This window comes from Carica papaya, chromosome 6 (assembly GCF_054855325.1).
Source record: "Carica papaya isolate Zhongbai chromosome 6, ASM5485532v1, whole genome shotgun sequence".
Lineage (NCBI taxonomy): Eukaryota > Viridiplantae > Streptophyta > Magnoliopsida > Brassicales > Caricaceae > Carica > Carica papaya.
The window spans coordinates 6508726-6580814 of NC_142314.1; the positions used below are offsets into that span (position 1 = coordinate 6508726).

The 72089-nt window shown below is 34.8% G+C and overlaps 3 protein-coding genes across 5 annotated transcripts; all 3 read right to left on the bottom strand.

Moving 5' to 3' along the window:
• Nucleotides 1-15802: 15802 nt before the first annotated feature.
• On the bottom strand, nucleotides 15803-19625 carry LOC110808560 (serine carboxypeptidase-like 17). Of its 3 annotated transcripts, none has more exons than XM_088222622.1 (14): nucleotides 19301-19625; nucleotides 19027-19163; nucleotides 18224-18297; nucleotides 17944-18063; nucleotides 17688-17790; nucleotides 17451-17488; nucleotides 17320-17373; nucleotides 17107-17193; nucleotides 16811-17002; nucleotides 16647-16718; nucleotides 16443-16570; nucleotides 16232-16345; nucleotides 16093-16147; nucleotides 15803-16003 (listed from the first exon to the last, which is right to left on the bottom strand). In XM_088222622.1, the coding sequence occupies exons 1-14, from the start codon at nucleotides 19429-19431 to the stop codon at nucleotides 15920-15922; spliced, it is 1389 nt and encodes a 462-aa protein (XP_088078748.1). In that variant the 5' UTR covers nucleotides 19432-19625; the 3' UTR covers nucleotides 15803-15919. The 3 variants fall into 3 exon arrangements, with proteins under 3 accessions (XP_088078748.1, XP_088078747.1, XP_088078749.1); XM_088222621.1 differs by having other exon boundaries at nucleotides 17272-17373; nucleotides 19301-19624; XM_088222623.1 differs by lacking the exons at nucleotides 16811-17002; nucleotides 17107-17193; nucleotides 17320-17373.
• Nucleotides 19626-36201: 16576 nt separating this feature from the next.
• Nucleotides 36202-37615, bottom strand: LOC148253257 (uncharacterized). Its single transcript, XM_088222367.1, has 3 exons — nucleotides 37389-37615; nucleotides 36559-37133; nucleotides 36202-36260 (listed from the first exon to the last, which is right to left on the bottom strand). Exons 1-3 carry the CDS (start codon nucleotides 37613-37615, stop codon nucleotides 36202-36204), a joined length of 861 nt encoding a protein of 286 aa, XP_088078493.1.
• A 16014-nt stretch (nucleotides 37616-53629) lies between these two features.
• LOC110816163 (serine carboxypeptidase-like 13) lies at nucleotides 53630-57392 on the bottom strand. Its single transcript, XM_022044222.2, has 14 exons — nucleotides 57213-57392; nucleotides 56981-57117; nucleotides 56698-56771; nucleotides 56041-56163; nucleotides 55829-55931; nucleotides 55667-55704; nucleotides 55470-55571; nucleotides 55242-55331; nucleotides 54992-55153; nucleotides 54792-54863; nucleotides 54569-54696; nucleotides 54351-54464; nucleotides 54036-54090; nucleotides 53630-53908 (listed from the first exon to the last, which is right to left on the bottom strand). Exons 1-14 carry the CDS (start codon nucleotides 57338-57340, stop codon nucleotides 53825-53827), a joined length of 1410 nt encoding a protein of 469 aa, XP_021899914.1. The 5' UTR covers nucleotides 57341-57392; the 3' UTR covers nucleotides 53630-53824.
• Nucleotides 57393-72089: the final 14697 nt, after the last annotated feature.

A 72089-nucleotide genomic window follows, 5' to 3' on the forward strand; every position in this document is an offset into this window, starting at 1 on the left:
GTGCGCGCGGGAACGGATCTGGGCCGTTCGATCGCAGGCACGCAGATCGCCTGCGTGGCTCTTCGCGTGGCACCGCGTCAGCGCCCGTTGCCACGTGGCGCGTCCTGGTTCGTCGGAGCTGCTGACCGGGCATCATACGTAGTAATTTTTTTCTAAATTACGTTTTGATCCTTAGTTTCTAATTTTTCTTTCAAAAATACCCACAGAACCCAAATTTTTACCCCTTTTCTCCAAAATTGCTTTCAATTTAATCCTCCACCAATTTTATTTTATTTTTTACTCTAAATAAAAATAAAAATAAAAATAAAAATAATTGAAAAATTATTTTATTGTATTTATAATAAAATCCTAAATTACAAGAAAAAAAAAACAAATTTCGGGTGTTACACTGGTCGCCTAGTTTCTCTACTGCAAATTTGGATATCACTAATGTGGTGGCATGAGTGCGATTTCTTGGTCTCCCCATCCACTATTACCACAAGAGCGTGCTCAAAGTTATCTCTAGGGTGATGAGGAAGGTGTTTCGCATTGATTAGAACATTGAATCCACTGAAGGGGGCAAGTTTGCCAATTGGCGGTTGGAATTGATTTGAGCAAACCACTAATCTCTAAGTTCATGCTAGATGAGCGCCTACAGAGAGTGGAAAATAAGGGCTTGCCTACCATATGCTTCTACTATGGAGTATATAGACACCTTAAACACCAATGCAGAAAAATGTTAAGACGGAGGTTGAGTCAGTCAAGAGCAGAAGCATAGGTTCCGCTGAATAGGATAATGTGGCAGTGTTAGATGAAAGTTATGGCTCCTGGATGCAAGTCCAATGCAAGGGGAGGAAAATTGAAAGAAAAGGTCCTGTCTTACTAGGCAAAGGCACAGATATTCCAAGAGAAAATAATAAGAATGCATCAAGATTTAATATGAGTGCGGACATAGAGGGAGCTTTAAAAGGATGAAATTAGCTGGTGGTGAAAACCTCTAAATAGGTGGAGGTCTCAAATGAGAGACAATCCCCAAGAAACAAAGGAAAAGTGTCGATGGTGGAAGGTAGTGATCAGAAAATGATGGATGTCCTCCCTGAAATCATGGGTTCTACCATGCTGGCCAATACTAAGCCCACCATTGGACGTGTGATGCCCATGACTAGTATGGCCGAAGAAACTAGTAGGATAAAGAGACACATCAGCCCCTGTGGCGCAGGAAGGATCTATAATGAGAAGATTGTAATAAGCTAGGGTACTACTACAGTGGAACCTTCAAAGAATACAATTATAATAATTAAAGATAGGGCGGACGAAGACCAAGAACTAAATTGGGCCTTTTCCCCTAGCCCTATGTCACTAACGATTTCCTTAAGAGATCGCTTCAGGACAGTAGTCAAATCACCGGATAGACTTGGTGTCAAGAAAGACATAAAAATTAATAAAATTTTTAAAAAATAAGTCAAGGCCAAAAGGGGATGAAAAACCTACATCAACTGATTTCGCTACGATTGACCCCTTTATGTCCAAAATCTAAGAGCTTGTCAACAAAAATGTAAATCTCGTTTCGAGCGCTATTGATGCCCTTTAGAAGAAGCATAGTCTTTTTTTTTTAGCAGTAGCTCCTCTTTTTTCTTATCTTTACTCTATGAATTGCTCATTTTTTGTGTGGTATTGTCAGGGTGCTTCAAAAGTTGGTCTTCGATGCATTCTTAAGTCCATTATTAATATCCACAACCCTACCTTGGTTGCGTTATTGGAGCCTAGGATAGCAGGTGAGAAAGTGAATAAAGTGATCAAGAACTTGGGATTCGAATACTTTTACAAAGTTGGGGCAGTTGGATTTTTGGGTGGCATTTGGATGATGTAGAAAGAGTCTATCCAGGTTAATGTGGAATACAATTACTGTCAGTTTATCCATTCCAAAATTAGCAGGAATGATGGTCGGGAGGACTTCTCCCTCACCATAGTCTATTGAAGCTCGAATCCTCAGAAATATAAAGACCTTTGGGAGGAGCTCACCATTATCAGGGATCACATGGATCGTCATTGGCTCCTTATTGGGGATTTTAATGCCATCTTGGATGCGGACGACTAAAGAGGGGGACGACTAAATAGTCTAAAGGGTGCACTCTCCTTAACCATTTCATTAATGTCAATTCCTTGTAGCAACTTTATTATATAGGACTAAACTTTACATGGCGACATGGGACCCTATTTCAATAGCTTGATAAAGTCATCTGTAACAAGAGATGGTTCAACCAATTCCTACAGATCATCGTTCACCATCTTCCAAAAGTGCAATCAAATCATAGGCCTCTCTTGATTATCCCTTACGCCCATCACACTCACAATAAGGACCCCAAGCCTTTTCGATTTTTAGTTGCGTGGTTATCCCATCTCGATTTCCCTAACTTGGTTAGGAGAAATTGACAAAATCATCTCTACATCTAGAAAAATATTAGTAATTTCAATGAGACTGTGCATAACTAAAATAGAAATGTGTTTGACTATATCACTAAGAGAAAATGCATCCTCTTAGCAAAATTGAATGGGATCCATCGGGAACTGGAAAGACACCACTCTGTTAGGCTCTAAAAGCTGGAGAAATCCTTGAAAGAGGAATTAGAGGAGGTGTTACTGCAAGAAGAAATACTCTAGAAGTAAAAATTCCAATGCAATTGAATTTCTCTAGGGGACAGGAACACCAAACACTTTCATGTTCAAACCATCTCTAGAAGAAAAAAGAACAAAATTAGTATGCTTAAGGATAAGTATGGTAATTGGAGTACTGATGAAGGCCAACTTCAGATAATGGTCTCCACATTTTTTTAGCACCTTTATACGGCTGAAGAGGGACCCATACCACATTACCCTATAAGAGGCTTATTCCCGAAGTTAACAGCTATTATGGTTGCTCAGTTAGAGTATGAGATAACAAACCATGAAATTTATGATGTTTTATTTAGCATGGACTCGTTGAAGGCCCCCGATGTTCACCCGATGTTCTTCTAGAACTAATGGGAAACTATAGGCAAGTCGGTTTATATAATGGTTAACGATATATTTCATGGCGAATAATTACATACTGGGATTAACAAGACCTTTATTACCTTCATCCTTAAAGTTACAAGACCAGAAACTATTAAAGAATTTTGTTCGATCAGTTTATTAACGATTTTATATAAAATCGTTGCTAAACTCATTACTAATAAACTCAAGAATCTAATGCATTTTTTGGTTGGCCCTACCCAAGCTAGCTTTATAGCCTGAAGGAATATCACGGATAACATTATTATTGCCCAAGAAGTGGTCTACCCTATGCGACATTTGCGGGAGAAAGACAAGTGGATGACCATTAAGGTGGACTTAGAAAAAATTTATGATCACATTAGATGGGAATATATGGAGGACACTCTGCTTGATGTTGATCTACCTCTTAATCTTATCAGAGTCATCATGCATTATATCTCCTCTTGCTCTATGTAATTGTTGTGGAATAGTTATCTCACCTAAAAGTTTCGGCCTACTAGATGCATTTGACAAGGGGACCCACTTTCACCCTATATATTTATGTTATGCATAAAATGACTATCCCATTGCATCAACACCTTTATAAGAAACGGTATGTGGAAGCCGATCCACCATGGTAAGAAGGACCCTGCCCTCTCACATCTCTTTTTTGTGGATGACTTGATAATCCTTGGGAAAGCCAATGATGACTAGAATCATATTATAAAAAAGGTCTTAGAAGAATTCTGTACGAGTTCGAGTCAAAAAATAAGTGCGACTAAAACACTTACTTTCTTTTCTCGCAATGTTAACACAGGTGAGGTTAGTCATATTAGCAAGATATTTGGCTTTCAAGTCTCTAATAATTTTAGTAAGTATTTGGGCGCTCTGTTGTTACATGATAGAGTCAAAAAAGATATTTATCATTACATCCTTGAGAAAATTAACCAGAAGTTATCTAGCTGGAATACTAACCTCATTTCCTTTGCGGGGCGTTTAACTTTGGTCAAGTATGTCCTCATGACTATCATTGCTTATACTATGCAGATCACAGCTTTGCCTAAATCCATATGTGATCATATTGAAGCTATGGTTATGAAGTTTCTCTGGGGACAGAGGAATGACAACCGAAAATCAGCATTATCAGTTAGAATGACATGTATATGCCTTATGATGCTGGGAGAAGCAGCTTTCGGTCTATCCATAAGAAAAACCAAGCTTTCTTGATGAAATTGGGCTTCATTATGGTTGCGAAACCTGACCTCCTATGAGTCCAGGTCTTTACTCACAAGTACAGATGGTCTGACTTATCATGAAATTACAAGCTGACGAGACTGATCTCCCGTCTTTGGTGCAACCTTAACCATCTCTGGACGGACCTTCAAATTGACATTAAATAGTCCATTGGTTCGGAAAAAAATGTTAGGTTTTGAAAAAACTGTTGGTTAGGAGACTTGGGGCCACTTAAGCTTTTGGCTTTTGCACCTATTGAGGAGTAAGATCTCTATAGATGTGTCAGGAACTACATGGTGCTGTATGGCTAATGGGATTAGAAGGCCCTGCACCAGGTGTTGCCGATGGGTACGCTGCTTCAGTTAGCAGCGGTACTGAGTCCTAAAGATGATAATATTATGGACTTTTGTTTTTGGGGTATGACGAGCTTTGGGTACTTCTTGGTTAGCTCGACTTACACCGTCCTGGAGAGCAATCATTGACACCCAGAGGATAAGAACTGGAGAGATATTTAGTGCTGGCCAGTTGCTCAATGGGTGCATATATTTCTCTAGTTGGTTGCTAAGGGGAAGCTTTTGAGGAATCGGGAGAGATATCGACGTCACATGTCCTCTACTACGGAATGCAGTTGGTGTGGTGGTCCTATTGAAGATGTGGATCATGCCCTCCATAATTGTAGCATGGCCAAGCTACTGTGGTTGAAGATCATACTTGCCGAATCCCAATTAACTTTCTTCAGTGGTGTTGTGGATGAGTGGTTAGTGTGGACGTAAAAAATAATTAGCCCTGGTACAAGACATTTCAAGATTGGAGAGTGACCTTTGGCCTTATTTACTAGAGCTTATGAAACCATATAAATAAATTTGTTTTCCAAGAGAATGAGAGTAGTATCGAGGAGCTTACTAAGGATGTGTCCCTCATGACTGAATATTTTTTTATGGCTAATAATATGAATATTTGTTTTCTTTCAGGTATGACGCACAGATCGAAAGAACTAATTTCTTGGGAGAAACCACCCAGGGGTTGGTTGAAGATGAAAACTGATGATGCTTATCGTGCTACAACTAATCTCGCCTACTGTGGTGGACTTATTAGAAATGAAGATGGTACTTGCCTAAGAAGCTTCAGTAAGAAAATTGGTAAATGCTCTATTCTTCAAGTCGAGCTTTGGAGTTCCTTCGATGGTCTTCAACTCACTTAGAATGCTAAGTTTCGTAGTATCATTCTGAAAATAGATAGCACTTTGGCAGTGTAGTTACTCACTAAGGAGGATTACGGTACTAATGCGCATACCGCTCTTGTTCGTGCAATCAAACACTTGCTACTGCAATTAATAGAAGATGGTTGATTGAAGGTATTGAACAACAAATTTTGAGGCTCTGTGTTATTTGATCCCTTTCTACTTTACACAAAATTTTAGAGAAGGCTTATGCATATAAGATGAAGAGATACAGGGAAAAATGATCTCTTTGGCGAATATACCTCACTAGATAAACTACATTCATTGGCTTTCTATTTACCAAAATGGAGTAAGATACAACAGTGATGGTTCATAATTGGTGGGACAAAATTACAGTGAAACCTCCATCTTCAAGAGCAAATTTTTTAGAAAATGCCATTCCACCACATTGTAAATTTTATGCCCATCAAGTTTTAAAGCAAAATAGCCATTTCAAGATGAATTATGATTTTTTAGAATGTGGAGTAGATTCATTACAATAAGTACCATTTTTTATAATCAAATATCCTAAGTTAAGAGCATATTAAAAGGAGTGAATAATATCATTAAGAAACACTTCCAATCTATTAACAATGCAATTCGTAATCAATTTCATTATAACATTGCTCAAATTAATAGGGCAATCTTCATATGGATACTTTGGTTATCTCATTTTTGGAATAAGAGTAACATTATGTATGACTATTTGATGAGGAGGCATTATATTATTAAACACATTCAACACATGTCAAAATATGTCACACATGTTAGTTGTTGTAAATGGTGATGGACTGAATGATTTTCTTTTCTTTTTTTTTTTTGCAAATGCATGGATCAATTTAATTTAAAATCAAGATAGAAACCAAATTGAACAAAAAGAATACAGTTAATTAGAATTATCTTCAAGCCAATTTTTTAATTTATATTTTTTGTTATAAATATTTTTTTATTTATATTTAATGAAAAATAAAAATAACTAATTTTAATTTTTATTCTTATTTTATACTTTAAAAAATAAAAAATAAAGAAGTGTAATAACTAATGTGACTCTCATATGTCTACCACTTTGATAATAATTCAAAATAGAACACTAATGTGAGCACATTATTTATCACGTAAACATTTGTCTAACAGTGATAAACACAATTTGTAATACTCAAATTAATTTTAATGTAATTTAAATTAATTTATAAATATAATTTTTAATTTTTTAATTTTTTAATTTTAATTTAAAGTAAAAATGAAGAAAAATTTGATGGATGATGAAATTGAAAATAATTTTTTAAAAAAATGAGTTAAAATTTAGGTTATTGGAGTATTTTTGAAAGAAAATTTAAAAACTGGGGGTCAAAACACAATTTAAAAAAATTGTGTTACGTACGACACCCAGTCAGCAGCCCCGACGAACCGAATCCCGCTGCGTGGCGAGGGACATTGACGCAGTGCCGCGCAGGAAGCCACACAGGCGATCCGTGTGCCCACGATCAGACGGTCCAGATCCGTTACCATGCGCACGGACGACCAGATGCGTTCCCTCTCCAAACGCGATCGGACGGTCAGATTTAAATACGATCAACGGTTCAGATCCATTTTTTTTTTAAATACGATCGGACGGTTCATATCAGATCACGATGAACGGTCCAAATTCACTCCCTATTTAATTGCGATTGAACGGTCCAAATCAAACGTGATGGATGGTCCAGATTAAAGGGGGACGAATATAAATAATCCTCTTCACACCAAACCTTAACCCTAGCCGCCAGACCCCCCCCCCCCCCCACCGGAGAAGAAGACCTAGCCGCCGGGAAGGAAGCTGCCGCCACCCACTGCCGCGCCGGAGCCACTTCTAACCGCCAAAAGGGGTAAAAAAATTTCTATTTTCTTAGAATTCAATTTTAAACACCTCCATGGCCAAATCGGAGCAAAAGAACTGGCGGATTAGCTAGAAATTGGGCGGTAAAGGTCGGCGGCGCTACTGCAGGAAATCGTAAAAACCATCTCTGATAAGACCTTTCCCGATTCTTGTTCTGTGTAATTCTTCCACCATCGTAATTACCATTTTTTCTCTACAGGTTGATTGAAGCAAAACACCTAACCACAAAGGTGAGCCGGTGGAGCTGCCGCACCAGAGAACCCCGTTGCCGGTAGTTGCAATTTTTTATTTTTTTTTCAGCCAACCGAGGCCTCTTAACGTGTTTTCTCACAGGGATTGATGTAAAATCGGCCAAATTCAGCCGAAAACAACTGACTCGAGGCAAACCGCAGCCGTCCGCAGCGGCGCCGTCGCCGGAGCACGCAGAGCCACTGTGCCTGAATTTTGGAATTGGCCAAAAAAGGGGTCTTGACACTGATTTTGGATTTTTTTGGAATATTTGTAGGTATTTGTAGCGTGTTTTAATCTTCAAAGAAAAATTCAGGGAACTGAGGATCACCAGTAAGCCCAGTCAACATGTTTAGCATTTTGGACATCAATTTGAGTAAGAATCCCTCACTTTATTCTTTGTTATGGAATTGAAGTCAAATTAATAATAATACAGTATTTTTTCAATTTAAAAAATATTCATAATTAATTACGGGTTACTAATGGAGACAGAACCATAAATTATTCACTGTTGATTGATTTTTACAGTTTGAATGCATGATAGTATCTAATTGATCGATTTTATAGTTTTAAATGCATCTGTTGTTTGTTTTATGTGTTTACAGTTAAATTAGGAAACTGAAAATTTAAGGTAAACAAGAAATTATGTGATTAAGTGAATGGATGAAACGACAGCCTTACTGGGTATTCTGGGAGATGGTGGACGGACCGGGTATATAGGGAACCCTACCGTGAACATTGCTTCATACCGGACGGAGTATCGATGCTTGAAAATTTGGCGCTCATACCAAACGGAGTATAAGGATGACCCGTTTCACCCTCATATCGGATGAGGTATTGAGGTTTAATAATTTGGCACTCATACCGGACGGGATATGGGGATGACCAGTTAATTGAAAATTTTAAAGGAAAAGGTTCGCACATTGTAAAGACATCCCTATGAACCCCAATGAATACCAGTAGGCTGATAAAAGAGAAAATTATTGTTCTAACCAATTGTATATGAAATCATGAGATGTGTTATGTTATTGTCTCTATAGGTTATTTTGTAAATCTCGTTACGGTAAGTAGACGGTAAGTGATTGTATTTATAAGAAACGATTTTGGCTAAATTAAGAGCTCCATTAGTTGTTTTAATTTTTCTACCAATCTTCATTTTTATGTCGGTGAGTAGCGTGATATTCTTACTGAGCTAGTGTAGCTCATTCATTTATTAATCATTTCAGATCAAGATGACTATGATCTAGAGCCCGATCTACAAGAGGGTTGCGAGTAGGATGCCAGTTTTATTTATTTTCTATTTATTTCCTTAATTTTTTGTATTTATTTTAAAAGAATCATTATTGTAGTCCTATTTGGTACTTTAAGTTATTGTGTAAAGAATGTAAATTGTAACAATTTATTTTACTTCCTCACTTTATTTATAATTTATTTCTTTTGGTATTTCCGAGGTCATTACAGTTGGTATCAGAGTTGCATCCCTCGAACCCATTCCTTACACAAAATCCTTAGGAAACACCAAAAATAATGAATTATCACTCAACTGTTCCTTATGAAATGTAGGTACAAATAGATGAGGAGAGGAAGACCCCTACTAAACCGAGCAGCCCGAGAGGGTTCGCTTAGATAGGTTGTCGACCGATTATTTGAGATGTTGGAGAGACTCATCGCTGCCCAACAGGCCCGGGAGGAAATGAAGGAGTTACCTGACCCTCCTCCGCTACCACTAAAAGGTTAAACTCATCTACTTTTATAGAGGGATCCTCTTTTGAAGAGGCCAAGTACTAGTTAGCTGAGACATAGAAGGCTTTCACGATGCTTGGGGTGATTCTCAAACAGAAAGTCATCCTTGCTACCTACATGCTGGTGGGAGAAGCAGGCCGCTGGTGGCAACCCAAGCAGGCTACCATGCCCGTTCCAGTCACTTGGGAACAGTTCTTGACGACCTTTCATGCAGAGTACCTTCCAGAGCATCTCCGACATCTGAATGAGATGGAGTTTACACATTTGGTCAAGGGGGACATGACTGTATCAGAATATACTCGCAAGTTCCTAGAGTTGGGCCAATATTCCCCTAAGAGCATGATGGATGAAGGTAGGAAGGCTAGAAGGTTCGAGTGGGGTCTTCGTCCTGAGATCAGACAGCAGTTGTATGTGCTCGAGCTCAAAACTTATTCGGCTGTTTTGGCCAAGACACAGTTAGTGGAGAGACCTTTGTACCTTCCCTCCAGCAGTAGAGAACCTCAGGCCTTCGGCTCCACACTGCAGACCAGCACCTATTGCATCTGTTCAATAGAACAAGAGACTCAAGCCGATGACTCAAGCTCCTCTTCAGGTTCCAGCAGCAGGGCGCAGTAAGACCTGTTAGCACTGTGGCAAGGATCATGGGGACCAACCTTGCTATTGCTTCAACAACACCTGCCACATATGTGGTAGCACCCAACATTATGAAAGGGAGTGCCCGAGGAACCAGAACCAGACTAGACCTCCTATCTAGGGCAGAGCTTACAACCTCACTCAGCAAGATGCAGAAACCAACCTAAACGTGGTACATGGTACATACACTATCTGTAACCATCTTGCTTATGTTTTGATTGATACTAGTGCATCACATTTATTTGTTTCACATGTTTTTTTATCAAAATTAAATGTATTACCTAAAAAACTTGATTCTGTGTTGTTTATGTCTACTCATGGAAGTAGGACACTATTGAAAGATGTTATATACAGAGCCTGTGTCATAGATATAGCAGATAAAAAATTGAGTGTGGATCTAATAAAAATTGAAACGGGAAACTTTGATGTAATTTTAGAAATAAACTGGCTAGCGGCATATCACGCCACCGTAGATTATTTTCACAAGAAAGTTGTATTTAACCTTGCTAATGAAGGGTCATTTATAAATTAATAAAATTCTTTAACATTTGTTCCCCTTATGACAATTTTCTTATTATCAAGTACTTAACCCAATTATTTTCTCTAACTAGGCAAACTCAAGAAAGAAATTTGTATTCAAGAGATTCTAGTAGTCTGAGACTTTCTAGATGTGTTCCCAGATGAACTACCTGGATTGCTACTTGACAGAGAAGTCGAACCACCATAGACCTTCAGCCAGACACTTAGCCTATTTTGGTTGCTCCTTACCGCATGAGTCGTATTGAGAAGGAAGAACTGAGGAAACAAATCACTGAATTACAGGACAGTGGATTTATCTGACATAGTGTGTCCCCTTAAAGTGCCGGAGTCATATTTACAAGAAAGGAAGATGAGACATTGAAGTTATGTATTGACTACAGAGGTTTGAACAGAGTCACGATCAAGAACAAGTACCCCATCCCCAAGATTGATGACCTCTTTGATCAGTTGCAGGGTGCCTAAGTCTTCTCAAAGATAGACTTGCGTTCAGGTTACCATCATGTAAATATCAGAGTAGAAAACATTCTCAAAATAGCCTTTCGAACCAGGTACGGACACTATGAGTTCCTGGTCATATTATTTGGAATAACCAACGCTCCAACCATCTTTATGAATTTGATGAATAGGGTTTTCAGACAATTTCTGAATCCGTTCGTCATTGTGTTCATTGATGATATCTTGGTTTATTCAAAAAGTAGAGAGGAACACACTCACCATCTGACTCAGGTTTTGCAGGTTCTCAGAGAGAAGAAGTTATATGTAAAGTTGAGTAAGTGTGAGTTCTAGCTTGAGCAGACTACCTTCCTATGACACATCATATCAAAAGATTGAGTGTTAGTGAACCCCAAAAAAGTTGAAGCAGTGCTCGGCTGGGAAAAATTGACATCAGTTAAGGAGATCCGTAACTTTCTAGAAATGATAGATTATTACCGCAAGTTTGGGGAAGGGTTTTTTAACCTAATTCCTCCTTTGATTCGGCTCATAAAAAAGAACGTCAAGTTTGAGTGGAACGAGGACTATGAAAGAAGTTTTCAAAACTAAAGAAACGGTTGACTACCGCACCTGTGTTGGCCTTGCTGAGCGGATCGGGTGGATATACAGTGTATAATGATGCCTTCTTCCTAAGGTTGGGTTGTGTTTTGATGCAGCATGGGAAGGTCATAACCTATGGGTCCAGGCAGTTGAAGAATCATGAGAAAAATTATCCCACCCATGACTTAGAACTTGTCACCATTATCCACGCCTTGAAGACTTGACACTATTACTTGTATGGAAAAACCTTTTAGATCTATACCGATCATAAGAGTTTGAAATACATATTCACTCAAAAGGATCTCAACATGCGTCAGAGAAAGTGGATAGAACTCCTCAAGGACTATGATTGCGACATCTTATATCACCTAAGTAAGGGCAACATAGTAGCCGACGCACTCAATAGGAAAAGTGCAGGTACATTAGCTCACTTGATGGTTTCAGAATACAGGCGGATAGGGGTCGCACAACAGGTACAGCTTCAAGACTTGAAGAGAGTCACATGTTTGGGCCACCTGACTATTCAATCTGAGTTAATTTAGAGAATAAAGGAAGCTCAGTCCGTCAATTCCACCCTAGTAGCGCTCAAGAAAGATACAGAATAGAAAGTTAATTCAGAATTTCGAGTCTCTGCCGATGGGTTGCTCAGATTTCAGGACATGGTGTGTGTTTCAGGTGACAGTGAGTTGAAAAGAGATATTATGATAGAGGTCCATAGCTCAAGGTTTATCATGCATCCCGGAAGCACTAAGATGTATCAAAGTATGTGACCCCGATTTTGGTGGAACGGGATGAAAAAAGATGTAGTTGACTTTGTTTCTAAGTGTTTGGTATGTCAGCAGGTTAAGGCAGAGCGTCAACGCCCAGGTGGGCTACTTCAGCCATTACTAATTTTGGAGTGGAAGTGGGAACATATCACCATGGATTTCGTGACAGGATTGCCTAGGGCACACTCAGGACATTATGCCATCTAGGTAATTGTTGACTGACTTACCAAGTCTTTCCACTTCTTGGCCATCAAGATAACCGATCCTTTGCACAAGTTAGTAAAAATGTATATTCGGGAGATAGTCAGATTACATGAAGTGCCAATGACAGTAGTGTCCGACAGGGACCCCGAGTTCACTTCTCGGTTTTGGTCTAGTTTTCAACAAGTCATGTAAACGAAACTGTCCCTTAGTATTGTATTCCACTCTCAGACCGATGGACAGTCAGAAAGGACGATCCACACACTTGAGGATATGTTTCGAGCTTGTGTTCTTGACTTCGGGGGCCATTGAGATGACCATCTACCCCTGATAGAGTTTGCCTACAACAACAACTACCAAATAAGTATTGGCATGGCTCCGTACGATGCATTGTATGGTCACCCATGTAGATTGCCGATATGTTGGAAGGTAGTGGGTGATAAAAAATTGTTTGGCCTAGATCTTGTAGAGGAGACTATAGCCAAAATAGTTAAGATCAGAAAGAACATTCAGACGGCTCAGAGCATATAGAAGAGTTATGCGAACACTCGGAGGAGAGATTTGAAATTTTTAAAAAGTGATCGGGTGTTCCTTAAGATTACTCATTTTAAGGAGAAACTAAATTCCCCAGTTTATTGTGCTATTTGAAATCTTAGACATAATTAGTACCGCCGCCTACAGACTGACACTGCCTCCAGAACTTTTTAAGCTCCATAATGTGTTTCATGTGTCCATGCTACGCAAGTACAACTCAGACCCCTCTCACGTCTTGGCCCACGAGCCTCTTTCACTCTAAGAGGATTTGTCCTACGAGAAAGTATCAGTTAGTATTGTGGACCGAAAGAGCAGATTACTCCGGAACCGAAAAATTTCCTTTATTAAGGTCTTATGACAGAATCACACACCGAGAGAGGCTACATGGGAGCTAGAATCAGACTTAAGAGCCCAATATCCCCAACTGTTTGATTGAGAGTGAGAGAGACAAATTTGATGGACCAAATTTCTTTTAACAGGGGGAGAGTTGTAATACCCAAATTAATTTTAATGTAATTTAAATTAATTTATAAATATAATTTTTTAATTTTAATTTAATGTAAAAATGAAGGAAATTTGATGGAGGATGAAGTTGAAAATAATTTTGGAAAAAAGAGGTTAAAATTTAGGTTATGGGGGTATTTTTAAAAGAAAATTCAGAAACTGGGGTTTAAAAAATAATTTTTAAAAATTGTACCACGTAAGACTCCCAGTCAGCATTCCTGACGAACTGGAGCACGCCGCGTGGCGAGGGACGCTGATGCGAAGCAACACGGGCAATCTGTGTACCCGTGATTGGACGGTCCAGATCTGTTCCCGCACGCACGGATAGCCTGGATGCATTCTCTCCCCAAACTCGATCGGACGGTCAGATTTAAACGTGATCAACGATCTAGATTCACTTCCTATTTAAATACGATCGGATGATCTAGATCAGATCGTGATGAACGGTCCAGATTCACTCTCTATTTAATCGCGATCGGACGATTCAGATCAAACGTGATTGACGGTCCAGATTAAAAGAGGACGGATATAAATAACCCTCTTCACACAAACCCTAACCCTAGCTGCCAAACCCCCCCACCGGAGAAGAAAACCCAGTTGCTGGGAAGGAAGCCGTCGCCGCGTCAGAGCCACTTCTGACCGTTAAAAGAGGTAAAAAAAATTTTATTTTCTCAGAATTCAATTTTAAACACCCCCACGACCAAATTGGAGTAAAATAACCAGCGGATTGCGTACTTCTTCCACCATTGTAATCACTATTTTCTTATCTACAGGTTGACCAAAGCAAAACACCCACCCGCAAATGTGAGCCAGCGGAGCCGCCGCACCGGAGAACCCCGCTGCCAGTGAGTTTTATTTTTTTTTGGCCGATCGAGGCCTCTTAACATATTTTTTCCTATGAATTGATACAAAATCGGCTATGTTTGGCTAAAAATAGCCGATCCGAGGCAAACTATCGCCATGGGCGGCGGTGCCGTCGCTGGAGCACAGCGGAGCCGCCGTGCCGGAATTCTGGAATTGGCCAAAAAGGGATCCTGACACTGATTTTAGATTTTTTGGGATATTTGTAGGTACTTGTAGTGCATTTTAATCCCCGAAGAAAAATTCAGGGAATTCGGGGACTGCCAGTAGGCGCAGTCAACATGTTTAGCATTTCATACATCAATTTGAGTAAGAATCCCTCATCCTATTCTATGTTATGGAATTGAAGTTAAATTAATAAAAATACGGTATTTTGTACAATTTAAAAAATATCCATAATTAATTACGGATTATTAATGGAGTAAGAAACGAAAAATTATTCACTGTTGATTGATTTTTATAGTTTGAATGCATAATAGTATCTGATTGATTGATTTTATAATTTTGAATGCATGTATTATTTGTTTTATGTGTTTACGGTTGAATTGAGAAACTAAAAATTTAAGGTAAACGAAAAATTGTGTGATTAAGTGAATGGATGAAACGACAGCCTTACTGGGTATCCTGGGAGATGGTGGACAGAGCAGGTACATAGGGAACCCTACCGTAAACGTTGCCTCATAACGGACGAGGTATCGAGGCTTGAAAATTAGCCGCTCATACCAGACGGGGTATGGGGACGATCCGTTTCACCCTCATACCGAACGAGATATTGAAGTTTAGTAATTTGGCGCTCATATCAGATAGGGTATAGAGATGGCCCATTAATTGGAAACGTTAAAGGAAAGGGTTCATGCGTTGTGGGGACATCCCTATGAACCCTCATGGATACTAATAAGCTGGTAAAAGAGAAAATTGTTGTTTCAAGCAATTGCATATGAAATCATGAGATGTGTTATGTTATTGTCTGTATAAATTGTTTTGTAAATATCGTTATGGTAAGTAAATGGTAAGTGATTTTATTTATGAGAAACGATTTTGGCTAAATTAAGAGCTCCATTAGTTGTTTTGATTTTTTTACCAACCTTTATTTCTTTGTCGGTGAGTAGTGTGATATTCTTTCGAGTTAGTGTAACTCATTCCTTTATTAACTATTTCATATCAAGAGGATCAGGATCCAGAGCCCGATCCACAAGAGGGTTACGAGTAGGATGTCTGTTTTATTTATTTTTCGTTTGTTTCCTTAATTTTTTGTATTTCCTTCAAAATGATCATTCCCGTAGTCCTATTTGGTAATTTAAGTTGTCGTGTAAGGAATGTAAACCCTAACTATTTATTTTGCTTCTGCATTTTATTTGTAATTTATTTAATTTGGTATTTCCGGATTCGTTACACAATTAATGATAAGAATCTAAAAGTACAGACTTATGTTTAACTGAAATATTGAAAACAACAATTTAAACAATTTTAAATACTGCAAAATATTTTGAGTACACGTTCCATTTGAACAATATAATATTTATTTTAGTTCAGAAATTTTGAGCTTGGAGAGTTTCCAGCCTACAAAGGATAAGACTGGATCCATCTCAGAAACATTTCATAGCATTCTCTACCGTTGCCCTCAGTAGGAGAATGGCTTCCACCCTGTATATACATAAAAATATAATTAATCACAATAAAATTTGATTTAATTCCTTGATTAAAACAATAAATCAAGATTAATCTTTTCTTACTTTAACAGTTGCATAAGTTAGATGATACCCAGAATTTGCATATGTCATTGTGTACCTATACATGCAAATAAAAGAAATTTAGTTTTAAAAAAATTTATAATATTAATGATATAATTGAGAATATTCACAACTTACTTACCCTGCAATTTGATCATCAACCACCCAAGGTCGCCAATCACTATCTATTAGTAAATTGAGATTTTTTATCCACATCTCGGTAGATAAATGCGGGACAATCAATTCGTGATCACCGCTACAAAAAAAAAAAAAAAATAATAATAATATTTATTTCGAGTCTTAAAAAAAAAATTATTAAAATTACTAATAATAAAAGATAATTAAATTTTTACCCGTAAATTAAAACTCTTAATCCTGTTTTGGTAAGATTGCGATGGTAATCAACAACGCTCTTAACATTATAATCATATGTGTTGCATTGTATGGCAAAATTGATAAGATGCCATTCTTCCACTGCTCCCTGCTCACCATTATCGCAATATGTGTGAGTATCATTATATGTATATACATGATATTCTGTTATATATGTTTCATACTTTACGAATGTGAAGAGCTTCTTGTACTCTTTTATTATTTGCCCATTCGTAAGCAAGTTGGTGTAGAAGTTTCTGCAACCATGCATCCAATAAAAAGCAAGTCAAAAAGAAGATAAGAAAATAAATTTAACACCCATAAATATATATATATATGTATAAGAGACCTTTTTTGAACAAAAGTCTTGACAAGTGAAGGTTGGTAGAGATAAGTTGTGATGATGAGATCTCGATGAAAGACTAAAATTCCAGATTAATGATTTTGGAGATTGTTTTCCATCTGAGATAAAATTGCCATCACAATATACAAACCCACAATTTGGTTTCACTACATTCTCCAAATTTAAGTCGGTTATGCACTGCAAATTCACAGTATATTTTTTTAGTTTCTAGATATATATGCATATATATATATATATATATATATATGTATGTTTGTGTATTTATGCATATATGTATATACCTTTTTAACTGGTACAAGATGTTGGAAACACAATGTATTCGAAATATCCACATCGACATAAATACCATTGCAGTTGTCTTTAGCTGACTATATAATAAATTAATTAAAATAAATATTAATTAATTAAAAATAATAATTAATTAATTATTTTTAACATTAATGAACCTGAAAGAGTTCGTCAGAAATGAACCCCATGCGATGAGAAAAAGTCACCATATTATTTCTATGTAGAAAATCATCCGTGTATGGAGATCCACCCACAAATCCCTATTCCAAGAATTAATTAATTTGATTTAATTAACTTAATCAATTAATTCTATGAATTATAACAATGTTAATCTTACCATTAATTTGATATGTGGCTCCATCCTCATTTCGTTATCTGTGAGTTGAAACTTAATTACATTAAATACATACCAACCAAAAAAACTGTATGACCCATTAGGCTTATATATACATATATAAGTGTCATTGTCTGTAGATATGGTCTATGCACACACATATATATATATATGTATGTGAATAAAATTAGAAATCTATAAATATTGAAAAAAAATTTAAAAAATAAAAATAAAACTTACCATTTAAAATATAGGTGGCAACCATTGGACCAAACATACCGCCATACGAATCACCAACAATATAAAATAAATTGGAATTAAATTCAGAGTGTTCTTGAAACCACTGCATTAGTTTAAATGTAAACAAATATTAATATTATTTGTATAAAAAATTGTGAATTAAAATAAGTTTGAAAATGTAGTAATTAAAACTAAAATTTTGTAACATAAATAATTAAATTATAAATGATAAAATAATATATTAATTTTATTTTACCTTTCTTATAAATATGTGAATTTGACTTGCAGCTTTGGAATCTGAGATGGTCAGCTCCTCCGACTTTGAATAGGAGAAACCGGTACCGACAGGTGCATCTGTGAATATAATACTTGCATTCTGCAAATAATTATTATATATTAATTATATTATAATTAATTTTTTTAGAAAAATATTAATATTTTAATTGTTTTTCAATCAAATATTATAATTTAATATTTTTTAGATAAATATTAAATTTTTATAAGTAAATGTAAATAAAATTGATATTATATTATACCTTTGTCCATGAGTGAGGGTATAAAGACAAACTTGGTACACCGTCGTTGATACCGGTGTTAAAAAACACTGGACCTACATGCAACAAAATTTTATGATTTATATCAAATTACTAATATTTTTACTATTATTATTATTATTATTAATTATAAGAAATAAAATATATATTTATTGAGTAAGACACAAGTAAAAATTTAGAATTCGAACTCCATATTAAGAAAGTAAAAATATTAACCATGTAATTAAAGATTGACTTACAAAAAAAAAAAATTAATTTAGATCAATAATTACTTATTTTCGAAAGAGTTCTTCTAAATTTATCACTTATGTAAAAGTTGTTCTACGTAATTATTTATTTAATTAAATTTGAAGTTAGTGAATAATTATTTTTAATTTAGATACATTGAATCCAATCAATTTAATTTTGACCTATAATTATTTTTGTTTTTTTATAAAATAGTAATTTTATAATAGATCAGATCTGACTTGACAAAAAGTATAACTATATTCATTGTTAATATTAAAAAAAATTATGTTTTTATTTATATAGTAAAATGATTTGATTGAATCTGATGAAAAAATTTACAAATATGATACAATCGAGAAAATAAAAAAAAATAATAATTAGAACTACTTCATGTTTAGAGTGAATTTATGTTTAAATTCGTATCAACGGAATTCAGATAAATATATATAAAAAAAAAAAAAAAAAAAAAAACTCACCCTAAATCTACACCTTGTCATTCTTACTTTGAAAAGGATGGAAATTTATACAACACAAAATAAATAGAGTAGAAGACTTACCAACTTGGTAGAAAAATGCATAAAAGCCAGAACAAAGAGGGCCTCCGCTCAGAAAAAGTAAAACGGGATCGTTTTTGGGATCGCCTTGAGATTCAACAAACAAATAGAACAGCTCCGATTCTCTCACGCTTATGTATCTGCGTGTAGTTTCATTAACTTCGACACACGTATACATATTAAAACTCACTAGTCAATTATATGTACGTATAATTAACTCACAAGTTGATGGTGGTGCAGTATATAAATATAAATATACATACATATATAATATTACCCAGATTCGAGGTTGAAAGGAAGTTGATCAGGGAAACCCGGTAGCTTCTTGATAATGTTTCTTGAGCATCCATGGTTGAACAAAAACAGCAGAAGCAGCAGGAGCAGCTGACAAGAAAATACCCACTTCATCTTTTCTATCAATTCTTATACATACACATATACATACACTTGGTTCCTGGTGCCTATAACCCTGAGCTGATTTGAGCTTTATAGATAGTTTCAATTATTTTTTGTTTTTTGAAAAGAAAAAAGAGAGAGAAGTCGACAGTTCCCTCAATGGATGGAGTTTTATTGTCAATGTATTCTTTGTATAAGTAGGTAGAGAATTCATTATTTTATGTCCAACACCATCAGTTCTTTAGAACACGTCGAGATACTGTTCCATCATTTCAAAAATTGACTTTTAAATTGCGTCTGAATTAAGAGAAGGGGAGGGAAGGAAAAGGGCAAAAAAATGCTACCAATCATTTTCTCTCAGATTAAAAAAGATCATTATGAGTTTCTGCGTGAAATGAACATTTAGGAGAGGTTAAGTTTTTTTAATTGATTTGTAACACCCCAACCCTTTCTTTTTATTTTATTTTTATTATTATAATTATTATTTATGTAATTTTTTATTGAATTTAATTTAGTTTAATTTATTTTAATAGAAATAATAATAATAAAAAAGAGTAAAAATTATTTACAGATTTAATTGAAAATAATTTTGGAGAAAATAGATAAAAATTTAGGTTATGAGAGTATTTTTGAAAGAAAATCGAAAACCGAGAGTCAAAACGTAATCTAGAATTCGGTGTCAAATCTATTAAGGACCCCTCACTCTATTTCCTATCATGGAATTGAAGTTTGAATAAATGATAATACTGTATTTTAAACAAATTAAACATATATGTATAATTAATTACGGTTGCTAATGGAGCCCGAAACGGACATATTTCTTTGTCGATTCTTGTTTGATGTGGTGTAATTTTTTTAAATTACGTTTTGACATTCGGTTTCTGATTTTCTTTTCAAAAACACCCATAAAATCTAAATTTTCACTCTTTTTTTTCAAAATTATTTTTAATTAAATCTCAAAAATAATTTTACCCATTTTTATCATTATTATTATTTTTATTTTTATTTCTATTTAATTAAATTAACTAAATTAAAACCATATATTATTACTTAAATAATCATTTATTTCATTTAAAATTTATAAAAATTTAAAATAAAATAAAAAATAATATTCATAAAAATAATAATAAAATTTTGGAGTGTTACAGTATATGTATATATACTTCTTCTATTAGTAACAGATGTAGCAGCCCCGGAAATTTAAAATAGAAATTTTAATATAAATATCAAATGCGGAAGCGAAGACAAAATTCGATTAACATCCCTTACACTAAAACCAAAAATGTGCTCACAAAATATAAAAGATTAAACTACCTAAAGGAGAAACTTGAAAGTAAAAACTACGAATGTGACTATGGAGTCTTTAGGCGTCCCCTTCGTCGTCCTCCTGCGGAACCGGCTCGGGAACGATGTCCTCTTGATCTGAAATGATTAAATAAGGAATGAGCTACACTAGCCCAGTAAGGACATCACGATATCTCACCGTCACGGAGGTAAAGGTGGGTAGAAAACACAAAAAGACCAATGGAGCATAATTTACAACAAATCCTTTTATTAATAATAAAACCTTTACCATTCACTTACCTCGGTGAAATTCATAAAACAATATACGAAAGCAATAACATCATCATCATCATGAAAACATATATATGAACTGTATAACATAATACCTATCACACTTTTCGTAATTCAATCGTTACACAACATATTTTCCTAATCCACCAGCCCACTAGTATCCATGGGGATCCGTAGGGGTCCCGCTACCCGTTAATCCTTAACATTTGAAATCATATTCTAGGGCCGTCCCCATACTCCGTCTAGTATGGGCGCCAAACCATAAACCTCATTACCCCGTCTGGTATGAGGGTGAAACGGGCCGTCCCCATACCCCGTCCGGTATGGGCGCCAAAACACATAAGATCTCCATACCCCGTCCGGTATGGGAGACCACAATCCCGGTAGGGTTCCCTACAGACCCGGTCCGTCCACTATCTCCCAGGATATCTAGTCAGGCTGAACACATTATACAATTTCCATTCACATAATCTTTCATTCTCCTTTTCCCTCAGTCAGCATTATCAATCACATACAAACAAGCAAAACGATAATTTATGCCAAACAGACAACATACAGCATCAATATCCCGGTCATTCAATCCATAATCAATAAAACAGTAAAATATGCACACGAAACTATAGAATGAAAACATCGAACCTCATGCTGCATTTAAAACTGCAAAACAGGCCAAATAACAGTTAACCAACAAACATACTAGACTCGGGCTCCATTAGCGACCTTAAGCAATTTCACACATTCGTTGATTCATGAAATACCGTTTTATCATTTATTGAACTTTAAAACCGTGATAGGAAATAGGGTGAGGGGTCCTTACACGTTTCGGGGTCCGAACACGGCTTCACAGTGCGCTTTCAGGCTGTCCCTAATTTTCCCTGAATTTTTCTCGGGGAACTGAAACGCACTACTAGTACCTGCACGTGTTCCAAAAGAAATCCCAAATTAGGCCCAGGGCCCCTTTCGGCCCAAATCGCAACTCCGGCACGGCGGCTCCGCCGTGCTCCGGCGACGGCGCCGCCGCTGGCGGCGGCGATTCGCCTCGGGTTGGCTGTTTTCGGCCGTTTCCGGCCGAATTCGGCCACACTCGCATCGGTCCCTGCGAAAAAACAACCCTAGGGCCCTCGGGGGGCCAAAAAATCACGGAAAAATGGAGCTTACCGGCGGCGGCGCTCTCGGGTGCGGTGGCTCTCTGGCGAGGTTCGTGTTTTGGTGATTCGGCTCTGGTCAACCTGTAGAGAAAAGAATGGTGATCACGGTGATATAAAAATTGCATCAAACGGAGGCCGGGAAGGGCCTCATCGGAGGCAAAAACCGAGAAGGGGCGCGGCGGTGCCGCTGGGCTTCGATCGTGTATTCCGGCCGTTTGGCCGGGATTTTGGCTCCGATTTGGCTACAGGAGGAATCAGCGTGGAAAAACGAGTCGGGAGTACGAAATTTACCTCGATCGGCGGACGGAAATTCCTCCGGTGCGGCGACGGGTGGCGGCGGCCGGCTTCTGGTTCGTCTTCTCCGGTGAGCGGCAGGCGGCTAGGGTTTGTGGTCTGGTGTGAGGGTTCTATTTATAACCCTTTGCCTTTTGATCTCAGCTGTCCATTTTGTTTAAATCTGGGCCGTCCGATCGCGCCCACGCGGATCGCCAACGTGGTCCTTTTTGGAACGACGTAGTTTTGCCACGTGGCAGGTCCCGGTTGGCCGGGACTGCTGACCGGGCCTGCTGACTTGGCTGCCGACGTGGCCCTTTTTTTTTTTTTTTTAGCCCCTTTCCAGGCGCTACAACTCTCCCCCCCATAAAGAAATTTGGTCCCCAAATTTGCCTCATTACTCTTGATCAAACAGATGAGGATATTGAGCCCTAAATTCTGATTCCAGTTCCCAAGTCGCCTCCCTGGGCGTGTGGTTCTGCCACATGACTTTTACAAATTATATTTCCCGGTTGCAGAGTATTCTGCTTTCTCGGTCCGTGATACTGACCGGTACTTCTTCATAGGACAAGTTCTCTCAGAGTGGAAGCGGTTCATGAGCCAAGACATGAGAAGGGTCCGGATTGTACTTACGTAGCATAGATACATGAAACACATTATGAACCCGGGAGAGCTCAGGAAGCAGTGCAAGTCTGTAGGCGGTGGTACCAATCTTGTCTAAGATTTCAAAGGGTCCAATATATCTGGGGTTTAATTTTCCCTCCTGCCGAACCTACTAATTCCCTTGAAGGGGGTGACTTTAAGAAACACCCGGTCGCCTTTCTCAAATGTCAGGTCTCTTCTCCGGGTATCAGCATAACTCTTCTGCCTACTCTGAGCTGTCTGGATGTTTTTCTTGATCTTAACTATCTTGGACGTGGTTTCTTCTACCAAATCCGGGCCAAACAATCTTCTATCGCCCACTTCTTCCCAACAGATCGGCGACCTGCACGGACGCCCGTATAGCGCCTCGTATGGGGCCATGCCGATGCTTGCTTGGTAACTGTTGTTGTAAGCAAACTCTATCAGGGGTAGGTGGTCGTCCCAATGGCCCCCGGAGTCAAGGACACAAGCTCGGAGCATATCCTCCAGCGTATGAATTATCATCTCTGATTGTCCATCGGTTTGGGGGTGGAAAGCAGTACTAAGAGACAGCTTTGTTCCCATAGCTTGCTGGAAACTATTCCAAAACCGGGAAGTGAATTTGGGATCCCTGTCGGATACCACTGTTACTGGAACTCCATGCAGTTTGACTACCTTCCGGATATACATTCTTGCCAACTTGTCAAAGGATCAGTCATTCTGATGGCCAGGAAGTGGGAAGACTTAGTGAGTCGGTCAACAATTACCCATATAACATCATGTCCCGATCGTGCCTTGGGTAGTCCCGATACGAAGTCCATGGTGATATGTTCCCACTTCCACTCTGGAATCGGTAAAGGCTGAAGTAACCCGCCCGGGCGTTGATGTTCTGCTTTGACCTACTGACATACCAAGCACTTAGATACAAAGTCGGCTATATCTCTCTTCATCCCATTCCACCAGAACCGAGGTCGCATAGTTTGGTACATTTTCGTACTTCCTGGATGCATGGCGAACCTTGAACTATGAGACTCTGTCATGATGTCTTTTCTTAACTCACTGTCGTCTGGGACACACACTCTGTCCCTAAAACGAATCAATCCGTCGGCGGAGATCTGAAATTCTGAGCTCACTCCCTGTTCTGCACTCTTCTTGCAGGTTACTAGGGCGGGGTCGACTGACTGGGCTTCCTTTATTCTTTGGATTAACTCGGGTTGGACTGCTAGGTGGCCCAAACATGTGACTCTCTTCAGGTCTCGCAGGCGAACCTGCTGTGTAGCCCCAATGGACCTACATTCTGAAACCATCAGATGGGCTAGGGTGCCTGCACTTTTCCTGCTGAGGGCATCGGCCACCACGTTGCCCTTACCTGGATGGTATAGGATGTCACAATCATAGTCCTTGAGGAGTTCCATCCACCTTCTCTGACGCATGTTGAGATCCTTCTGGGTGAAGATATGCTTCAAACTCTTATGATCGGTGTAGATCTGAAAGGTCTCTCCATACAAATAATGGCGCCAGGTTTTCAAGGCGTGTATGATGGCGGCAAGCTCCAAGTCATGGGTAGGATAGTTCTTCTCATGATTCTTTAGCTGTCTAGACCCATATGCTATAACATTTCCATGCTGCATTAGGACACAACCCAGGCCCAGATAGGAGGCATCACTATAAACTGTGTACCCTCCTGATCCACTCGGTAGAGCCAGCATTGGTGTAGTAGTCAGTCGCTTCTTCAACTCTGAAAAACTCCTATCGCAGTTCTCATTCAATTCAAATCTTGCATTCTTCTTTGTGAGTCGGGTTAGAGGAGCTGCTAGACTAGAGAACCCTTCGACAAACCGGCGGTAATAACCTGCCATCCCTAGGAAACTGCGAATTTCCTTAACTCTTGTCAGCCTTTCCCAACCAAGTACCGCTTCAACCTTTTCGGGGTTCACCGATACCCCTTCCTTCGATATAACATGTCCTAGGAAGGCGGTTTGTTCGAGCCAAAATCCACACTTGCTCAACTTCGCATACAACTTCTTTTCCCTGAGTACCTGTAGGACTTGGGCAAGATGACGAGCATGTTCTTCCCTACTTTTTGAGTAGACTAAGATATCATCGATGAACACGATGACAAATTGGTCCAGGAATTCTCTGAAGATTCTGTTCATTAGATCCATAAAGATGGCCGGGGCGTTGGTTAGCCCAAACGGCATAACCAGGAACTCATAGTGTCCGTACCTGGTTCGGAATGCCGTCTTGGGGATGTCTTCGGCTCTCACTTTTACCTGACGGTAACCTGATCGTAGATCTATTTTGGAAAAGACCTGTGCACCCTGCAACTGATCGTAGATCTATTTTTTTTATTTTTTTTTTTTTCCAGCCCCTTTCCGGGCGCTACAACAGATGTTGTAAACACAATGTATTCGAAATATATATAAAATTGTAATTGTTTTTGACATACTATAATATATATATATATTAAATTAATTAAAAAAGTAATAAATTAATTATTTTTAATGTCACTAAACTTGAAAGAATTCGTAAGAAATAATCCTCGTGCGATGAGAAAAAGTCACCATATTATTTCTATGAAGAAAATAATATGTAAGGAGATCCACCCACAATTCACTATTCCAAGAATTAATTAATTAATTAATTAATTTTATGAACAATAATATGTATGTGTGTGTGTATACATGTATGAGTAGAAATTAATCTTACTGTTAATTTGATTTGTGGCTCCATCCCCAGTTCAACTTATCTGTAAGTTGAACTTAATTACATACATATGGAAGAAAGGCTTATATACACATATATAAGTGCCACTGTTTATAATCCAATCCCTATAGATAAAACCAGATTGAAACGGGTGACTAATTAATTAATCACCACCAATTAACCATGGCAAATCATTTTCATCGAGTTGAGTTGAGGTCCCAAGTTTTATATTTTTTATTCGCTGTAGACCACTCCTATAGTCCCATGAGTCGCCATTTTTGTTCGCCTGCTCCATCACTAACAATGTCAATCTGCTAGTTCAATTAATTTTGACATTCTCTTCTTGCAGCATCTCATATTCTCTTCTTCTTCTCTTTTTGCGCACCTCAGAATGATCTAGAGAGAAATAGGCTAGTGAGACTAATGAGAAAATTTAATTTTTTATATTATGATTCTTGTAAAAAAAATTTCTAAGTACATAATTATTTATAAATATTATTATAACTACTATAATTAATTATAACCACTAACAAATATAATAAATCTAATTTATGATTTATAACTACTACTATATGTAGAGATTCTAATTTATTAAGTTTAACTACTAACAAACTAATTAATTATATTTTAATTTACAAATTAATTTTTAATATTCCCTCTTAATTTACAAATCTCCTTTTCAATCCAAGATTAGCGTGTAGCATTTTGAAAAACTTTAAAGTTGAGCGGTTTAGTAAAAATATCCGCCACTTGATCTTCATTCTTTACGTGCTTGAGCTCCACTTCCTTTTTTAGCAATACAATCTCTAATAAAATAATATCTTGCATTTATGTGTTTGTTTCATTCATGGAATACCTAGTTCTTGGCTAGTGTTTGTGCAGACTTATTGTCAACAAATGTTTTAATAGTTTCGTCTTGTGTAATGAAGTTTTTTCAATAATCTTCTAAGTCATATGACATGACAAACACAAGATATTGTTGCCACATATTCAGATTCACAAGTTGATATTATAACAAGGGCTTACTTTTTAAAACTCTATGTAATTGCACAATTACCCATAAAGAATACAAAATCAATTGTACTTTTTCCATTATCAACATCTCCAGCGAAATTACTATAACAAAATCTCATAAGAGTGAAATTATTAGAATATGAATAAAATAACCCAAATCAATAATACATTTAAGGTAACGTAGAACTCTTTTACTAACATTCATGTGGGAGGTAGTAGGAACTTCCACAAAACGACTAATTAGTCCAACGCAAAAAGAATATCAGGTCTTGTAAATGTCAAATATCTCAAACTTCCCATAAGACTTTTAAAGAGAGTGGAATCTACTTTTTTTTCCATTATCAAACTTTGATAACTTGACTCCACATTCCATAGGCGTAGTCACAGGAATGCAATTAAACATTTTAAATTTTTATAAGACTTTTCTTACATAATCTTCTTGAGAAATAAAAATACTATCTTCCATTTGTTTCACCTCAAGACCCAAATAATAAGACATGAGTCCAATATCAGTCATTTCAAATTCAAGTAACATGTTGTTTTTGAATTCTTCAAACAAACTTAGGTTGTTACTTATGAAGATGAGATCTTTTACATATAAATACACAAATAGAATATCACTATTAAGATGATACTTCACATAAAGAGCATATTCATGAAAGCAACTAACAAATTCATTATCTTCAAAATACTTGTTTATACAGCTATTCCATGCTTTTGATGCTTAATTTAACCCATACAAAGCTTTCTTCAATTTCAACACTTTATCTTCATGTCATTCAATCACAAAACCCAATGGTTATTCTACATAAACCTCTTCATTAAGATAGCATTGAGAAATGCTGATTTTACATCAAGTTAAAATTTTTTTCACTTCATTTAAGCTAAAATAGCTAAGAGTAAGCGAATAGTCTCCATGCGAGCAACTGGTGCAAAAATCTCATCATAATCAATCCCATATTTTTGCTTGTATCATTTAGCCATAAGTCTTATCTTGTACATTTTCACATTTTCTTGAGAATCTTTTTTAGCTTTATAGACCCATTTGATACCAATAGCTTTATGTCCCTTAAGAAGAGTGGATAGCTCCCATGTGTTGTTATTTTCTATGGATTTGATCTCTTCCTCCATGGCTTGTCTCCATCTTGCATCTTTGATGGCTTCATTAAAATTCATTAGTTCATTGTCAAGAAAAAGACAAAATAAATCATTTATATCAAAATTACTGATATCCTCAATTTCATCATAAATATCTTGAATGGTTTTCAACTTTCATGGCATTTCACTTGAACTTTCTTGAGAAATGAGTGATGTAACATGAGTTGGAGAATGAGGTGGAGTTGCCTTTTGCAAAAAGGTACCATGATCTCTTGGTTTTTCTCTTCAAAGTATGGAAAGGAATCATAAGCATTTTCTTCTTTTTTCTCTCATTTCTAAGTCGTTTTTTCATTAAATTTAACATCTCTACTTACCATGATATTATCATTACTTGGATTATACAATTTATAGCATTTTGAGTTTGCATTATATCCAATAAAAATATGTTTGACACTTCGATCATTGAGCTTAGATCTCTCTTGTTGTGGAACATGAGCATATGAAATACTTCTAAAAACTCACAAATGGTTGATATTAGGTTTCATTCCGCTCCATACTTCTTAGGGAGTCATGTCTTTCAAACTTGATGTTGGAGATCTATTAAATAAATACATTGCACAAAAAATTGCTTAAGCCCAAAATTCCTTGGGCATGTTTTTTGCTTTCAACATGTTTCTAGCCATATTAAGAATAATTATGTTCTTTTTTTCTGCAACTCTATTTTGTTATGGTGATCTTGGAACCGTTAAAGAGTAACAAATTCCATTAGATTCACAGAAATTATGGAATTATTTGGAAGTAAATTCACTTCCTCTATCTGTTCTCAAAGACTTTATTTCACAACCATAATCTTTTTCTATAAGAGTTTTGAAAATTTTAAAAGTAACAAAAACATATGATTTTTGCTTTAAAAAATATATCTCTGTCTTCCTACTAAAATCATCAATAAATAGTAAAAAATATTTGTTTTTACCAAATGAGAATGGATTGATTGGCCCATACACATCGGCATGCACAAGTTGAAGTAGTTTGGTTGCTCTTGTAGTAGTTTCTTTTGGGAAACTCCTTCTTGAATGCTTTCCAAGTAGACATGTTTCACATAATTGATTAGGATGGTTGATTAATGGCATCCCTTTCACCATTTTATCTTCTCCCATCGCCTCGAGTGCGCCAAAGTCCAAATGGCCAAATCTTATATCCCAACACCATACTTTATCTTCCACATTAGCCTTCAAACATCTTCAAAATCTCCCAAGCTTCCTTTGTGTTGGTAGCATCGGCCATCTTTAGAAATATAGATTCATCTAAACTTTGATGGATGAGTGCAAGAGTTTGTTGATCCTTCTTTTTTGTTCTTGCAAAAGCATCCTTCTCATTTTGAGTTAATGATCCTTTATCTTTGAGTAGAGTAAAACATCTTTCTACAATATCTCACATATCTTGTGAGTCAAGTATGAATTTCATACAAAAACACCAATTCTCATAGTTTTCTTTTGTAAGATAAGGAAATTGGAAAGAAAATAGATTATTGCTAATTATCTTTAGAATTTTAATAAGAAACCAAGCTTTGATACCATTTTGTCGGTGATAGGAGGAAGAAGTAGAGAAACTAATGAGAAGACTCAAGTTTTTATATTGTGATTTTTGCAAAAAAAATTTCAAGTACATGTCTATTTATAAACACTATTATAACTATAAGATTAATTATAACTACTAATAAATATAATAAATCTAATTTATGATCCATAATTACCACTAAATTAAAAGGTATATAAAAACTCTAATTTATGCGGTTCAACTATTAACAAACTAATTAATTATATTTTAATTTGTAAATTAATTTTTAACATTCACAGCTGGGCTTTCGAACTCCTTTTGGTGTGAAGTCTGTCTGGAACAAAGAAAATACCCACTTCATCTCTTATATGAATTCTTATGCATACACAAATACATACACTTGGTTACTGTTGCCTAGAAAAATCGCAAAATTGAAGTATGCACCAAATCCAACAAGAACAAATACTACAAGAACTAAACTTATGTTTTAATCTAAAAAGAATTATACTTCAAATTAATCTAATGACAAAAAGATTATATTAAGCAAGATTTAGAGATTAATTATGCCTACGTTTATATCCATTTCATATCTGAAACAGAAAAAAAAAATTTGTTTGCCACTATTTATCATACTGGTAAAATCTTCTACATGTAATTTTTAACTTTAAAAGAAATTTATAAAATATTTAAAAATTTAATTAGAATAGCATAAGCATTAATGAAAATAAATACATTTAAAATAATATTTAAACATAATATATTCAACAATAAATATAAAATAACATCACAAATATATACATTGATTAATTATTAATTAAAATTTGATTAATTTAAGTAAAATTAAAAATAAAATAAATTTTTTTATTCTTCATGTATAGAGTGAGATGGGGCAAGAAAAGATGTTGGATGTATATATTATTAAATCTATACTCATTTGAAGTCTATTTCTATTTTGTAACTTTTTATCTATATCAACATCATATTTTGTTGATTATAGATTTTCACTCACTCGTTTATCTGTTAGTAGGTAACTCGTTTTTATATGGAAAAAAAAAACTATAAGGTACAATTGATTTTATAACTACAAATTAATAATGTTAAAAAAATAGTCCATCATACATATAAATTAATATGAATTTCTATAGATAAAGAAAATAATAATTAAAGAGAGAGGTAGAGGTTCCTATCAATATAAATTCCCACATGGTTATGAAGGATTGGAATGTCAAGATTCAGCATGTCTATCGCGAGAAAAATTATTGTGCTGATCTTCTAGCCAACCAGGTTTTTTCCTAATTGCTCAATTCCTACTATTTGCATCGCCCTTCTACTAAGCTTCTGAGTATTTCATGAGATGACTTTACTGGGAGTTTCTTAGTGCAAAATGTATATTACTTAATCGAGGCCTTATATATTTGGGCGTTGGTCCATTTCCTCTTCTGTATACAAAAAAAAAAAAAAAAAAAAAAAGAGGTAGGGGTAATTAATATAATTAGTAGGGTGGGGGAAGGAATAGTTGGAGAGTACTAATGCTCACTTGGAGATATTACCTATTTTTCTAATTTTATTTTTCATAATAAATTATTACTCAAGAAAAATTCTCACATGAGATATACCTGAGTCAAGATGTTTGAAGTGTCAAATTTTTTTTATTTATTTAATCACTTATCTTCAAAAAATTATAATATATTTATAAATATATTCTAAATACATATATATGTTTATAAGTATTTTAGGTCTCAAGTCATAGTAATCAACATTTGAATGTATTTATAAGCATGTTAATTTGAAGTCATTAGTTAAGAATTAGTAATTAGAAAGACCAAAGTGCACCTGAAAAATATTTAAAAGAAAAAACAATATGAATCATCAAATCTTTGAACTTAATCAATTAAAATACAATATAATATTTCAACATTAAAATACTAAAAAGAAAAAGATAATCAAGTCACTAAATATGGAAAAAAAAAGATTGAATAATCTCAATAGCTTTAGTACTTAGATATTGTGTTTATAAAGGACGAGAATTAATCTATCTTTCAAACATTTTGTAACAATACAATTACAATATTTATTAGTTTCATTTTATTTTTAGAATAGTATAAGTAAGGTGATATCCGAATTTTTATACTTCACATTGTACCTATATAAATATAAGAGTATAATCAATTATTTATAAAATATGCTTATTATATGAAGTTATATTTTATTGTATTTGACCTAATTTCACAACTTCCACTATTTTTTTTGGACTAAAATTGCTTAGTTCTATTTAAAAGTAAAAATTCCTACTTCTCAAAATTTAATAACCATTTTACGATTTTTGTAGTTTTAGACTATATATAATTAAAATTAAATATAAAATTTTATAGATTAAATATGAACTCACCATGCAGTTTGACCATCCACCAACCATGGTCTCCAAGCACTTTCAAGAGATATATAAAGACATTTTGTTCATTGTAAAGTAGAGTAATGCTATACAATCAATTCGTGATTGCTGCTATAAAATATTTTTAAAATATAAACACTTTAAATAAATAACCAATCAAATAGTAGAAATATTAAAAAAAAAAAAAGCCTTTCAATAAGATATAAAAAAGAAAATGATGAGAATTAATAATTAAATTTACCCATAAATTAAAACTTGTAAGCCTTCCTTTATAAGATTACGATAGTAGTCAACAATTCTTTTAATATCATACTTATATACATCGTTTATATACGTAATATTTCACCTCGTTCATTCTTCAACTTTTTTCTCTATGCTCGCCATTACAAAAATTTATCAATACCCATCAGGATTAATCATAAAAGATTTTATAATGTATATATGTATACCCACACACACACATTTAATTAAAAAAATTCACATACTTCACGTACGTGAATAGCGTCATGTACTTTTTTATTATTTGCCCACATTGTCACGAGTTCATGAAGAAGAATCTGCAAATTGAAATCAATTTTTTAGAACAAAATATTATGTTTTTAATCAAAGTGATTATATGGGTATGTCTGTATGTATGTATGTATACATACATATATATGAAGAAGAACAGAGATACGATGTTAGCACAATAATCTGGATCAAGAATGGAATTTTGAAGAGGGAGAATATTGGTTGGGTTCTGTAGAATAAATCTTCGAGCTTCTTTAAAATTTGATTTTGATGTAAAAAACCGACAGTTTGGGAGCACTACGTTCTCTACACTTATTTCAGAAAGTAAATTATTTAATATTATGCAATTACCTCACAAATACTTAAACGTGTATATATATGTATATATATATATATATATGGACATACCTTATTGACTGCCTTGACATATTCAAAACATGCCCTGCTGGATGAATAATCCACATGAACATAATCTCCATTGCAGTTCTTTGTGGCCGACTGTCAAACCATCACAATATTTTTAGTTTACACTAAACATATCTTTGATTTAATTGAGAGAAATTAATGAAAATATATTAAACTATTAATAATCATATAAATAATATTATATCTCATACAGTTCGTCTGATACAAGTCCTGTAAATGGAGATCCACCCACAACTCCCTAATCTCATTTTAAATAGGAAAAGTTTAAGTATTAATCTGTTATATCTATCTATTGAAAAAATTATATTATTTAATTTAAATATAAACCATATTTATAAAAAAAATAAGACTCACTGTTTATCCATAAGAATCACCAAGAACATAGAATGAGTTTTTACTAAATTTTAGGTGTTCATTAAGCCACTGCATTAAATATTCAATTTTTAGATAATATCTACATTTCCTAATCTTTTTGTAGATAAATAAATAAAATATTGACATTGAATATATATATATATATATATTTGTGAGATTTCTAGCAGCTTAATTTGAGAAAAATAAAATAAATCGTTTATTACTTGCTTTGAATGATATATTTATATGTTTGTATGGGAGAGATCATGTAGAAATACATATAAAATGTCCGAGTGTTTGTATTACCTTCCTTGCAAATATATGAATTTCACATCCTGCTTTTGAGTTTGATACACTCAGCTTTCCTGAATTTCTAAGGAAGGAAAATCCACTCCCAACAGGATCATCCGTGTATATAATACTCGCCATCTATTAAATTCATCGTTTTACGTCTAATATCAAAATGTTGCATGTATATACATATATATATATATATAGTCACTGTTATTAATGATCCAGAAGTCTTTTCAAATCATAATGGAAGTTTATATCGTTATCTATCCCACATTAATTTTACGCAATCTAATTTTAATCCATATTTTTAGGAGTGAATATATATTTACATTTTTCCATGTATAAGGGTAGAGGGACAGCTTTGGCACTCCATCCACCATATAAGTAGTGAACTGCAAAGGACCTGCAAATGAAATTTTATTTAATAAGCTACGTATTTTTTTTTTGGATACAAAGAGAAAGTAACAAAAGAGTTAATAAAAACAATCTAACATGACCATTACATAATCTGAGTCTAGAAACACCAAGTATATCCTCACGGAAGATGCTCAGGAGCTCAGGAAGGGGTTGCAATAAGGAATGACCCCTCATGAGTCCATCATACGTTAGGTTCGCCAAGTAATCAGTGCTTCTGTTACCCTCCCAGTATGTATATTGTACCTCAACAATTAAATTTTTCATAAGCCAATTCCTGATTACAAGTGGGAGACTAGAGTTTGCATTTGTATCTACCGTTTTATTATTGATCATTTTATTTAAAAGTTGGACAACGTGGGCACTATCCATCTACAGGATAACACGGCGTGATTCGAGATTTCAAGCAAGCTCAAGGCCCTCCAAGGCGCCCTGAAGCTCTGCTTGAAGAATCGAACAAGACCTAATTTTTCATATCCGGCTGCCGAGCCAATGCCCCCCACAATCCCTACCCAAAGCCCCAGCACAAGCAATGTCACTATTCTCGTAGAGGGCTCCATCCGTGTTGATCTTAATCCAGTCTAGGGTTGGTGGATGCTAATTGATTAGCCTCGCGTTCTTTTGGTGAGGGCGGTTTTACAGCTTAGAGCTAAAGCTGGAGGCCTGAAAAGTATATTCTGTCATCCTGAAAATATCTTGTCTCAGCTCATCCACACTGAGCGATATGATCATTGAAAACCAGGGCATTCTGTTGCTTCCAAAATAACCAGCAAATGATGCCAAAGATCGTTCTCTAGTCCTGGAAGGAAGAGCATTAACTGTGCTGATTCTATAAATTGGTGCAGAGCCACTCGTCAAAAGTCATGCTAAAGAAGGTGCGGGCGGTGGTGCACGGAATAATCTTCTGCTAAGAGCCTGCGCTTGATGACACTTCCTCATAACATGGTTGACGTCCTCAATGCCAGGACCACACACCATGCAACACAGGTCATCCGCCATATGCTGTCGGACCCTCTCCGTACCAGTAAGAAGCCCTTTCCTAAGAAGTAGCCACAAGAAATGCCGAATACACTGTGTTTCCAGCCAACTCCACGCGAGGCTCCATCTTTTATCTGCAAAAAGAGAAGAAATGTCAGTAATTATATGATAAGCGGTTTTGACAAAAAACTTACCATCCGCAGATACACCCCAATAGGGCACATTAGAATTGAAGCCCTCATGCGGAACCCTTACTGTGGCTAGATGTAGAAAAATCCTAGTTGGGAGCTTATTTTGTAACCAATGCTAATTCTATTGACCATTTCGAGTGACCAAATCCCTAACCGTTTGAGTTTTGCTAAAGTCATCAAAGGGTTGGTAGGCAAGGAGTTTGAGTGGCCCGCAGCCACCCAACCAATTGTCGTCCCAAAATTGCACCATCACGTCATCCTTGATATGCCAAGCCAACCCTAAGTGAACATCCTCCCAGACACCACTTAACTTCCTCCATAGGTGGGAGTAAGGGCCAAATTATTCGGTCTCCATATAAGAGAGGTTCCACTTATATTTATACCACAGGACCTTGACCCAAAGAAGGTACGACTTAGTAATAATATTAAAACAAACTTTCATGAGGAAGGCTTTATTGAGGTTCCTAAGATTCATGATGTCATCGCTCCCATGCGTGATGGGTTGTCACATCTCATGCCAGTTAATGAGACTCGTCTTCCTCACACCGATGAAGTAGTCCCAAATAAAGTCATGCACTAACTGATCAATCTGATCAGATAAAGAGCTAAGGAGTGAGGCAGTTTGCATAACATAGGTTGGGATCGCCATGAGCATAGGCTTGACGAGGGTCAATTTATCAGCCATAGATAAGTTGATGACCTTCTACCCAGAAAGCCTCCTACATACATGTTTAAAATATACATGTAGGTATCTTTAGTAACCCTGCCATGCAAGAGAGGAACCCCCAGGAATGTACCCAAGTTATTGGAAACCTGGAACCCAAAAGTGGAACTAATACAGGAGGCCACCCTATCAGCAACATTGTGGGAGAAAAGATGCGTGTCTTGGACATGTTGATTTTATGGTCGGAACTCCGACAGAACTAATCAAACACCCTCTTAATTAGGTATACCTGATTATTGGAGGCCTCACTAAAAAGAATCAGATCATCTATAAAGAACAGGTGCGAGAGCTGGGGACTTCCCATGCTCAGAGTAATCGGCCCCCAATTGTCATGACGGACTAACTAATTAATGTATTGAGACAAACGCTCCATACACAGCACAAAGATATTCAGCGAGAGGGGGTCACCCTACCGGATGCCCCATGAGGGGGTAAACTTCATAATGGCTGCATCGTTCCAAATAAGCTGTATGGAGCCGGAACTGATGCAATGCATAATGATCGGAATCATAATACGGCAGATGCAAACATCATGAAGAGTTTCCTCAATGAACCCCCAACTGAGCCTGTCATAAGCCTTCTCCAGATCCACTTTAATCACCATCCAACCAATCTCGCCTTTCTTGCACTTCATCGAGTAAATAACCTCCTAGGCTATAATAATATTATCCGAGATACTCCAGCCTTCAACGAAGCTTACTTGCGTTTCACTAATTAGACTAAGCATAATTTTCTTGAGTTTGTTAGCGATGATCTTGGTGATAAGTTTATATTAGACATTGAGTAAACTTATGGGCCGAAACTCTTTTATAGACTTAAGACTGTCCACTTTACAAATCAGAGTAATTAAGGTTTTTTTCTGACCAGGCTCTAGCTCCCTGCCTTGAAAAATCCTAGTAGCCATGGCACAGACCGAGTCGTAAATAACATCCCAATAGTGTTGGAAGAAGGCAGCATACAAACCGTCCGGCCTAGACACCTTGAGAGGTTTCATGTCAAAAAGAGCCCCCCAGATCTCCTCCTTAGTGACAGGCTTACTCAGGTCGGTGATAGTGTCAAAGCTGAGAGCGAAGAACCTACCCCGAGCAACGAAAACATGCCTATTAGGAGCCTCCTCATAATACAGCTGTTGGAAGAACTCAATGGCCATGTGAATAAATTGACTATCATCTGAAATCCAATTCCCCATTTTGTCCAAGAGCTTAAGGATCCTACTGTGTTGCTGTCGAGCCATCGTGCGCACATGGTAGTAAGCAGTATTCTTATCCCCCAGAGAGATAAACTCACACCGTGACTTCTGCATCCAATAGATTTTCTCTTGTAAAAGAAGCACCTCGAGCTCATGACGAAGAGATGCCTCAAGCCTACTCAGATACTCAGAAGAGGATGATTCAAGAGCCTTCTGGGCATAGTTGATACGGGCCATTAGCAGCCTCTTCCTACATAAAATATTATCGAATACCATAGTGTTCCAGGTCTTAGTGTGGTTCGAGAAGTTTTCCACAGTGGCTTGGAATAAGGCGCCTCCTTCCCATCTTCTTTTAACAAAAGTGGGAAACCCGGGGTGTGTAAGCCAGGTGGTAAAGAAGCAGGAGAACGAGGAGCTCCGCATATGGGGCATCCTAGAACAGATGAGAAGAGGTCTGTGATCAGACTAGATCTTAGGAAGGTGTTGTACGAAAGAGTTCAGAAACCTGTCAAGCCATGAGGAGTTAACGAGGGCTCGATCAAGGCGTTGGAGGAGAGTTCTCCACCAAGTGAACTTAGGTCCCATGAAGTCGAGCTGAGAGAGGCTATTGTTGCCAATAAACTGGGAGAATAGTGAGGACCCACCACTACCACTAATGGCTTCGCCCTGTCTGTCAGATGCCTCAACAATCGTGTTGAAGTCCCCTGCGAGTAGCCAAGGTTCCTTGATCATACTACTAAGCTAAGATAGATGAGACTATAAGTGGCAATGCTTCTGTAAATGGGGACTCCCATACACAGCTGTAAAAAGGACACCTGGCTCGCTAATAAACTACCTATTTAATTATTTAAAATGTATAAATTAATTCATTAAAAATAATTTCCTACACATTGTTAATTAATGCATTTATAATAAAAAGGAACTTTAAAAAAAAAGGAGGAAATGGAAGGCGCCATATTGGTAGAAAAATCCATTGAAACCCGAGCAACCAGGACCTCCGGTCAAGTAAAGTATAACCGGATCTTCTTTCCGGTTACTTTGAGATTCAACAAATGTGTAGAAGATCTCTGAGCCCCCCACACTTATGTATCTGTCTTATCATACATAAAGGAATCAATACATGTATATATATAACAGATAAATTATATATATGTATAGTTACATACCCAGTTTCAAGAGTGAAAGGGAGTTGGCCGGAGTAGCCCGATAGATTCTTGACAATATGTCTTGAGAAGCCATGTTTGGATAGAAACAGAAGCAGCAGCAGCAATTGTGAGAATACCCACTTTACAAATCATGTCTCTGTTTTTCTCATATACTATACATGTATATATTTATACTGCTTCTGTTTTCTGCAATGTATATATATACATGTATTTCTCTTGAGAAGCCATGTTTGGATAGAAACAGAAGCAGCATCAGCAATTTTGAGAATATAATTAATTAGTTGTTAATAGTTGAATTTCATAAATTATAATCTCTATATATTATTTGGTTTGTTAGTAATTATAATTCATAAATTAAATCTATTATGTTTGTTGATTATAATTAATTCTACTAATTATAATTGTGCCAATAAATTAACATGTATTTAGAATTTTCTTATTAGTCTCTGTACCCTCATCCTCCTATCTCAAACATACATACATATATATATATGTATATAGCTATAAATGGAATGGTTATTAAAGCTATAATATATATATATATATATTATAGCTTTAATGATGATTATTAAATGATTGACATGAGCGTGCAAATCATAATATTTTTTTGGGCAGAATCTTCTGCTTCCTCATTAAGCACGATTCTTCATTTTAAGCACCTTATGACCCCCGACTGCAATATTATATAAATGTATGTATATATATATATGACTATACAGAGACGTGAAGAACGTGATGGAGAGGCTAAGAATCTACTTCACATATTAAATTCCATTTGTAAGAAAAAGTCTTCGTATCTGCTCTTTGTTATCACATAAGTGTTTACCCTTGCAATAATTACACCCAACAGTAATTTCCACATTTATTAACTAACTATTAAAAAAACGAACTATCTTTTAAACCCTTCGCGAATAGTTAATTCAATGATTAGAAGTTTTTTTTTTAAATACACTTTCTGTCTCTCTCTTCCTCTTCAAACTCTCTCTCAAATGTTGCAATCTTTGGCAATCCACAGTCAGTCATTCCGTAAATTAGTCCTCCTTATTTTTTCGCAAATCTCTCCTCTGAACTTTCAAGTGCAAAAACCTTAGTACGCCAGTCAAAGTACTGGTCATTTTAGATAAAAGTTTCATTAGCTCAAAGGTAAAACTTTAGTTTAAATGCCCGCAAATGGTTTCATTTCCAGTTAATTTTTCAAATATTTTTTCGTTCCAAAAGATAAGGAAGAGAATGTTATAGTTTGTCGATTAACATGATTCCACGGGATCAGCATCTTTATGTTATTCAAGGCTTAGTATATTAACAATATGTATATTGAATCTTGGTTGCAGGTAAAAGAAGTTTTAATAATGGGTAGCATAGCAAAAAATTGGAAAGATTTGAGCGGGGAGAATAACTGGAAAGGTTTGCTAAGCCCATTAAATCTTAATCTTCGCCGTTATTCTTTCCATTCCACTATGGTGAAAGAGCAGCAGCTGCTGAGTTTGCTTTCAATTATAGAAAAGCATCCAAAGGTTATGGACATAGCCCTTACCCACTGGAGAATTTCTTCACTAATCTCTGGCTCCTAAATGGCAATCCATACAAGTATCTTGTTACCAGCTTCTTTTATGCACTTGAAGAAACCAAAGAAGAAAAGAAGTCTGTTTGGATGGGATATGTGGCCGTGACTACTAATGAGGGCAAGAATGTGTTAGGAAGGAGAGATATTTTGATTTGTTGGAGAGGAACCATGACTCAGTCAGAGTGAAAAAAAGACTTAGAGAGTGATCTTGTTTTAGCCAAGAATCTAGTTGGGAAAGACAATAACCCTAAAATTCAATCTGGGTTTTACTCCATCTACACAGCAAGCAGCCAAGACACTCCTTTCAGTAAGACCAGTGCTAGAGATCAAATAATTAATTAATCATACTTCTGTTTTTCCTTCAATATCTGTATCACCATGTTTGACAAATGTTGCCTCTTTAGGCTTATATGTGAATTCTAGTTTAACTTCCATTTACTAGATTATTGTGACTTTGTTTTCTGGCTTTGACTCCTAGATTTCGGAAGAAGTTAAGAAACAGGTGGAAAAGTATAAAGATGAAGAAATTAGCATATCTATCAGTAGAATTAGTTTAGGAGGATCACTTGCTACTCTAACAGCAATTGACATTGTTGCTAATGGATATAATACTAAGCCAGTAGGGGGACTTGTATGATCACTGCTTTTGCATTTGCTAGTCCTTGTATTGGCGATGCAGGTCTAAAAAAGGTGATTTCCGGACTCGATAATCTTCATATCCTACGCATAACGGATATGTTGGATAATGTTCCATTGTATCCACGTCTAGAATGGGATACGTCAATCTTGGAGAAGAATTGAAGATCAACATGATCAAGTCACATTATCTGAAGTCAAATATTAGATTACACGTTTTGGATGTTTACCTCCATGGAATTGCAGGGTTGCAGGAGAATTGGGAATTTATGATGGTAGTGGATCATGATTATTTCACTGGTACACAGAACTTTGGATGGTCTGAAGGATGAATATGGAGTTCCTGCTATATGGAGGTTTAATGAAAGGAACAACAATATGGTTCAGATGGATGATGGATCATGAAAGATGAATGATTATGTCCCAAATCCTCCCTCTTTCCAACAACAATTCTAATTACATGATATTGTTAAAGACTATAATTAATTGTATAAATTAAGACAATCTCAAATTAATTAATTAGAACTAATGATAATAATTCCAAATTAAACTAATGCACAATCGAACAAAAATTAATAAGTAAATAATAACCCCAAAATTAAATAGACACGGGATTTTATGTGAAAAATCATTCAGCATGAAAGAAAAAATTACGGATTAAATTCTAAATTAAATACAAGATAATCCACTAATTATTAAATCCAAAACAAAAAGAATAACTTATTTTTGTGCAGAACTTAAAAGAAAAAAATTTAAATTAAATTAACATTCTCTTAAAAAGATGAAATAGCTATGTAGATGATGATGTATATATATATATATACTCTTACTTTTTCTCTTCTCTTCCTTCTCTGTTTTTTTTCTTCTCTCCCTCTTTCTTCCGCACCACCACTCTTTTTATGAATTTTTTCTTCTCTTATTTTTCTTGATCTTGCAACATACATTAATATATATACATGTATGAGTTGCAACCCTAATTCTTTTTTTTTTTTTTGTTCTTTTTAAATTACTAATATACTCTTTTTTTTCAATAGGTTTGTAATATCTACCTAAAAAAATGAGAAAAAAATAAATGTAAATAAAAAATAAAATTAGAATTAGAATTTAAATGAAAATATGAAAGAAAAAGATGGACAAAAATATAAATAAGGGGAAGTGGAAAGGGGCAAAGGAAATCAGAAAAATGAACGACTTAGATCAGACTGTTGGAGGAGATCGGATGGAGAAGATTTAAAAAAAAACGAACGGTTTAGATCGAGTCATGAAGATCCAACAATTATGACAAATGGGTATAAAAGCCAGAAAATTAGGATTTTTTTTTCATTTTGAAGGATAGTCAAAAAAGAGAGGGGGAAAAGAGAGAGGAGCCAATCATTGAGTTTGAAGCCGAAAAGAAGAAGAAGGGAAGGAAAACGACCGAGACACAGTGCAAAGGCAAAGACCAACGCAAGTAAAGGTAAGTTTCGTCTTTTTTTCGTTCTTCTCTTCTTATTTAGTTAGATTCTTTTACTTTGCTTACTAATCAACTTGTAGGTTTGAGAAATCACCATCCAAACTTCAAGCAAGCTAGGGAGCTGCAGGGTGGCCGAAAAGAGACCACCGAGAGCCAAACCGAGGCTGAATCGCGCCACGCCAGAAAGGTAAAGCGTTTTTATATTTTTGGTGGTTGTTGAGCAGCGGTGGAGCAAGGATGGTGTCAGGCTGGCCGCGTGAGCTTAGCCGGGTCACCACTCACGTGGGAAACGAGGAGGTTTCCTCAGGAATGGGAAAAACCCACCCACCATGGAAGCCGAAGGGTCTTCCGCAGGAATGGAGGCCCAAATCACTTTTTGGGATTCTGATTTGCCATTCGGGAAGCTAAAAAGTATTTCTCAAAAAACAAAAATCTGATTCACTCAGTAGGAAGCCGAAAGATTTTTAAGGTACGAATCCTGATAATTTCGGGTATTCCATTGGGTAATCATTAGAATCCGTAATTCGATTAAATTAATTTTTAGTATTTCGAAGTATTTTAATTAATTTATGTCATGTATACAGAAAAATTTAGACATTCGAGCGGATCCGAAAAGACGCATATGAAAGTAAGTATTTCTAAATTTCAACCGGGTTTGAATTTCAAAAAGTTGTATTCATTTCATAAAACTTATGAATTTTAAAATTTGAACAGACATTGACTCAATTTTTTATGAAAAATAGAATCGAAAATATGATCAGTAAACCTAAGCAATTAGAACCTTATGAGGAGATAAAACTAGAAAGCAAACCCAATAGACTGAGAGTTATTTGAACTGATAAAATACAAAATTAAAAATTAAGAAAATTCTCAATTAAGTAAAAATTTAAAAAGGAAAAAGAAATAAAATAAAAAGGTAAAGAAAGAAATGAAAAGAAATAAGTGAAGTTATGGAATGATCATTTAATTAAAATTAAGAAGAAAATAAGAATTCTGAAAATGAGAGGGTGTGAATGAATAGGGTAGGAACTCTGAAATACCTTTCGTTTAGTCCGAATCGAGGAGAGGAGTGTGTGTATGTGGCAAAAGTTCAGCGGGCATGGTGAACCTATACATGGATAGAGTCTAAAACCTGATCCAGACGTTGATAAATACTTGTGAGTGCGTGTCACCTAGTAAATGTACCTGCTGTGGCCATTGTAAAATTTGTGTGTGTGTGCTATCCATGCGATAGAGAGATCCATTTCACCTCTCCTCGATAATGACATAAATGGCACCGTGCGATGAAACCTTAGAAATGATATTTCGATGGTATATGTGATCTTTCGTGTGTTTGTGATTATGTTTCGAGATGATGATTGATATTCGAGTGTCTCTATATTCTTTTGAGAGTATGTAGACATACATTTGAGGATTGTATATGATATTTGAGAGAATTCAGAAATTTAATTAGAAACATGTGAAGTAGTTAAAATAATAAATAAATTTTGTATTGAAATATTACTATTGCATTTATCTCATACTGTGTGTTCTGCATGAAATCTTACCTGGGTTAAAATGACGTAAATACTTATTGAGTTGATGTAACTCATTAAATTTTATCCTAATATTTTTCAAATAAAAAAGAAAAGTCAAAACCGCTGCCAGTCGAGTAAAACCTATAAAAAAAAGTTCTTATTTTGTATATTTTGTGCATATTCGAGAAATTTTCTTTTTGTTTTGCTAAAATCTAAATTTTGACATCACGTTTTGTATATATAGTTACTATTTATATCATATGGGATGTTAAATTATATTATAAATTTTGAGCTATGCATATATATATCTTGTGAGCCCACTAAATGAAAATGACATGAGCAGTAATTGCGCCTCATATCGAGCATCAGAGCGTGACAAGGTTGAATCTTAACAATCTCCCACTCCAGTCCATGGGAGGTATCCACTCATCTATTGCTCAATTTTCACTCAATCCTCCTGTCTTGGTGCAGGATTAATGTTTGTCATAAATTTTGGTCACCACGTTAACCAGATCAGTCTGAATCTTCTTCAAAAAACTCATATTCTGCTTCATTGCATTTATCTACTAATTCTCCACTTCTTGAAAGCTCTCTGGCTTTCCCTCTTTGATAACTATAATATACTCAAAATTTGTATATCTGGTAGATAAATAATGTGTTCTACTTTACCTTTTAACTTGAGATTCTTTAACAATCTGAGCTGGAGGGGGTTGCCCCCTCAACTCAACATCATTATTTATATCTACTGATGCTGACACATAATCACTTTCATCTCCTTAATTACTAAAATTTCTAATTGTAGGAGGAATCAACGCAGGAAATGAATCTTTTCACTTGTAGTCTTCTCAGATATTTCAAAATCTAATAGGGTCTTGTGCTAATCAAAGATTACATCTCTCGATCTGATAACTTTCTTCTTCACTGGATCTCAAAACCTATACTCAAATTTTGTATCTCCATAATTCAGAAAAATACATTAAATTGTCCTGTCATCAAGCTTTTGTCTCTATTCTTTAGGTACATACATAAATGTCTTACAGCCAAAAACTTTCAAATGAGAATAACTGACATCCTTCTCATACCATACTCTCTGAGGAATATTAAGATCTAAAGGGGTTGATGAATATCGATTCATGAAGTAGCAAGCAGTATAGAGTGTTTCACCTCAAAATGGTTTTTGTAAATTAGTCATTTTTAGCAAGTATCTGACATTCTCTAGGATTGTTCTATTTGTTCTTTTAGCAATACTATTATGTTGAGCAGTACCTAAAACAGTCTTTTCATGTCTAATTTCGTATTGTAAATAATAATTATCAAATTTTTTTAAAGTATATTCGCCAACATTATCACTGCGAAAATACTTTAAAAGTGTTCATTTTTCTTTTTCTACCATAGCATGGAACTGTTTGAAATACTATAGAATCTGATCTTTTCTTTTTCAAAATAAACACTTAAACTTTTCGTGAAGCATCATTAAATGTAACAAAATATCTATTACTACCTAATAATTCTACATCAATGGGACCACATACATCATAATAGACTAATTCAAGTATATTCATTTTTCTTTCAAAAGAATTGCTAAAAGAAATTTTATGTTGTTTACTATATCAACAATCATCACAAGAATTTAAACTCGTATATTTAGCAAAGGAAAGAAGAGACTTCTTTATCAGAATCTGCAATCCTTTCTCACTCATATCAGTCAACCTCCTATGCCACAAATCTGGCAAAACATCTTCTTATGCTGCATTTAGAGTATCTCTAATTATCTTTATTTGAGTCTTGTACAGTGTGTAACACCGTCTACCCTTTGCAAATATAATTGAACCTTTAATAAGTTTTCATTTTCTACTACCAAATTAGTTGTCATAACCATCAAGATTCAGACAATGTATGAAAATTATATTTATGCGTAAATCAGGCACATGTCGCATATTTTTCAGAGTCAATGTACAATCAACATCTATCTGAACACAGATATCACCAATACCCATGATATCTACATAATTAGTATTATCCATCTTTACTCTGTCAAAGTTTTCTACTTTATACATAGTAAAGGCATCCATCATAAGTGTAACATGGTAGGACACTGTTGAATCAACAATCCACTTAATATCACGATCAATAACATGATAATAATCCTCAATAAAAGAAAGTATAACTAGTTCTTCATTATCAGTTAGAGTTTCTATGGTGATCTATCTTTTTCTAATTATTCTATTTCCTTTTTCAAATTCTGCAGTTTTCATTCATATGTCATTCCTTACCACAATGATAACAATTGAATTTTCCTTTATTGCATCATTTAGGATCTCTGCTTTCACTTCTACCCCTACTCCCTGCAACAAGCGCTTGTGAGGTATCAATGTCCACATCCTTCTTTCTAATCTCCTCATTATAGAGACTACTTTTTACCATGAATGAAGACAAAATACTGTCTGGAGTAAAGTTACCAAGAGATACCACTAAAGTTTTCTGACTATCTGGCAACGAACTCAAAAGTAATAATGTCTACATTTCATCATTTAGAGTTAATTTCATAATATTCAATTGTTATCATATCTTAGAACTCACTCAAGTCTTTTGTTGTTGACTGTCCATCTTGCATCTTCAGATTCACTAATTTTTTTATAATAAAAACTTTTTTTTTGAATATTTTTCCTCTCGTACATATTCTCCAATTTTTTTTCACAAATCATGTGCATTAACTTCTTTACTTATATAGTGATGGATATTGATATCCACCCATTGTTGAATAGTTCCAACAGCTTTCTTGTGCATTTTCTCTCAATCATCTTCTGATTTTTTAATTGACTTGACAGTTCCTAATTTAATAAGATCACACAAATCACTGCAACAAAGAAAATATTCCATTTTCGTCTTCTAAATTGAATAATTGAAAGTTGTCAGTTTAATCATAGTACCTGCATATTCATCAATCCTAATTCACACAATTAATTTCGAACCACAGATCATTACTGGCGGCTAGGGTTTGGGGTTTGGTATGGGTGAGATTATTTATAACCTTCCCCTTTTAATCTCAGCCGTCTATCACAATTTAATCTGGATCGTCCGATCGCGATTAAAATGAAAATAAATCTGGACCGTCCATCGCGATGCGATCTGGGCCGTCCGTGCGCGTGAGATCATGGTCGTCCGCATGCATTAGATTTGGATCGTTCGATCGCGTACAGGCGGATCACCCACGAGGCTCTGTCCCGCGTGGCCTCCTGCGTCAGCGTCCTTGCCACACGACGTGTCCTGGTTGGCCGGGGCTGCTGACTGGGCTGCTGACGTGGTATAACTTTTTTAAATTACGTTTTGACTTCTGGTTTTTTATTTTTCTTTCAAAAACATCCCGAAAATCCAAATTTTCACTCCTTTTTCACAAAATTATTTTCAATTAATTTTCAAAAATAATTTTACCCATTTTTATCATTATTATTATTTTTATTCCCATTAAATAAAAATAAATTAAATTATAACCCTTTTAATTAATTAATAATTAAAATAAAAATAATAGCAAAAAATCAAATACAATTCCAAAAAAAATGATAATAAAATAAAGGTATTTTTGGGGTGTTACTCGATACTGAATCTGCCTATGGCCAAATCGGAGCCAAACCATTGGCCAATTGGCCAGAAAACACCGCCGAAGTCCAGCGGCGCCGCCGCGGCTTCTCTCGATTTTTGCCTCCGATGAGGCCCTTCCCAGTTCCCGTTTGATGCAATTTTTACACCACTGTAATCACCGTCCTTTTCTATACAGGTTGACCAGAGCAAAACATCAAATCGCTACTTGCGCCGGAGAAGCTGCCGCCGGTAAGTCTCGGTTTTTTATGATTTTTTGGCCCACCGAGGGATCTAGGGTTGTTTTATCGCAGGAACCAATGCAAGTTTGGCCGAATTCGGCCGAAAACGGCCAACCCGAGGTGAATCGTCGCCGCGGGAAGCGGTGCCATCGCCAGAGCACGACGGAGCCACCGTGCCGGAATTCTGAAATTGGTCGAGTAGGCCCTGGGTCTGATTTTGAGTTTTTTTAGGGACACGTGTAGGTACTGGAGGTGTGTTTCAGTTCCCGGAGAAAAATTTAGGGAATTTAGGGACTGCCCGTAAGCGCAGTGTAAAGCCGATTTCAGATTTCGAAACAAGTAAGGATCTCTCACTCTATTTCCTATCACAGTATTAAAGCTCAATAAATGAATAAACGGTATTCCATGAATTGTGTATAATTAATTAAGATTGCTAATGGGCCGAATCTAATGTATTTTTTGGCCAGTTGTTGTTTGATCTATTTTACAGTTTTAAATGTATTATGGTATTTGATATGTTTATTCTAGGGTTTCGTATGCATGAATCACGGCTTCGTTCATTATGGTTTGAATTATTGTGAATCCGTTGTTGTCTTATTTGATGTTCATTACTGGTTTACGTATTTATGTTTGATTGGATAATTGAGATTAAGAAAAATGGAAAAAGGTGTGTGAATTGATCAATGGATAATGTCGACAGCCTAACTAGATATCCTGGGAGATGGTGAACGGACCGGGTCCGTAGAGAACCCTACCAGAAACGTGGTCTCTCATATCGGACGGGGTATGGAGACCTTATATATTTTGGTGCCCATACCGGACGGGGTATGGGGACGGCCCGTTTCACCCTCGTACCGGACGGGGTATAGGGACGGCTTTGGAATTAAGTTATTAATGTGAATGGTTCACGTGTAGCAGGGACCCCCTATGGATCCCCATGGATACTAGTAAGCTGATAAAAGAGGAAATTTGTTACCTGATGATTAAAATATAAAAGCATGATATGTATTATGTTACAGAGTGTGCATGATCTTATGATGTTTATGATGTTATTGTTTCTCATAAGTTATTTTCATGAATCTCACCGAGGTAAGTGGACAGTAAAGGTTTTTATTATTGATAAATGAGTTTGTTATAAATTATGCTCCATTGGTCGTTTTTGTTTTCTACCAACATTTACTCCTGTGGCGATGAGATAGTATGATATCTTTACTGGGCTAGTGTAGCTCATTCCTTACTTAACCATTTCAAATCAGGAGGACTTGGTTCCCGAGCCAGTCCCGCAGGAAGACGGCGAGTAGATGACTAAGGATTTCATAAATTTATTTATAGCATTCATTACTAGTATTTACTTTAGTTGATTTATTCTTTCATACATTTAATATGTTTCGTTTATTGTGTAAGGGATATTAATCAAAAATTTTATTTCGCTTCCATATTTAGAACTTTTTAATACATACATTTCATTTTTATTTTCGGGGCCATTACAGTTGGTATTAGAGCCTAGTTGACATCAGTTAAACAGTTTTACAATACAAAAATATCAAGAGTACGGATTAGCAATGGAGAGTACATCTCAGTTAAAGGAAAAAGGACGATTGCAATAGCCAGCTGTTTATGTATAAAGCTTATTACTTATGTGCTTTATGTTCCTGACATCGATCAAAATTAGCTAGGCGTAGGTCTTGCTGATCGAGAAAGGCTTCAAAGTCATTTTTGAAGACAGAATGTGCTTGATTAAAGATGCAGAGGGCCGAAATATTTTTAAAGTAAAGATGAAAGGGAAAAGCTTTGCTCTAAATCTATTGGAGGAAGAGCAGATTGCTTATCAAATAAAAGAAAACATCACAGAAGTCTGGCATAAAAGGCTCGGGCATTATCATCATCAAGGGTTGCTGCAAATGAAATCTAAGATGATGGGAAATGATCTTCCAGAATTCGAGGATCACATTCCAAACTGCAAAGCATGTCAGTATGGGAAGCAAAACAGAAAACCATTTCCCAAGTCCACCTGGAGAGCCACTTTTAAATTACAATTGATCCATACAGATGTCTTCAGACCTCAAAGAACTCCATCATTAGCAGGTAATCGATATTACATTACTTTCATTGATGACTTTACAAGAATGTGTTGGATTTTCTTCTTGAAATTCAAGTCAGACGTGGCTAGAGTGTTTTGGAAGTTTAAGAAGATGGTGGAAAACCAAAGTGGCAACAAAATTCAGGTTTTAAGGTCAGACAATGGCAAGGAGTACATCTCGGAGGCATTCAACTTATTTTGTGAGAAAGCTGGCATTGAACATCAATTAATTGCTCCTTATACTCCACAACAAAACGGAGTTAGTGAAAGGAGAAACAGATACATTCTGGAGATGACAAGATGTATGCTACATGAAAAGAATCTTCCCAAGCAGTTCTGGGTAGAAGCAGCTCGTACAGCTTTGTTTCTTCAAAATAGGCTTCCCACAAGAGCAGTGAAGGATTAAACACCCTTCAAGGCATGGTATGGTTATAAATCATCTTTGAATTTCCTTAAAATATTTGGATGTTTGGGTTTCACGCATGTTCCTCAGCTAAAAAGAGATAAATTGGATAAAAGAGCACTTCCCGGTGTCTTCATCGGCTACAGCACAACTACAAAAGTCTACAAAATTTTTCAACCTCAAACAGGAAAAATCATTAGAAGCAGAGATGTGCACTTTATGGAAGATGAAGAGTGGAATTGGGATGATGCAGAGAAGAAGTATCCAACCTTAAATGAATCAATGCTCAAGCTCCCTATTTCAGATACAACAGAACAAAGCATAGCAGATTGGCACTCTAACATGGTAGATGAAGTTCCGGTGAGTGGTACAAGGCTACTTTCTGATATATATCAGAGTTGCAATATTGCTGTATGTGAACCTGCAGATTATGAGGATGCAATAAACAATCAAATTTGGGTTGCTGCAATGAAGGAGGAGTTATCAATGACAGAGAAGAATAAAACGTGAATTCTTGTTGAAAGGCCTCAAGAAAGGAAGGTGATTGGAGTTAAATGGGTGTATAGAACCAAACTTAATGCTGATGGTTCTATCAACAAATACAAAGCAAGACTTGTGGTGAAAGGTTATGCTCAAATTTGTGGCGTGGATTATTCAGATACCTTTGCTCCAGTCGCTCGCTTGGATACCATTAGATTGATATTGGTTGTCGTTGCTCAAAAGAATTGGAGAGTATATCAACTTGATGTCAAATCAGCCTTCTTAAACGGTTTCTTACAAGAGGAAATCTATGTTGAGCAACCGGAAGGTTTTGTGAAGAAAGGAGAAGAAGATAAGGTATATCTTCTCAAGAAGGCTCTTTATGGTTTGAAACAAGCTCCAAGAGCTTGGTATAACAGAATTGATGAACATTTAAAAAGCTTGGGATTTGGTAAAAGCTTATCAGATTCAACACTGTATGTCAAACATAATGAAGCTGATATTCTTATTATCTCATTATACGTGGATGATCTACTTGTAACTGGGAGCAACACAAGTCTGGTGGAGAAGTTTAAGCAAGAGACGATGGAAGCTTTTGAGATGACAGATCTCGATGTGATGACTTTCTTTCTTGGAATGGAAATAAAGCAAGATGAACATGAAGTCTTCATCTGTCAGAAGAAATATGCCAAGCAGATTCTAAAAAAATTCAAGCTAGAAGAGTGCAAAGTAATGAGTACTCCTATGAACCAAAAGGAAAAGCTCTGTAAAGAAGATGGAACTGACAAAATTGATCAGGTATATTTCAGAAGCTTAATTGGTTGCTTGATGTATCTCACAGCAACTCGACCTGACATTTTGAATGCTTTAAGCATTTTGTCTCGATTTATGCATTGTGCAAGTGAATTACATCTCAAGGCTGCTAAGAGAGTGATTCGATATGTCAAAGGCACATATGATTTTGGCATTAAATTCACAAGGAGTAAGAAGTTCAATCTGGTTGGTTTCTCAGACAGTGACTGGGGAGGTTCCATCGATGATATGAGAAGTACTTCAGGCTATTGCTTAACACTTGGTTCAGGAGTTTTCTCTTGAAGCTCTAAAAAACAGGAAACTGTAGCTCAGTCTACGGCTGAAGCAGAATTTATTGTTGCAATAGCTGCTGTGAATCAAGCTATGTGGCTGAGAAAGATTTTAATTGACCTTGATTTAAAGCAGAAAGAAATCACTAAGATTTTTGTTGACAACCAAGCAGCCATTGCAATCTCAAACAATCCAGTGTTTCATGGGAAAACTAAGCATTTCAACATCAAGCTCTATTTTTTGAGGGAGGTGCAGCAAAATGGAGAGGTGACACTAATTTACTGCAAGTCTGAAGATCAACTAGCAGACTTGTTCACAAAGCCTCTTCCCATCAGCAAGTTCGAGCTTCTAAGGAAAAGAATTGGTGTTTACAATTCCAAAAAAGTGTTTTTAAACTGCACATGATTTTTTTCTCTCCTTGTTGGACTCAGTCAATAAAGCAGACCTAGTCTTTAGGTTGTTGAGAATATGGTTCCTGGTTTGTAGCCTTATCCTAGGACCACGTTTTTATCCTCTATGTTTTGCTATTTATATGTACTGTTGCTGATCAAAATTAATAGCTTTTAATTAGCAGAAAAGTTTACGTTCTGCATCTTTTTCTTCTTCTGTTTCTATCAACTTCCAAAAAACAACATTTACCACAACTTCCATAAGGAGGATACTTTCCTTTTTCTGATGAATCTTCTAAACTCTGTGGTTGTTTCCCTTTATTTGTCGAGGATTGACCTTCATCTTTTGAAGTCAAGTTCCTAAACTTGTAATTCTACCTTACTTGAAAAACATTTTCGGTGATCTCATTATTTCTGATTGAAAACTTCTGCTCCTAAACCTGTAACTTGTTGAATAGTTTAGCAATAGTAAACTTCTCAAGATCGCATGTTTATTCGATCACAGACAGCTTTGATTCAAACTTTTCAGAGAGACTGATCATCATTTTTTCAACCACTCTCTGATCTTTGAATTCTTCTCCAAGCAACCTTATTTGATTAACAAGATTTATAACTCTCGTAGAATACTCTCTAATACTCTATCTCCCCTGCATTCTCAACAACCCAAATTCTCTTTTCAGAGTCAACAATTGTACTCTTCTCACTTTAGCACTCCCAGCATATTCTTCCATCAAATAATCTCAAGCTTTCTTGGTAGTCTTGAAAGCCATCAACCTTGGGAATATGTCATCAGACACTGCAGAATGAAGAATTGAAAGAGCTTTAAAATTCCTCATGAACCCTTTTGCATCTTGCCTAATCTGTGGTAAGGTGGATTTTCGGGTAGTGGAACTCTTACATACTCCTCATCCACAACACTCCACAGATCATAAGCAAGAAGATAAGCTTCCATTCTCACTCCCCGATAATCATAATTCTCCCTTGTAAATATTGGTGGAGCTGGCAAGTTGATATTTGAAGCCATTTGAATTACTCATAACTCAAGGCCCTTAAAGAATACTGCTCTGATACCACTGTTGGAGGCAAAAGCTTGTTGTTTTTATGTTTGTAATTTCAAAACAGAGAGAGAATAATACAGGAATTTAAATCTGAATGTGTGGGTCTGCAGTGAGAAAAAATAGAGCAAAAAAATGCAGAAGAGAATACAACAGAGTGAGAGACAGCTTCTGAAAATGTGAACTCAATATTTTATAGTTCATCAGCCTTACATATATATATAGCATTTTTAAGGCAAGATATTTTGCTATAGTAAATAAAAGCTGTCAACAAAAAATCAAGTAAAACACATTATTTTGTTAACCAAAACAAGCAAGAGTTACTGATTTTCTTGCTTCAAAACATGTTTGCTCGTTTCTTTCAAATACCACTTACTAACTAAAGCAGAATAAAGAAAAAATAATCATAATTTTCTTATTTTAACAATCATTGTTCAAAAAAAACTCAACTGCTAATATATATATCTTATATATGCGCCATATATATATATATATATATATATATTTGTAAGATATATATTACGAAATTCCCATAAAAGCTGATATCTTTATTTACAAAAGTTTTGGTGTAGATATGTATATATATAGTTAGTTTGTTAATTTTTCTTCTAGCAAAATCATTTACTCTCTCGACCATCCAAAATGCTCCTGTAACGTAGCACAGACTTGAATTAACGTATGGAGATGTCATTATATTAATCTTTTATTTGTATATAAACTATATATAACAATATGTATGCATATAATCTTTAATTATGTAAATAATGTATCTTTTTATTACTTTACTAGTTTTTAATCAAACATAAGGCTAATATTTTTTTAATGAACATCATGTTAGCATTGGAGGGTAGTAATGTTCACATAGCAACATAACTTTTTCTTTTCTAATATGGAATATACTTGAGTCTAAACATATTTAAATTGTCTGAAAATCTATATCTATGTAACCATTTAGTTTTCAAAAATTAAAGTACATTTACAAAATATATTTTCAATATATAAACATGTTATATAAAAATCTTAGGTGTGGCATACATATTAACTAGTGTTTGAATGTATCTATAAGCATATTAGTTTGAAGTCATTAATTAAGAATTAGTAATTAGAAAAATCAAAGTGCATTTAAGAAAATGAAGAAGAAAAAAACACCCTCAATGGTCAAATCTTTAGACCTTACAAATGGAGATACAAGACAATATTTGAACATTGGAAAAAAAATAAAAAGATGAAGTGAGTTACTCAATATGGCAAAAACATTGAATAATTCCCAAAGATTTTGGTTCATAGATATTATGTTTTATAACGGGCGAGAATGAATCCATCTTTCAAACATTTCGTAACAATCTTTTCGATTTGTCTCCGTGGGAGAATGACCTCCTCCCTACACACACAATAATCATAACATTTATTAATCTTATTTTATCTTTATTAGATAATGTATAAAATACTAAAATTTGGATAAATATAAAATAAAAGATTAATAAAAACAAAATGAAAGTTTTTCTTACTTTTAGGGTAGCATAAGTAAGGCGATATTCCGAATTTTTGTACTTCAATGTGTATCTGTATAAATATAAGAATATAATCAACTATTTATATAATATGACTATTATAGGATATTATAATGTAAACTTCTGTTGTACATGAGCTAACTTTAGTACTTTCACAAATTAAAAATTTTTATTTCTCAAGATTTAACGACCATATTGTGATTTTCTAACTTTAGAGTATGCATATATATATATATATATAAAATATGAAAATTAAGTATAAAGAGGTAGAATTAAGAAATTGTTATTAACAAAAAAAAAAAAAAAACTTACCCAGCAGTTTGACCATCCACGGACCATGGTCTCCAAGCACTCTCAAGAGTTAGATCAAGACTTCTTATCCATTGTAGAGTAGAGTAATAAGATACGAGTGTTTCATGATCACCACTATAAATTAATATATATATAAAAAAAAACTTAAGTAAATAACGAATCACATAATTAAAATATTAAAAAATATATATATAATGGGAATTAGTAGTTAAGTTTACCCATAAATTAAAACTCGTAATCCTTCCTTGGTAAGATTGCGATGGTAATCAACAACACTTTCAATATCATACTTATATACATCTGTTATATACGTAATGTTGCACCTCATCCATTCTTTAACTTTTCCCTACGATCATCATTACAAAAAATTTTCAATACCCATCAGAATTTATTTTAATATCTATATGTATACATACTTAATTAAAAAAGAAAAACACATACTTTACGAACGTGAAGAGCGTCTTGTACTTTTTCATTGTTCGCCCACATTTGAGCCAGTTCATGAAGAAGAATCTGCAAGTTTAAACCAACTTTTTAAGAACAAAGTTATGTTTTTAATCAAAAGGATTATGTGAGCGTAGGTGTACGTGTACGTGTACGTGTACGTATACGTATATGTATATGAAGAAGAAAGAAGATACCGTGTCGGCACAAAAATCTGGATCAAGAATGGAGTTGTGAGGAGGGAGAATATTGGTGGGTTTCTGTTGGAGAAATCTTCGAGCTTCTTTAAGATTTGATTTTGATGTTAAAAACCAACAGTTCGGGAGCACTACGTTCTCTACATTTATGTCAGCAATGGACTGCAAGTTCCCCATAATTTAAATTATTTAATATTATGAAATTACCTCACAAATACTTAAACGTGTATATCTATATATATGGACATACCTCATTGACTGCCTTAACATCTTCAAAACATGGCCTGTTGGATGAATAATCCACATGAACATAATCTCCGTTGCAGTTCTTTGTGGCCGACTGTCAAAACCATCACAGTATTTTCAGTTTAAATTTAAAACTACATCTTGATTTAACTAAGAAGAGAGATTGATAATTTAATTAATGATTTAAAATTAATTAATTAATTAATTGTAATTATATATAATGATATTATACCTCGTACACTTCGTCAGATATAAGTCCTAATCGATGACTCATTTCCACTTTATCATTAGCATGAAGAAACTCATCTGTAAATGGAGATCCACCCACCACTCCCTAAATCTCATTTCAAACAAATTAATCTTCATCAACTTATGCTTAATAAAAAAAAAAAAATTAACAGCTGAAATTCAAGTGGTTTGAGTCCTTACAGCTAAGTTTATCTGCGGCAATAATCCTGCTCTATTACCTGCAAAAAAATTAATATATATATATATATATTTAATACTTCATCCTAATTTTAGTATTTATGTATTTTAATTCTAATATAATTTTAAAAAAAAAAAATTAAATTGGGTATGTATTAAACTCACCATTGACGATATGGGATGCAGTCAATGGAGCGTACATGCCAGCGTAAGAATCGCCAAGAATATAGAAAGAATTTTTACTAAATTCTGGATGTTCGCTGAACCACTGCATTAGTATAAATATATATTCAGATTTTAGATGATATAGATATTTTAATATATGTGTGTATGGAAAGAGCATATAGATTTAAAATACATATGTATACGTTGGGTACCTTCCTTGCAAACATATGAATTTCATATCCTGCTTTAGAGTCTGATACAGTCAGCTTTCCTGAATTTCTTACGTAGGAAAATCCAGCCCCAACAGGTGCATCAATATATATAATGCTTGCCATCTGTATATTCATCGATTTATGTCCAATATTAAATTGTTGTATCTACACACGCACACACACACACAAAAAGCTTCACATGCAACAATTTAAACTAATTAATTTTTACCAGTTTCCCAGTGGCTACAACCACCAGCTTTTAATTGTTGCCAGCATTTGTCATAAATTGATTAATTAATTTCTCCCAATCTTTGTTACTATCAACAGACACATGCCTACCATTAATGACTTTGTCTGTTGATTTATACTTCCTTTTAAGAAATGAATTCAAGCTTGTATATTTTAATGTAACAACCATTATATATATATATATATATATTGTACGAAACATAATACAATCTTCTAACACAAAAATATACAAGAATTTAATTTCAATCCATAAACATAAACATACAAATTCAATTATGATCCATAAACATAAAATATTACCAAAATGCACAAATTAACTTCAACCCACAAACATAAACACTACCAAAATGCAAAATTCAAAAGTTAATTTCAACCAATATTTTTAGGAGTAAATATTTATTTATATACCTTAGTCCATGCATAAGGGTAGAGGGACAGCCCCGGCACTCCATCGGCTATGTAAGTAGTGAACTGAAGAGGACCTGCAAATGAAATTCGATTATTTTTTTAAAAATAAATTAATTAATTGACAAAAGGAAATAATTAGATAGCCGACTCTCACCCAACAAATTAAATATTATATAAAAGCAAGAGTTGTTGAGACATTCATTATTCATGCGACCAAAATTACCAATACATCCTTCCATGAATATTTCATTTCCAGATAAATATATAATAAATCAGACGGTACCTGATTGGTAGAAAAATGAATGGAAGCCGGAGCAACCAGGACCTCCCGTCAAGTAAAGTATAACCGGATCTTCTCTCGGATTTCCTTGAGATTCAACAAACGTGTAGAAAATCTCTGAATCCCCCACGCTTATGTATCTGTGTTTACCGTACATAAATGAATCAATATATACACGCATATACCGCAGAGAAATTTACATACATCTACATATCCATGTATGGGAGAGACACACCCAGCTTCAAGAGTGAAGGGGAGTTGGCCGGAGTAGCCCGGTAGATTCTTGACAATATGTCTTGAGAAGCCATGCTTGGAAAGAAACAGAAGAAGCAACAGCAACTGTGAGAATACCCACTTTATCATCGTGTCTCTGTCTTTTTTTTTTTTTTTTTCTTTCCCTCATATACCATACATGTACATACATATAAATATATATATATAGAGTTATGAATGGGATGGTTATTATATAATATTTTTTTGGGTCCTTTTTGCCCTTTCCCATGTGTGTTTTTCGGCTATAAACAATTTTTTGGCCCAAATAATTAATTCATGCTTTATTATTTTTTATACAAGTGTATTTAGATCATCTTTATTAATTATAAACAAAAATAAAATTTTAATTTTTTGGAAACCACCCTCTTCTTTTCTCCATGTATAATAATTAATTCATTCATAAAAAACGACACTAAAATTTTGGAGACACGTGCCCGATCAATAATACAATTTAAAAAAATAAAAAAAAAAACAATATCAACAAAATAATTAAAATAAACTGTTACTAATTTATATTAATATTTTATTATAAATTTGTTAGAATAGTATATTTAAGATTTGATTTGACCCAATTCAATGTATTTAATTTAATAAATTTATTTAATTATAATCAAAATGAAATTAAATCAATTTAAATATATATTTGATGATATACACACTTTGAAAGTGTACAAAATTTTTGGTACCTTCTAAGTTTTGACTGAAGGCACGATTTACAATCACATTTAATTATACAGCTGGTGTCACCAGGGCCTTTAATTTCTCTGGCTCATCTATACCACCGCCCTCTGCCGTAGCCATAAAAAATTAATTAGTAAGTTTAAGGGATTAAATTGTAATAAGAACAAAATTGGGGGGCTAAATCTGTAATTTGACTATTAAACATTTTAAATGAATATAAAATTATAATATACTTATTTTTAATAAATTATATGATCATGAGTGAGTATGGAATTTAAATAATTTCAAAAGATGTAATAAATTAATTACTGGTTGAGAACATTTCTTTACTTTAAGCACCTTATGACTCACGAGTGGAATATTATATATATATATATATATATATATGAATATACAGAAAGGTGAAGAACGTGATGGAGGGCCTACGACTACTTCATATATTAAATTCCTTTCACAAGAGAAAGTCTTCATATCTGCTCAAGCCCAATATACAGATTATTCAAATGATATTTTCCAAAATGACTTATCATATATGCATCATCTAGTGTTAATAACACATATATTTATGTATACATATATATATATAACAATATTTCATAACATTAAAAGTGGTTGTTATGATAGATTGATCTTATTAGAGCTTCGTATTGTGTTTATTGAGGACGAAAGTTGTACTATCTTTTGAACATATCATAATAGTTTTTACCATAATACTGAGTAGGAGAATAACTTAATCTCTATATAAATTACGAATTACATTCACTAACTTTATTATGAACCAAAAAAATTGTCAAAAGATTATATATCAATCAAAGATTGCATGTATCAATTGATATTTCATGTTTGAGAATTTCATTATGAGCCTGCAAAGAAAGAGTGAAATGAAAAAATATTGTTTTAAAAAAAAATTTCAAATCAAACCAGATCTAATAAATTTAAACATGTAATCTATACCAAATCAATGAGAAATGATAAACTAAAATGTACCTAAATCCATTGTGGAAGATTTAATTGTGTCATGCAGTAGATACTTTCGAATCAATACACAGCCTTAAAAGCTTTTTTTTTTTCTGGTGACAGAATTTTAAAAAAATAAAATAACACGCATTTGATTCTAGGACCATAACTGTAACAGCTCGAACTCTTATCTAGAGTCTTAAGCGAATGCCCACAATGTCCTTATAAAATAATCTACAAGAATTCTCTGCGGAACAAATTTGAAAATAATAAAATATACATTCTTTGCATACTTAGCTTAAAATATTCAATATCTATAAGACATGTCTAAACTATATAATAAATATTCACTAAAAATAAAATAATTAACATTAAGTACTACTCGAATTAAAATAAAAATTAAACGATCTCCTAATAAGTCTTTCACTATTCAGGAGCAGAATTCTAAATATCATAATCTACAAGAAATGAATAATAAATAAGATGAACTTAATATGCTCAGTAAGCATATAAGTACCAATAAATAATAAGATAATTTATTCAAGTTGGCAGCAAATATAAAACTACCGACGAAGATGATTCAAAACATTTTTCTCTTTAATTTGGAAAGCATGTGGTATTTACACCCTAATTCAATAACCAAATCTTCTAAATCAGTTTACTCAGCAAATATTCAAAAAAATTTATTTCAGTATTATAACTCATGGTATAAATAGTTTAACAAATAACATAATTTAGTATTCAATATTCAGTATCATAATTTAAGCAGTAAACAGTTCAGTAGATATTAATTCAATATTTCAGTATCGTTAACTCTACTCATGATTTTCTATTCATTCCTGTCAATTTATATCTTATTAAAAATAGGTTCACCACGCGATGCTATTTTTGTCAATATCAATGAAAGTAGTAAGGATCCCCTCTACCACGTGAATATGTCACAATTCAATTTACACTTTACAGTTTGCAGTACACGGTATACAGTTCACAATTCTTATTGTTTTGCCATGAAAGTAATAAGGATCCCCTCTACCATGTGAATACGTTACAATTCAGTTGACAGTTCACCACAGTCATATGCCAAAATGCTACACACACATACACCCCTCGATAATACCGTTTAAATGAGTTTTTCAAATCTTTTAATGTCTATTTATTTATTTCAACTCATTAATAAATTTTTAAATTTTTATTATTTAATATATTTTATACCTATAACACGCCTACTGTAACTATTCATCACCATAAACTCTTCTACATATCCTTAATATACTCTCAATTATACAGCAATTAGTACATATACGAATTCAGTTATCAAAACATAACAAAATAATTCATCAGCAATTTCAGTAGTAAACATAAATAAGAACACATCAATCAATAATAAAATTCCATCAGAATCCTGCACCTTTAACAATTATTAAACACCATAGTTTTAATATCTTAAAAAAATTAAATTACATTTGTAAACACTTACGTACTTACTTGATTTTTTTCTAAATCTCGTTCGTGAAATTATCTCTGATATATAAGATCAACTTGTTATAGTGATATCCGTATCGGCTTAGTAATGAATTGGTTATCTCTTAATTTCAAACACCCGTGTTTAAATATATTTCTAATTCTAAACCGAATAAATAAGTTATTGCATTAAAATTAAATGTGATTAATTAATCCTAAATCCAAAATAGTAAACCATATGGATTTTTGAACTCACCTACCTGAATTGGGTTCCTAAGACTCACTTAGCACAACCACTAGAAGTCTGCACGCCTCTACATGCGTTGTCGTCGATTGTCATCGCTCGCCGCTGCGAATTGGCTGAAATTCACCATAGAGCACTTCGCGTCCTTAGATCCGACACAGGTATGGTATAATCGTGCCAGAGCGAGCCGCAAAACAACAAAACACGTGTCGAGCTGCCGTGCAGATCGTCTTCTTCTCCTGCGCACCATCGCGCGCAACACCAGCTTCTCATCCTCTTTTTTTTCTTCTTATTCCTCTCCTCTCTCGGCTACTGATTGGTGGTAATCACATCCCCTCACTTTTTATCTTCTTCTCTCTCTCTCTCTCTCTCTTCCTACACTGATCTCTTTCCCTCTCTTTGCATTTTATAGGGAGGAGTGAGAAGTGCCCTACACAACCTTCTTCCTCGGCGTGCAGATCTCCTCTTCTTCCTCTTCGGCCAGTGGCAAAGGCATACACACCTCTACCTCTTCATCTTTCCTGACTAAAGGCAAACACACCTCTAGTTTTTTTTCTTTACCTAAAACAACACTATTTTCGGGTTTCCCAAAATGACTTCATTTTAGACTGTTACAATCTCTCCCCCTTGAAAAAATTTGGTTCTCTAAATTTATTTTATTAATATAAAATATCCTTACATAAAGTTAATCTAAATTATAAAACATTAAATAAATAGGGATACTTGTCTTGAAATTTTGTTTCTAGCTCCTTAATGGCTTCCTCTCGAGTGTGGTTTCACCACAATACCTTAATTAAGGGAATCACTTTGTTCCGAGGCACCTTCTCATTCCGGTCCAAGATAGTGACAAGAACTTTGTCATAGGATAGATTGTTCTAAATTGAAAGAGGCCTATAAGGTATCACATGAGATGGATCAAGATTGTGCTTTTATAGCATCGATACATGGAATACGTTGTGAACTCGAGATAGTTCTGGGGGCAATGCTAGTCGGTAGGTAGTTGCTCCAATTCTCTCTAAAATCTCAAATGGGCCAATAAATCGAGAGCTTTCTATTCCCTTCTTTCCGAATCTACTGATACCTTTGAGAAACGTGATCTTCAAAAAAACATGATCACCTATCTCAAATTCTAGGTCCTTTCTTCGAGTATCCGCGTAGTTTTTCTGCTTACTCTGGGTTACCTGAATGTTTTTCTTGATCTTAACAATGTTTGCAGTAGTTTCGTCTTCTAACTCTATGCCAATTAACTTTATTTCCCAAACTTCTTCCCAACAGATGGGTGACCTACAGAGTCTGCCATATAATGCTTTATAGGGAGCTATACCAATGTATATCTAGTAGCTGTTGTTATAAGTAAATTCTATTAATGGCAAATGGCCATTTCAAGATTCGCCAAAATCTAAAACACATGCTCGTAATATATCCTCCAATGTGCAAATAATTCTTTCTGATTGTCCATCTGTCTAAGGATAAAAAGCAATACTGAATGATAGTTGGGTGCCCATGGCTTGCTGAAAGATTGTCCAAAACCTAGAGGTAAATCTAGGATCTCTATCAGATACCACTGAAATCGAAATCTCATGTAGTCTTATAATCTCGCATATTTAAATTCTAACTAACTTATCCAAAGAGTTTGTCATTTTCTTTGTCAGGAAGGGGGAGAACTTAGTTAACCTATTCACAATCACCCAAATAGCATTATGGCCTGCTCAGGTCCTAGGCAGTCCAATCACAAATTCAAGCATTGGCAAAGGTTGGAGGGGTCCATTAGGACGCTGTTGTTTTGCTTTCACCTGTTGATAAGTAAGGTATTAAGAAACATACTTAACAATGTCTCTTTTCTTACCATTCCACCAAAATCAGGGTCTCAAATTCTGATATATTTTAGTACTACTCGGATGCATGGTGAATTTAGAGCAATGAACCTAAGTCAAAATGCCTTTCTTTAATTCATCATTAGTGGGAACACACACCTATCATTAAATCTAAGTAACCCATCATTCAACACTCTGAACTCTGGCTTCAAACTTCGCTTTGTGTCTTTCCTAATGGCCAATAATGTAAAGTCAGTCAACTGAGCATCTCTGATTTGTTGTAGTATTACAGGTTGTACATTTAAAGAGGCCAAATAAACACCTTCAGCCTGATCATGAAGTTGAATTTACTACACAGCCTCTAAAAGCTTCCACTCATAAACCATCATGCAAGCTAGTGTACTTACATTCTTCCTGCTAAATGCATCCGCTACTGTATTACCCTTACCTAAATTATACAAGATCTTACAGTCATATCTTTTAGTAGTTTTATCCATCGCCTCTGGTGCATGTTGAGATCCTTCTAAGTAAAAATATATTTAAACTTTTATGTTCAGTATAGATATCAAATGTTTCACCATACAAATAATAACACTAGAGTTTTAGGGTGTAGATAATAGCAAAGAGCTCCAAGTCATGAGATGGGTAATTTTGTTCATGTGTCTTTAGTTGTCTAGACCCATAAGCTATGACTCGTCCATATTGCATCAAAATACATTTCAATTCCTGATAAAAAGCATCATTGTATACTATATACCCACCAGTTCCATTCGGTAAAGCTAGCACAGGAGTTGTGGTCAACTATTTCTTGAGCTCTGTGAAACTTCTTTCACATGCTTCATCCCATTCGAATTCAACATCTTTCTTTGTAAGTAAAGTAAGGGGATCTACAATCTTGGAAAATTCCTTCACAAATATGTGGTAATACCCAGCTAATCCCAAAAATTCTCTAATATCCTTGACTGTAGTAGGTCGTTTCCAATTTAACGCAGTCTCAATTTTACGGGGATCCACTAATACACCATTTTTTGATATTATATGTCCTAGAAAGGCAACTTGATCAAACCAAATATCACACTTACTTAACTTCGCATGTAACTTCTTTTCTCTAAGAACCTACAAAATTTAAGCCAGATGCGAAGTATGTTTCTTCTTACTCTTATACTAGACTAAGATATCATCGATGAAAACTATAACAAATTAATCTAAAAATATTTTGAAAAGCTTATTCATCAAGTCCATGAAAATTACAGGTGCATTCGTCAACCCAAATGGCATGATAAGAAACTCATAATATTCGTACCTAATCTGAAAAGTTGTTTTCGAAATGTCTTCAGCTTATCTTTATCTAATGATACTACGAACGTAGGTCAATCTTAGAAATGACTCGTGTACCTTGTAACTGGTCAAAGAGATCATTAATTCTGGGGAGATGGTACTTATTTTTAATTGTAACTCTATTTTTTTCCCTATAATTTATGCACAATCTCAATGTTCTATCATTTTTCTTTGCGAATATGACTGGAGCACCCCAAAGCGACACATTATACTGAATGAAAATCTTATTCAAAAGTTCTTGAACCTACTTCTCCAACTTTTTCATTGCAATTCAGCTCATCCTGTATGGGGGCAATGAAATCGATTGAGTACCTAACTGAAGATCGATGGCGAATTCCACTTCTCGGTCTAAAGGTAATCCAAATAGGTCATCAGGGAAGATATCTAGGAATTTGCTTGCTACTGAAATTTCTTGGATATCAACCCCCTTATTTATCTTGCTTAATACTTATTAAGATTGTTAAATCACATGGCATAAATTAAAATTAATAGATTATTTTCTTTATACATAAATAATTAAGAAGAAAGAAAAGGGAAAGTTATTAGCACAAAAATGACACTTGATTAGGAATATTGAATACAAGCTTCTTCTAGTAGCAGTCAACAATAACATGATAGACTGCTAATCAATTTATTCTTAGTATTATATTGAAATCCCTAATATCTAATAATATTAAATTTACCTCAAATTCTTTATCTGCGACCTTTACAATATATGAGTTATAAACTATATTGGTCATCATATTATCATTTATAAGGGTAGACATTACTAAAATAAAATTAAGGGACACAGGAATAACACTTAAATATCGTGCAAATGTATGTGAAACAAAAGAATGCATAGCTCCAGGGTCAATTAAAGTATGTGTTATGTACTTATAAATAAGGTACGTACCCGGAATCACGTTAGGAGCAGCTTCAGCATCTTTAGCTATGTTGAAAAAAACTCAGCCTGGAACTACTGGTCTAGCTTGCGACTGAGGCTGGGGACAATCATGGACCTGATGATTGGCACTTCCACATCTAAAACAGTCATTATTGAGTCGATAGCATGGGATGCCTCCATGATTCTTACCACAATGAACATAACTCTGACCTTATCTGGCCAGTAAAGTTTGCAATGGGACAGGATGAGCTACCTTAGGTCTCTTATTCTAGTTACCTTGACTTGGGAGTGACTTTTTCTAGGGGACTGGGGGCATAGAACTACCTGTTATCAATGTAGAGGTCCTAATGATACTTTCAATGAGTTGTGCTTTGACCAAAACCTACTGATAAGTACGAAAACTCAAGTACTACCAGGGGGTTCCTAATCTCTAGATGGAGACCCCACTGAAATCTTTGGGACATCTTCCCTTCATCATATATAATCTCAGAAGAGTAGCTGCTAAGCTCTATGAATCTTTTGGCATAGTCAATGACTGAGAGGCTTTCTTGGATAAGTTAGGCGAACTCTGTCTCCTTCTGATGACGAATGTTGGTCGAAAAAGTATTCGGCATTAAACACCTCTAAGAAGTGTTCCACTAGCACTCTACTTCTCCCTCAAGTATAAAGGTGATGAAGATAACCTTCTGTTCATCAGTCACCCCCAGAACTCTAAAAGACTTTTCCATTGCATCTAACCAATTTTAAGCCTTATAGGAAGTCGATGCTCTTACAAATATAACTAGATTCAGTCGCTTGTACCTCTCGATATAACCTAGATCTATCACCAATAGAGCTGGGCCTTATTAAGGTAGATGAGGAGGTGAAGGATCTAGTAGGTCTCCCCTTACAGGAACAGGGGGAGGATAAGGAAGGTCTCTCCTTTCTTCTCTAACTTGCTGACCAGTAACAAGCCTCTCCATCAGAAGATAATCAACATCTTCCTGTAATGACTCTATATGAGAAGATCTATTCATAGGGGTCGTCTTCGCCTCATTTTCATTTATCTACACCACCAAATAAAAATTTTAAGATTTACACTTTTGAAATTATATTCTCATGATCAAGGGATGGTTCCGAGGAGTGTGGACTCTGATACTAATTGTAACAGTCCGAACTCTCATCCAGAGTTCTGACCGAATGCCCACAATGTCATGATAAAATAATCTATAGGAATACTTCGCGCAAAAAACTTTAAAATAAAAAAAAATACATAACTCGCATACTTAGCTCAAAATATCTAATATCCATAAGAGATGTCTAAACTCTAAAATAAATACTCATTAAAAACAAATTAATCAACATTAGAAACTGTTCGAATTAAAATAAAAATTTAATGATCTCCTAGCAAGTCTTTCACTATTCAAAAGCGGGGTCCTGAATATCCTGATCTGGAAGAAATGAATAATAAATAGGGTGAGCTTAATATGCTCACCAAGCATGTAAGTACTAATAAATAATAAAATAATCTATCCAAGTTGATAGAAAATATAAAACTACCGACGAAGATAGTTCAAAATATTTTTCTCTTTAATTCTAAAAGTACGTAGTATCTACACCCTAATTCAATCATCAAATCTTCTAAATCAGTTTATTCATTAAACATTCAGAATTTTTTATTTCAATATTATAACTCATGGCATAAACAGTTCAATAAATAACATATTCAGTATTCAGTATCACAATTTAAATAATAAAATGATCAGTAGATGTTAATTCAGTATTTCAGTATCATAAACTTTACTCATGATTTCTTATTCATTCCTATCAGTTTAAATCTTATTAAAAAGAGTTTCACCGCATGATACAATTTCTACTAGCATCAATGAAAGTAGTAAGAATCTCATTTACCACGTGAATACATCACAATTCAGTTCACAGTTCACAGTTTGCAGTATACAATATACAGTTCACAGTTCTTATCGCTTCGCCACGTCTGGCTAAAGCCGTATCCACGAGTAGGGTTCACCACAATCATATGCCAAAAGGCTACACACACACACCCATTCCTTAGTGATACTGATTAAATGAGTTTTCCAAATCTTTTAATATCTATTTATTTATTTCAATTCATTAATAAATTTTTTATTTTTTATTATTTAATATATTTTATATATATAACACGCATATTGTAACTATTCATCACCCTATACTCTTTTACATATCTTTAATATACTTCCAATTACATAGCAACCAGAACATATACGAATTCAGTTACCAAAATACAGCAAAATAATTCATCAGCAATTTCAATAGTATACATAAGTGAGAATACAACAATTAATAATAAAATCATGTTGGAATCTTGCGCCTAATTATCAATTATTAAATGTCATAGTTTTAATATTTTAGAAATATTAAAATATATTTGTAAGCCCTTTCGCACTTACCTAATTTTCATCTAAATCTCGTTCGTAAAATTATCTCCAATATACAAGATCAACATGTTACAATGATATCTGTATCATATTAGTAATAAATTGATTATCCTTTAATTTCATTCACTTGTGTCTAGATTTATTCCTAATTCTAAACTGGATAAATAATTTATTGCATTAAAATTAAATAGAATTAATTAACCCTAAATCTAAAATGGTAAATCATAAGGGTTTTTGAACTTACCTACTTGAACCGGGTTCTAGGACTCACTACGCACAACCACCGAAAGTCCACACGCCTCCATACGTTCCGCCACCGGACCGCCACATGCCACCGTCGCTCGCTGTCGATCGCTGCTGCTCGTTGCTGGGGACTGGCCAAAATTCATTGCATAGTGCTTTATACCCTCAAATCCAGCACAGTTCTAGTGGAATCACGCCGGAGGGAGCTGTAAAACAGCAAAACATGCATCAAGACGTCGCGCAGATCGTTTTCTTCTCCTGCGCATCATCGCACGCAACACCAACTTCTCCTCCTCCTTTTTCTTTTTCTTCATCTTCCTCTCCTCTCTCGGTTACCGATTGATAGTAACTGTAGCCCATCTCTCTCTCTCTCTCTCTCTCTCTCTCTCTCTCCCTGCACCAATCTCATTCCCTCTCTTTGCATTTTATAGGGAGGAATGAGAGGGGTCCTGCACAACCCTTCTTCCTCGACGTGCAGATCTCCTCTTCTTCCTTTTTAACCGGTGGCAGAGGCATACACTCTCTACCTGTTCATCTTTCCTGACCAGAAGCAAACACGCCATTGGTTTTTTTTTTCATTACCTAAAACGGTGCCGTTTTAGAGCTTTCCAAAGCGACATGGTTTTAGTTTGTTTCAATAATTACTTATTTCTATCAAAATACTTTTATATTTTTTATTTTGTCCATCATAAAATGAGAAATTACAAAAAATAGTATCCATGCATATTAAACTCATATTTAAACCCGATGCATTAAGACCAAATTTTATTTAACCGTATATGATCACTGGTTCATAAATCGATAGCATATTACACATAGTAAATCCCACATTAAGCTCATTTATTGAAAAAACTCAACAAATAACATCAAAGTAATCAATTTCGAAGTATTTTTAAGTAGCAAATCAATGCATGGACAGTTTCTGAACTAACCTTGCAATATTATTCTCGACTAACCATGGCCGCCAATCTTCTTGTAATGTCACATTGAGATTTCTTATCCATTCTATAGTTGATGAGTATGTGACACCCATCAAGATTACCTCTATAAGATCATATAAATATTAAAGTAATTAGTTGTCGATATCACTTCTAGTATAAGTACTAGTTACCTGAAAAGTAATGGTTCTTACACATAAATAAAAATTTGTAAATCCGTCGAAAAATTACAGTGATAAACAACAATACCAATATAACCATTAATCGTAGAGGTGATGTGTTATCATACGATTGCACGTGATCCGATTTTTAAATGTTCCTTTCTCATAATTACAAATTAAACTTTGTTAATAATTAGTAAAAACACTCATGAAATTAAATTAAAGAAGAATCTGTAATAAACCTTCACCATACAATACGGACGTGAGGAGCTGCTTTCACAGTTTCATAATTAGCCCATCTAGTTATAACATACGTAGTCTTAAGCATCAGACTTAATGGTTTGATTGCATCAAACAACAAGTTTGAGAAATTCTGAGAGTAGTTTATTGAGTAACTGAATTATATCTAAAAGTGAGATTATGAAGATATTTTCTAGGCAACCTTTATTAAGTGTGATTGAACTAAGAAATAGTAATACTAATAGAATCAGAAAATCTTTGTCCTTGTCATTCTCGTTAATGCCAAAAAATTTGGGAACATAATCATTTAGAAATGTGAAATCCTGGCAGGAAGGTTTGATCAATATATTGGCCAATTGGTTTGTCAAGTTTATCCTTACGTGGTACTTCCGTAGAGTTGTCTTTTGGAGAAAAATCTTGAGCAATAGGAACACGTGGTGGTTTTTCTTGCTCTTTGACTTTTGGGTCTAAGGATATGCACTCTACACAGTCGAAAGAGAGGTATTTACTTGTCCACTAGGAGGTAAACCGTCATAATTATAGGATAACCACCATCTTTTCCTTTCATCTTCACTTTTATTTCATTCCAACATGCAAGTTATTCTTCTTTGGCCATTTGTAACCCATGTCTACGTGTACAACTAAAACAGACAATTTCCGTAGCTTTAGAAGGAGTCTTGAAATTGACATTGACCATTCTTGAACACACTTTCTGATCCAAAGGTATATTTAGGAGTGGATTCCCTGACCTGAAACTCAAATGTTTTTGGAAGTGGATTTTCTAATATTCTTCCATGTCAATGGCAGCATTGTAAGTTTGTGCTATGGTTACAGGAGGTGTTGAGTTAACTCTCTTTTCATATCAGTTGTTAATCCTCCCTTGATTTGGGATGCATATTGACTATCTTCTTCCATCAACTGACTCCGAATCTTTAATTATTCAAATAGCAGCTCTTAATTAACACGTTGCCTTGAATTAAAATGGTAAGACTGAAGTTTGTCAAAGTAGTTTGGAGGTAAATCCCATTTTAGATTGCTATTTGTCTCTTTGTTATATTCTCAATAATGTTGTATCATCATAACTTTGTGCGTCCAACCAAATTTATTTTTGCAAATCTGACCCTTCATTCATATGGTATGTCATACAAATTAAAGTATTTTTTCATATAGTTAAGCTACTCGAGGAAGAAGTCGGGATCTCTTTGTCCATTAAACTCAGAAGCTATGATATTTTCCTTCTTGGTAATATTTTTAGCATTACCTTCAATTGTCTTCTGTCAGTGGCTTGGGCAACTTTTGAATTTTGGATTGGTAGCGTTACTTGTGCAATTCGTAGGTATCCTGTTCTTCCTAAATTGTATATGATGGTGTTTTGCATTGTCTCCAATTGTGCTGCTAAGAAACTGAGCTGTGGGTTTCTTTGAATGAGTGTTCGACTAGAATACTTCAGATCAAGCAAGCGTTACTCATGGCTGGGCATGTGTGTAGCTCATGCACCAGCTTTTTGTCACTAGATGACCGCAGGCTTTTGTTGAATGACTTAATCATTTTTTGATAGAGTTTTGCAGCGGGTTTGCCTGTTAAAGTGTTCTAAAACTGGTGTTGGCGGCTATGTTGATAAACTCCCACTGGTGACTGTGATCTAGAACGGTGACAAGTAGACTAGGTCATGGTTTGTAGATTTTTGGTTTTGTCTTTCTTTTTGCAATTTTCTATGTGTTTTTCTTCCATATGGTTCGGGGTTGTTTAGATATAGGGTTTTGAGATTTTGAATTTAGTATTTTTTTAAGCTTACATTCCATCTGACTTAGGACAGAATAGGGTTAATTTCCTAGTTAGGAATTTGAGGATAAAAATTTAAATATCATTCATTGGGTTTCTTGAACATCACATTTAAAAAGTCTTAAACATCATATTTAATAATTTGATTGCATCACACAACTAGAAATTTGAGAAGATCTCAGGGCATTTTTGAATAACTGAATACGTATCAGAAAGTGAGATTCAAAATATCTTTATAATGTTTCCTTAGTAATCTCTATTAAATATGGTTAAACCAAGAAATAACAGTATTAATAGTGTTGGAAAATAATAAGTGTAATACAAATAGGAAAACTAAATACTAATATGTTTAAAATCCTGAAGTTTCTAGAATTATAATAATAGACTCTTAAGTAGTATAATAGTTTTATAGCTAATATAATTACGATCTCCGATCTATTTAGGCAATCTAGAGTTTACTCCATTATGCATCAGGAAAGTTCCAGGTGTTAAGTTCGGTCTGGCCGGTAAAGGATGCCCTGGTGCAAGCAAAAAATACCCACACACGTGCAATTTGGTTTTTTGGGGCTTGGAGTAGGTTTAGGAGTTGATTGCAATACAGTTGGGGTTCTCCCTTAGTTCAGTGAGGCTTATTAGTCCTCCCAGTGTCTTTTCAGATTTAATGCTTTAAAACCCATGGCACGAGTGAACTTGATGCTGTAATTCACCCATCTAATATCTTCTTTTAAAACCTGGGAACTCGAGAATTAAACGTAATAGCTTGTCCTAATATGAGTACTTTATTTCTTCAGATAAATAATGACAGCTTGCATCTATATAAATTCTTCTAGTTCTTATCTCAAAAAAAAAAATTCTTCTAATTCATAGAATATTCTCCAACCAAGAAACAAAGCTTAGTTTCTATGTTTTTGTTCATACTTCTAAGTGCTACTCTGCATAGCGATTTGATTGTGATATATAAAAAAAATATAGTACGAGGTTGTTTGCCATTTGTTTTCTCATACTTTTATTGCTACTTTTCATAAAACAATTAATTTGTTTTAGTAATTTGTTACTATAAACTTGTTCGTGTATTAAATGTCTGTCTATCTTCAGTGCACAGGATTGGAAGGCTAGGCTAAAGATACCACCACCTGATACTCGCTATAAAACAGAGGTATAGTTGTGGGTGATTAATTCATCTTTATGTTTCTCTTGAACCCCTCTTTTAATATTGAATAAACTTCGCCATTGCATTTGCATTTATTTTCCATTCTTTAGATTGTTGTTTCCTTTAAAGGGTGTAGGCTGGTATGGTTGAAGGGAATGGAGCAGGGAGACTTTCATATTCTTATCCTTATTCACCCAATACAAATTGCTCCCAGAGATATTCTTGATGACTACAGAATGCCCCTACACATTAGGTAAAAGTTTAACTTATATGTTGTATTTTCACCTTTGGCCTCCCATGGTTATAGGCCTCTGGTTGACCTCATATCCATCTTCTTTTGATGACCATTAGCTCTTCCTGACTAAGCCAAGGTCCATTTTCTTGACATGACACCCAAGCTGTTTATCTCTAGCTGCCTGTAAAAGAAAATTAACAAAACAAAACTTACGAAGAAATGAAATATGTTTGTATATATACTTGAGATGGATGATGAAACCTGGCATGAAATGGAAAAATTAGGGTTTGGG

Excerpts from the sequence above, each read along its gene's own strand:
- LOC110808560 (XM_088222621.1), bottom strand. The coding sequence starts at position 19,431 with ATGAAGTGGGTATTTTCTTGTCAGCTGCTCCTGCTGCTTCTGCTGTTT. Across the intron at positions 17,374-17,450 it reads AGCCACATATCAAATTAATG|GGATTTGTGGGTGGATCTCC; the intron begins GTAAGATTAACA and ends TTCTTGGAATAG. Across the intron at positions 16,346-16,442 it reads TTAAGAGTTTTAATTTACGG|CGGTGATCACGAATTGATTG; the intron begins GTAAAAATTTAA and ends TTTTTTTTGTAG.
- LOC148253257 (XM_088222367.1), bottom strand. The coding sequence starts at position 37,615 with ATGATCAAGGAACCTTGGCTACTCGCAGGGGACTTCAACACGATTGTT. Across the intron at positions 37,134-37,388 it reads AACTCCTCATGGCTTGACAG|GAAGAGGCTGCTAATGGCCC; the intron begins GTTTCTGAACTC and ends TATTTTATGTAG. Across the intron at positions 36,261-36,558 it reads AGGCAGGGAGCTAGAGCCTG|GCTCAGTTGGGGGTTCATTG; the intron begins GTCAGAAAAAAA and ends GGCTTATGACAG.
- LOC110816163 (XM_022044222.2), bottom strand. The coding sequence starts at position 57,340 with ATGATAAAGTGGGTATTCTCACAGTTGCTGTTGCTTCTTCTGTTTCTT. Across the intron at positions 57,118-57,212 it reads CCCTTCACTCTTGAAGCTGG|ATACATAAGCGTGGGGGATT; the intron begins GTGTGTCTCTCC and ends CGGTAAACACAG. Across the intron at positions 56,164-56,697 it reads ACCCTTATGCATGGACTAAG|ATGGCAAGCATTATATATAT; the intron begins GTATATAAATAA and ends ATGAATATACAG.